At 49.0% G+C, this 72089-nt stretch overlaps 1 protein-coding gene across 1 annotated transcript; it reads left to right on the forward strand.

The window, feature by feature from the left end:
* Positions 1-30602: 30602 nt before the first annotated feature.
* On the forward strand, positions 30603-31130 carry LOC109774966 (uncharacterized). The gene has a single exon (XM_020333727.1). The coding sequence runs from the start codon at positions 30603-30605 to the stop codon at positions 31128-31130; it is 528 nt and encodes a 175-aa protein (XP_020189316.1).
* Positions 31131-72089: the final 40959 nt, after the last annotated feature.

Below are 72089 nucleotides of genomic sequence, written 5' to 3' on the forward strand. Positions count from 1 at the left end.
TCCAACATATATACTAAGGCAGTAGAGTACCTCAACTCACCAATTAGTGTGGTTGAACTGGCCCAAGGGGACATCGGGAACGGAAAGTAGGGAGTTGCAAATGCATCAGACTATTTAGAAACCTAGGATGACTATCACGACCGGATTTTTGGGATATAAATTCCCAGAAAAACGGCCTGTGCGCTCATCAGCCCCAGGATTACTGTTAGCTGATGAGGTACCAACTTGATACAAGAACTCCAAGCAAGTACAAAAATATGTAGTAGAAGACCATTTAGACTTATGAGTACAACATTTGGTTTGCTAGTGGTTGATCGCGGAAGCGGTCTGTGGTTCATCTGCGTCTATGGGACTCCATTTCCCACAAGAACAGCTGATCAGGATAACTCCTATCTTCGCGAGGCTGCAAATGTCAACGCGCAGGTTCCGAGGTTGTCACCGCGATGCTTATCTCCAAGCAAGGAATCTGGCCAAGACAATAGCCAGGGACAAGCCAGTGAGTACGTTTGAATGTACTCGCAAACATTAAGAACACGGGTATAATATATCAAACAGGCTCCGGGTTAATTAGATGATCACACGTCTGTCACGAAATATACGAAAGACCAAGATGCACACATATGATTAAAAATATACCAAAACAAAATACTGGGTGCCAAACGAGTGTCTGAATGACTCCTCGAGCGGAAAATGCAGAATAGTAATACTGGTGCCAAACGAGTGTCTGAATGACTCCTCGAGCGGAAAAATGCAGAAATAATAATGCTGGTGCCAAACGAGTGTCTGAATGACTCCTCGAGCGGAAAATGCGGAATAATAATACAGGTGCCAAACGAGTGTCTGAATGACTCCTCGAGCGGAAAATGCAGAAATAATAATGCCGCAGTCGGGCGTCGGGGCGACACCACATAAAGGGCTTATAAAAGATAAATGAACAACAAGCATGCCGCAGTCGGGCGTCTGAGCGACGCCACAGAAAGGGCTTAAAAGAGAATAATTATAGTGAATATCCGGGAGGTAGAACCATCCCAAGGATACTCAATAAAATACATAATGGTTAGTCCAAAATAATAAGATCACAATCCATGCGTGCCATAATCATAAACAATATTTAGTACAGTCGTTTCTCCATCCGAAATCCGATAATCTAGTCGAGTCGTATCTCCATCCGAATACCGTTACAGAGTTCTAGTTGAATTGTTCTCCATCCGAATACCGTTACTGAGATTCAACTCAGACTGTGGTTTTTTACTCAAGGACATGACTATCCAACAGGATATATCCTCTGCAGAGGGAGTACCATTTTCCACGAGTAACGGGATTACTCAGTCCCTTGGGACTAATTCCGTCTACAGTCTTTTGATTGAAAACACGCCTGACCTGCACACACCAGCTCAACTCACCAGTGTCTGGAATCACCCACGACACCTGCCAAGCAAAACTCTAAGTGGGGAGGCTACAACCTCGACGTAGCATGGGATCACAAAATTTATACCGCGCTTAAACTGGGGAAGCTATCCCCTTCGGCTACAACCGAAACACCCATGCCCCCGGACCGAATGACTGGCTTTAATCCATGGCCATGGGACCCTCATCACGGCCTCTCTGTACGGTGTGTGCTTTGGAAAGGGGTCGACAACCTACTGAACCATACCCTGTCCCCTCCAGGAACAAGTGGTGGTACCAACAAAAAGGGAGCTATTGATCCAGACTCGGTCTACAACCGACTCAGGTGGTCCAAGTATCCACCAACAATATTACCACTAGTGAAATAAATCACCACTCCTCGAGGCTCACCATGCTATGCCGGGCATACTCGTCTCGACGAGGGATTAGGGACAAGCTCGTGTCTACCCAAGACCACGACTTTCCCGGCTTCCTACCGGTGTGCAAGAGAAGCTCACGAGGATGACCCAAATCATTAGTGTATCCATTGCTGACCACAAAACAACTCCCAAGTGCACTCATGCACGAGACCATATCGATACATAAAGCTATCGCATACTCCACATCCAAAGGTGTTGTGATCGTATCAAAACACCACAACAAAAATATTATGCCAGAGTTTAGAAATGCTTGCCTTCAAGAGTATGCAAAGCATGCACTTATTGGAAGCTTTCCTTTTCCTCCAAAAATCTCGGGAGTTTGCGCCTTCACTTAAACAGAGGGAGCGGTCGCGCGGGTCACTGACAGTGGGTCCAGAGGGCCCACTGGTCAGGTTTGACCATTTCTTCCCTCCTTCTCCTCTCTTCTGCCCGACGGGAGCGGGGCTCCGGCGATCACCGTCGACGAACGGCAGCGCCTCACGGGCATCCAAGGGCGGGGATGGAACGGCTAGACCGAGGCGGTCCTTTGGGTGGTTGAAGGGTCGTCGGAGGTGGAAGGAATCGCCGGCGGCGAGCTCCGCGGCGGAGAAAAGCTACGGTGGTGAAGTGCTTTTTGTGCTCCGGTGGTCTCCGATCGAGCTTGGGTAGTTGGGCAGCTCCGCAAGAACTATGGGAAGCTACTGGTGGCGCTGGATTGGCAAAAGGGTGGCCGACTGCAACGAATTGCACCGGAGCTTGGCGGCGGCCGAGCTGGCCGGAGTTGGGGAGGACGGTCCTCTCCGGTCAATCTACTGCTAGGTGAACTCTACGGGGAGGTCCTGATGTCGCCTGAGTGCTCGGAGGGGCTCGGGGTTCCCTTTTATAGCGTGACGAGGCTCGCTCCGCGGCAGCAGAAGATAAGATCGCCGGCGACCACTTTCCTGTAGTTGCAGGGCATCGTGGCGGCGACGAACGCGTTCTGACGAGCGGGAGGATAAGCACGGCCTGTGCTCTGAGGCAGCTGGCGCGCGCTGGTGGTTTGGGCGGCGCCGTCCGCGGCGGAATCCGCTGCCGACGCCGGCGTGCTGCCAAGGCGGCGCTGCAGGGTGCCAGGGCGAGCTTGGAGGGTACTAGAGAGAGGGCGAGTGCGTGGCGGGGTTCGGCAGGCGGGCAGGGGTCAGAGATGGGACGCGACGAGGGCGGCAGTGCGGCGTGTCGGCGTAGTGCGCGCGCGTGCAAAACATGCGCTCTGGGCGCGCCCAGAGCACGCACGGCACCTGCTCGACGAAATGCCAGCACGCTCTAGAGCTCGAGGGTGGAGTTGGCACTGCACAGGATGGAGGTAGGGGTAGCAAAGCACTTAGTGGACAAGGTGGATAGGTCAGGGGTTCCAATCCACAATGCAAACCAGAGAGCTTGCCAAAAATGACTGTGCACACCAGGCGTTCGACAGAAAGCCAAGTGTACTTAGGCAACTCTTGGAGTGGCCGAAATCTCCAGATCAGTGTCTCTTTAGATGCAGGAGATGGTGGTAAGGTTAGTTTGGCAAAAACAGAAAGTTGATAGTGCAAGTTTTGCAAAACTCCAGTTTTGGACAGAAAGAAAAAGGGTTTAGAACATGCATTTCAAAACCTCCAATGAGTCCAATCTCCTGGACTTAAGAGTTTGGTAGGGAGGGCTACAAGTAGGAAAAGGCTCAGGGTCACTAGAGCAAAGAAAAACAAGGTTGCAGTACAAATCACCAAATTGGGTCAGAATGCAAAAGAGGTTGATCCACTCAAATTTTTCAAAGAACATTACTGGTTTTTTGCTTGAAGATGAATGGTATGCATCCACTGACATCTCCAAACACTTGGAAGAATTTTTAGAAGAATATTTAAATGGGTTGTAGTGCAAAAGTGCCTATTGGACCAGATTGGAAAAGTTGGTGTAGAGCTCAAAATCTCCAATGGCCAGAAGGTATTTTTGCATAAAAGTGATGTGGAACCATCACATGACATCCCAAAATTTTGGTGGAAAATTTGAATGCATTTGCCAAATGTTTGTAGTGCAAATAGGCTCCAAATGCAAAAGAAATCATTTTATAAGAACAAAGTTTTGAGAAAGTAAATCTTGCAACATTTGAATCCACTGATAAATAATTGTTTTATAATAGAGAGAAATCAAGCCCAACAATACCTTTGAAGGTTTTTCCCACAAGAGGCATAGATCCAAAATCAGAAAAGTTAAAACTTGACAATTGGAAAAGTTTTATTTCCTCGCAACATTTTAATAAATAAAAACAAGGCCAAAATTTTGGGGTGTCACAACACTACCCCCCTTAAGAAAAATCTCGTCCTCGAGATTTGTTAAAAGTTTTTTTGAACAAGAATTTGTTTTGAAATAAAATTGTTTTTATCAAAGAAATCCTCCAATTGCAAAAAAACAAACGGCTACAGTGAGAGGGCAATAAGTGGTGTAAAACCACAGTGTGGTACACTGGCGTAGCGTGGAAAAATCCACGGTTAGGGAAAGCGAGATATTTCTACGGGATACAGTAATTTAGAATAAATTCTAAATTACTAAAATACGCTGGTCGCACCCGAGAGCACAGTGCTCTCTCTGGCTGACAGGTGGGCCCAGGGCCCACTGTCGGCCTCTTCTCCTACCTCTGGTCTCTCTTCTCTCTCGCGCGCTCTCCCGCGCTTCCTCCACCGGCGATGCCCAGCTTGTAGGGCTTCGAGGCCGTACCGTGGTAGTGCGCGGCGTGCTAGCTGCCGGTGCAGCGTGCACTCACCTCGCGGGCCAGGGTGCTGTCGGTACTGCTCGCGAACTCGCCTCCGAACACCGGCGGTCGAGCGACGAGTGGCGCTGGTGGACCTCGCCCACCGTACACCGATCTCGGGCTATAAAACGCTCGCGGAGCTCCTCTCTTCTCCCTCACACCGGGCCTCGCTTCTACTCCTCCTTCCTTCTCCTCCATAGCTGCTGGCAGGAGCTCGAGCCGGGGCTCTAATGGCGGAGGCAATGCCGGACTGGTATGTGGTCCTGGTGTGGGAGGCTTGGCGGTGCTGCTGGGGTTCTCCGTGCTCCTGTGCGCGATGATCCTGGATGATCGTCGTGATGCTGCCGCTCGAGTGTTAGCTCTTCGCGGTGGCGGCGATCACGTGGATTAGGCGCGACATCGGGGCTGACTGCTGTCGGTGTGCTAGGGCCGTTCGCGCTCGAATGAACACTCACAAGTCTCTCTCACTGAGACTGTGGTGTCCTCGAGTGTGGTTAGATAGGCGCAAAAATGTGCTCGCGGATTTGTAATAGTGCTCGTGGTCGAGTGGTGGCTGCGGAGAGTTTGCTGTAACGGTGTTGCGCGAATAAAAATCTATGTCGTGAAAATATGCATATACGCAGCGATAACTCGGGGAAAGGAATCTCCTCAAAACATGTTGCGAGCGACAAAAAAAATAATCAACACAAAACTAACAGCAGTAAAACTGTTCACAAAACAGGAACTAAGGAAAATCGGATCCGTCGCACAAAAATTTTACGAACATGCTGTGATACACAAATACACGTACTGGGACAATAAATACATCGGAGGCGTTTACATGGAAAAGGTAAAAAGACAGGATCCTGAGAAAATGCCTCTGGCACTGGGGCACACTCCTCTTCTATCGGGGGAAGCGGGTTGACCAGCCGATGAATGCGCCCTTCTTGGTCAGGCCTCAGTGGTCTGCCAATAGCGATCCGAGGATTTAAATCAGCGAGGCTTTGGAGATAACCCATTACTCGCTGAGTTAAACGCTCCTGAGCGATGACGTACTGGGCAAGATTGGCCAGTACTGGATCTCTCTCAATGCGCCCACCGGGAAAAGATGCAACTTCTCCGGGTGCTGCACGGCTCGGAAAATAATAGTACCCTCGCTCACTGGCATAGGGCACTGCGAATCGAAGACGAGCGAGCGCCTCGTACGCAGCAGCTTCTATGGCCATATGCGGAGTCAGCATGGATTTCCCCACGAAGGAGACTTCCGTTGGATCTTGGTTTGGGTATGCGGGAGGGATGTGCACCACTGCCCAATATTTCGAGGTGGATGGAGTGATCCTCGATTTGAGCAACTCGTACTGGGTGGACGGGTGGCGCTCATAGTACTGCAGGTAAAGTCCCACAATAATTTGACAAAACTGCCGGGGGTTGCGTCTGGGGTTCTCAGATAAAGGCTGGGGGTCGACGTGGCAAGGAATGGCTGTGGGTGCTGCGCACAAAGGTGAGGGGTGCTCGGCAAGGTCACGAAGTGGCCTTTATATAGCACCGGGGCTGGGATATCTACCGGGGTGAAGGGTAACTGGCTGCCGATCTTGTACTCGGGTCAAAGCCACAGATATACACATCACATAAAGGTGACGCATTACTGTGGGCGCTGACGGGGTTGGTCTTGGCAGCTGTGCCTGAAATATAAAAATGCAACTGTACGCCAACGTACACATGCATAGCTACTACTCCAAAAATAAGAGCGCTCAAACAGACAGCATGCAACAAAAGCGATACAAGGCCACACATTACAAAGCGTAGGAAAACTAAGGCTCGATACAACTTGAGCGACTTAGTCTACTTCGTTAATGTCTAAGTGGGCTGGCCTTGCGGACGCCGATGCTTCTCCACGGTTCTCACCGTCGGGATTTGCTGGCTGAGGCTGAGGTACTGCAGGGTTGGGGAAATGGTGATGACCATCCTGGGGGTTGTTGGCCACAATCCCGTTGGAATGGGTTCCCAAAAGGCGACGAAGCGCTTCTGGGGTCACCAAAGTGCTCTGGTTGAGGCCTGGCGCAGACCTCAAGGGATCGATCGGGTGTCCGAACAGCACGACTGGGTTGTCGGTGTCGGGCTCCGCTTCTCTTCTCGCCGGGGCTCGGCGAACCAGCTCTCCACGAGCTGCGATCAGATCGAGAGTGACCTGATCGAACAGTTGCTCCAGTGCGCTTACATAGCGCACCAGATGCAATAGCGCAGGATCCGTCTCGTGGTCTCCGTTGGCAACTTGGGGCGGCCTACCATACTCGTCACGACTGGGGTAGTAGTAGAACGAGCGACAGTTAACTCTGGGCGAGAAGTGCCGGAGTTGAACTATAGCTTCTCGGGCTGCCAGTTGGATGGCTTGTGGCTCAAAGGAAGTTGTCCTTCCAGTGAACCTGTAGGGGCGTTCTGGCGACAGACCCCTACCGTAGAGGTGCACAGTGGCCCAGTACTGACGGCTCTCACCGTACATGGGTCCCTGGTACACAACATACTCAGGAGGCTCTTCCAACGCATAGGCACGGCGGGTGAGGTTTGCGAGCACGGTCACAAAACCTCCAAGGTTGGTCGCTGTGGTCTCATTGTGAACGATGGGACCAGGCATCGTGGCTGGGTTTGGGGGAAAGAGGTTGTGCTGTGCTGTGGCTAGCGTGCCCTTTTTATAGGAAAAGGGGACGGAGTCTTCCTCCGCACGCTTGCGATAGAGACGGGTTGGGTGTCGGTCACTGGCGCGTGATCGACGGGCTAGGCGGATAGGTTGGGCACCGTCCGCCGAAAAGGGCGTCGGGTCACTGTGGGGCTACCTTACGCGGGAAGCTTGACCGGGGTTAAGCTAAGGTCTGATGGTTTGGGTTAACCTAGGTTTATTGACCTGGCTAGGATAGGATTAGCCAATGGTCAGCCTGGCTCTGATACCAAGTCTGTCACGACCGGATTTTTGGGATATAAATTCCCAGAAAAACGGCCTGTGCGCTCATCAGCCCCAGGATTACTGTTAGCTGATGAGGTACCAACTTGATACAAGAACTCCAAGCAAGTACAAAAATATGTAGTACAAGACCATTTAGACTTAGGAGTACAACATTTGGTTTGCTAGTGGTTGATGGCGGAAGCGGTCTGTGGTTCATCTGCGTCTATGGGACTCCATTTCCCACAAGAACAGCTGACCAGGATAACTCCTATCTTCGCGAGGCTGCAAATGTCAACGCGCAGGTTCCGAGGTTGTCACCACGATGCTTATCTCCAAGCAAGGAATCTGGCCAAGACAATAGCCAGGGACAAGCCAGTGGGTACGTTTGAATGTACTCGCAAACATTAAGAACACGGGTATAATATATCAAACAGGCTCCGGGTTAATTAGATGATCACACGTCTGTCACGAAATATACGAAAGACCAAGATGCACACATATGGTTAAAAATATACCAAAACAAAATACTGGGTGCCAAACGAGTGTCTGAATGACTCCTCGAGCGGAAAATGCAGAATAGTAATACTGGTGCCAAACGAGTGTCTGAATGACTCCTCGAGCGGAAAAATGCAGAAATAATAATGCTGGTGCCAAACGAGTGTCTGAATGACTCCTCGAGCGGAAAATGCGGAATAATAATACAGGTGCCAAACGAGTGTCTGAATGACTCCTCGAGCGGAAAATGCAGAAATAATAATGCCGCAGTCGGGCGTCGGGGCGACACCACATAAAGGGCTTATAAAAGATAAATGAACAACAAGCATGCCGCAGTCGGGCGTCTGAGCGACGCCACAGAAAGGGCTTAAAAGAGAATAATTACAGTGAATATCCGGGAGGTAGAACCATCCCAAGGATACTCAATAAAATACATAATGGTTAGTCCAAAATAATAAGATCACAATCCATGCGTGCCATAATCATAAACAATATTTAGTACAGTCGTTTCTCCATCCGAAATCCGATAATCTAGTCGAGCCGTATCTCCATCCGAATACCGTTACAGAGTTCTAGTTGAATCGTTCTCCATCCGAATACCGTTACTGAGATTCAACTCAGACTGTGGTTTTTTACTCAAGGACATGACTATCCAACAGGATATATCCTCTGCAGAGGGAGTACCATTTTCCACGAGTAACGGGATTACTTAGTCCCTTGGGACTAATTCCGTCTACGGTCTTTTGATTGAAAACACGCCTGACCTGCACACACCAGCTCAACTCACCAGTGTCTGGAATCACCCACGACACCTGCCAAGCAAAACTCTAAGTAGGGAGGCTACAACCTCGACGTAGCATGGGATCAAAAAATTTATACCGCGCGCAAACTGGGGAAGCTATCCCCTTCGGCTACAACCGAAACACCCATGCCCCCGGACCGGATGACTGGCTTTAATCCATGGCCATGGGACCCTCATCACGGCCTCTCTGTACGCTGTGTGCTTTGGAAAGGGGTCGACAACCTATTGAACCATACCCTGTCCCCTCCAGGAACAAGTGGTGGTACCAACAAAAAGGGAGCTATTGATCCAGACTCGGTCTACAACCGACTCAGGTGGTCCAAGTATCCACCAACAATATTACCACTAGTGAAATAAATCACCACTCCTCGAGCCTCACCATGCTATGCCGGGCATACTCGTCTCGACGAGGGATTAGGGACAAGCTCGTGTCTACCCAAGACCACGACTTTCCCGGCTTCCTACCGGTGTGCAAGAGAAGCTCACGAGGATGACCCAAATCATTAGTGTATCCATTGCTGACCACAAAACAACTCCAAAGTGCACTCATGCACGAGACCATATCGATACATAAAGCTATCGCATACTCCACGTCCAAAGGTGTTGTGATCGTATCAAAACACCACAACAAAAATATTATGCCAGAGTTCAGAAATGCTTGCCTTCAAGAGTATGCAAAGGATGCACTTATTGGAAGCTTTCCTTTTCCTCCAAAAATCTCGGGAGTTTGCGCCTTCACTTAAACAGAGGGAGCGGTCGCGCGGGTCACTGACAGTGGGTCCAGAGGGCCCACTGGTCAGGTTTGACCGTTTCTTCCCTCCTTCTCCTCTCTTCTGCCCGACGGGAGCGGGGCTCCGGCGATCGCCGTCGACGAACGGCAGCGCCTCACGGGCATCCAAGGGCGGGGATGGAACGGCTAGACCGAGGCGGTCCTTTGGGTGGTTGAAGGGTCGTCGGAGGTGGAAGGAATCGCCGGCGGCGAGCTCCGCGGCGGAGAAAAGCTACGGTGGTGAAGTGCTTTTTGTGCTCCGGTGGTCTCCGATCGAGCTTGGGTAGTTGGGCAGCTCCGCAAGAACTATGGGAAGCTACTGGTGGCGCTGGATTGGCAAAAGGGTGGCCGGCTGCAACGAATTGCACCGGAGCTTGGCGGCGGCCGAGCTGGCCGGAGTTGGGGAGGACGGTCCTCTCCGGTCAATCTACTGCTAGGTGAACTCTACGGGGAGGGCCTGATGTCGCCTGAGTGCTCGGAGGGGCTCGGGATTCCCTTTTATAGCGTGACGAGGCTGGCTCCGCGGCGGCAGAAGATAAGATCGCCAGCGACCACTTTCCTGTAGTTGCAGGGCATCATGGCGGCGACGAACGCGTTCCGACGAGCGGGAGGATAAGCATGGCCTGTGCTCTGAGGCAGCTGGCGCGCGCTGGTGGTTTGGGCGGCGCCGTCCGCGGCGGAATCCGCTGCCGACGCCGGCGTGCTGCCAAGGCGGCGCTGCAGGGTGCCAGGGCGAGCTTGGAGGGTACTGGAGAGAGGGCGAGTGCGTGGCGGGGTTCGGCAGGCGGGCAGGGGTCAGAGATGGGATGCGACGAGGGCGGCAGTGCGGCGTGTCGGCGTAGTGCGCGCGCGTGCAAAACGTGCGCTCTGGGCGCGCCCAGAGCCCGCACGGCACCTGCTCGACGAAATGCCAGCGCGCTCTAGAGCTCGAGGGTGGAGTTGGCACTGCACAGGATGGAGGTAGGGGTAGCAAAGCGCTTAGTGGACAAGGTGGATAGGTCAGGGGTAATCCACAATGCAAACCAGAGAGCTTGCCAAAAATGACTGTGCACACCAGGCGTTCGACAGAAAGCCAAGTGCACTTAGGCAACTCTTGGAGTGGCCAAAATCTCCAGATCAGTGTCTCTTTAGATGCAGGAGATGGTGGTAAGGTTAGTTTGGCAAAAACAGAAAGTTGATAGTGCAAGTTTTGCAAAACTCCAGTTTTGGACAGAAAGAAAAAGGGTTTAGAACATGCATTTCAAAACCTCCAATGAGTCCAATCTCCTGGACTTAAGAGTTTGGTAGGGAGGGCTACAAGTAGGAAAAGGCTCAGGGTCACTAGAGCAAAGAAAAACAAGGTTGCAGTACAAATCACCAAATTGGGTCAGAATGCAAAAGAGGTTGATCCACTCAAATTTTTCAAAGAACATTACTGGGTTTTTGCTTGAAGATGAATGGTATGCATCCACTGACATCTGCAATCACTTGGAAGAATTTTTAGAAGAATATTTAAATGGGTTGTAGTGCAAAAGTGCCTACTGGACCAGATTGGAAAAGTTGGTGTAGTGCTCAAAATCTCCAATGGCCAGAAGGTATTTTTGCATAAAAGTGATGTGGAACCATCACATGACATCCCCAAATTTTTGTGGAAAACTTGAATGCATTTGCCAAATGTTTGTAGTGCAAATAGGCTCCAAGTGCAAAAGAAATCATTTTATAAGAACAAAGGTTTGAGAAAGTAAATCTTGCAACATTTGAATCCACTGATAAATAATTGTTTTATAATAGAGAGAAATCAAGCCCAACAATACCTTTGAAGGTTTTTCCCACAAGAGGCATAGATCCAAAATCACAAAAGTTAAAACTTGACAATTGGAAAAGTTTTATTTCCTGGCAACATTTTAATAAATAAAAACAAGGCGAAAATTTTGGGGTGTCACAATGACACGGACAGCATAACGGCTGTAAATGCTCAAAATGATTTGAGACATCCTGCAAAATGGTGGCATAACCACTTAACATCACAAAATCAAAGTTCTGAGATCAACTGTCAACACACAGAAGTAGTAGGAACTGAACTCGGGCTTGAAACCAACAATCATAAAAATCTACAGATTAGTAACACGTGATACTGATAGAAGATGAGAAAGCCTAATTCTTAATCCCCGCAGAAAAGAAGAGGGTGACTCAGATTAGAAGGGCATAAGGTATAAGGAGTAAAAAGAGCCTTACATTCCTTTCCACAATCAATTCCCTTATATAACTAAAGCATTTCTAGACTCAACTTCGACCTGTTTGGCTTGGTAATCCTACAGGCAGTCAGGCTCTGATACCAAAGCTGTCAGGACCCCGATTCCAAGTCACATCGATCTAGCCGGTAACACCTCATATCACTTTGCGGCCTCACGCACGGTACTCCCACGGGTGTCGCCTTACCATGGCCCGGGACCGTTTGCGCCTTTCGGCTCACGTATATGATAGTGTCGCTAGCATCCATATGACAGAGAACCTGGGCCGACATGAGTAGTCGTGAACCCAAAGTGGCACTAACTTACGGGGACAGACATACATGGATCAACATCGAGCATGTCGGTCAGCAGCGTGCGAATCCGGGCTGTAGCACTGGGCTAACAGGACTTCGGTGAACTGGGCTGTGGCGGGCTAGGCAGGACTCCGGATGTCACCGCGTGACATTTCCCCGAACGGACAGGCACAGGAACGAGGTGAATCACATGCCGGCCAGTCAAGTGTTCCGGAGCAGTAGTGCTGGGCTAGCAGGACTCCGGTGAACCGGGCTGTAGCGGACAACTATGGCTCATGGAAGCACAAGACTACATTTCCCCATAAGAGAGGCTACCAAGGATAAACAACTAGGTTGTCGGATCCCACACATACCAAGCATTTCAATCATACACACAATATGCTCGATATGTGCAAATACAACATGGCATCACAACAAGACTCTACGACTCAGAGTATTTATTCATTAGGCACCGAGGAGCAAGATATTACAAACATGGGTCTCATGACCCAACATTCAGAGCATACAAGTCAAAGCACATGAGGAAGCTTAACATGTCTGAGTACAGACATCGACAAATGAAAAAGGCTGAGAAGCCTGACTATCTACCAGACCCTGCCGAGAGCACAAGATCATAGCTGAGGTATCAAGCTAAACGTCGAAGTCCACACGGAACTACTAGCGAGACTGAAGTCTCTCTGCAAAAACATAAATTAAGCAAACGTGAGTACAAATGTACCCAGCAAGACTTACATCAGAACTAACTACATATGCATCGGTATCAACAAAGGGGGTGGTGGAGTTTAACTGCAGCAAGCCAGCTTTGACTCGGTGGCTATCCTGAACTACGACTGCAAGTAACTCTTTTGAGGTGGCGCACACGAGTCCACATATTCACCAAATCAATACACCAATATGGACCCGCTCCCGTCTCCCAACGAGAACGACATCCATAGCACTCACGCTTATCTTGCGCATTTTAGAGTATCCACTTTCACTTGTCTATGAACTGTACAGGCAACCAAGAAGTCCTTTACAGCGGACATGGCTATTCGAATAGATCATTTATAACCCTGCAGGGGTGTACTTCTTCACACATGCTCTAGCCACTTACCACCATGTACATGTCGTGTATCTCGGCAACCTTCAAGCGGAAGCCTGGCGAGGGAGTCAGCCACGACCTGACTAACCACACAAGTCTCTAGTCCAGGTTTATCGCCTATTCGGGTTCCATCCGCGAGGAGATCCTGCCGGGGTGTCGCTCACGGCCCCAAACAATGAGAGCAGGGTTCCCGAGGCACCAAACGAGCGCCCCGGTACACCGTGCCTCGTGTCTCTACCGGAACGTAGCCCACCCCTAGGGTCAGCGCTACGCACGGCCCCCAACACATATCCTACAAACACCAGAAACTAGTTGCAACTCCTAGACAAAGATCAAGGCAATTAATAAGTCGAGAGGGGCATTTAAGCATTCCAATGTGTGGTAGTAGCTGTTCATGGATCACAAACACAGAACTCAGTTCCTAAGGACAGTTGCAATGAGACTACCCACCATGTACTCCTACATGGCCTCTCACCGCTACCTTTACCAAATCGTGTTCACACACTTAGCTCTCAACAGTAGGACATGTTCACCACATTCCAATTCATCCCCGATGAATCAGACCTGACTCAACTCTAAGCAGTAGCAGGCATGACAACAAGCATGAATGAGTAGGCACATCAGGGCTCAAACAACTCCTACTCATGCTAGTGGGTTTCATCTATTTACTGTGGCAATGACAGGTCATGCAGAGGAAAGGAGTTCAACTACCGCAGCATGTAATAGTTGAAACGTTGTTGTCCTAATGTAGTAAAAGAGAGCAGGAGCGAGAGAGTGGGATTGTATCGGAATGAACAAGGGGTTTTTGATTGCCTGATGGAGTGGTAGTAGGATACTGCCCTTTAGTCGGATATTCGTGGGTATCCTCGGAGGCATAACCTACCACGAAAGACACATCGGAACACAATCATCACATGGCAATATGCAACAATATGATGCATGCTATGACATGGCAATATGGGTGTGTTTTGTCTAATGCATTCTAAAACAGGTTGGTTTGAGTCCATTTGAATCAAAGATTCAAATGAAAGCCCATCATATGAAGTCATATTAATGCATTAGCTTGTTTCACTTAAACAGCAAGGTTAAAGTGTTCTGACATGCATGAAACCATTACAGATGGAAATATTGGATTTTTCTGATCAATTTTCATATATAAATCTTTGCATTTGGAGTTACAGTTTAATTTCTATGAATTTTTGAAGTTAATAATATTTTCTGGAATTTCCTGTATAAGAATAAATCCAGTAAATGATTTATTGCGTCAGCATCGCGTCAGGGTGATGTCAGCAGTCAAGGGGGATGGTCCAGGTCAAACCTACCAAGTGGGTCCCGTGTATCAGTGTCATTAGACTAACTAATTTTAGTTAGTCCTAATCCTTGGTTAATTAGCAGGGCGGGCCCCACCTGTCAATGACTTAGTGGGTTAACTAAATGTTAATTAGCACTAAGCTAAAGTTAGCAGGGTCTGGTCCCACCTGTCATTGATCCAGGGGGATGTCAAACCCCTGGTCAAACGAGTTAATCCCGCCGGAGTTGACCCGCGACTCGTCACCAGCGAAGCCAGAGGCGGGGGAGATGTTCGGGTTTGCAACTCCGGCGACCAAAAGGGCGGACGATGGCATCTACGCGGAGCTGGGACTCGCCCGCATCCATATGTGCAAACGGCAGGGGCTGAGGTGGCCCGAGCTCGCCGGAGGCAAGCTCGCGGCGGTGGCCGGAGTTCCGGCATGCACGGGGACGGGGCTACGGAGCACGGCATGAGCAGACGAGAGGCTCCACGGGTTCCTGGGATCACTAGGAGCACGCCAGGGTAACTACTACAAGCGGAGGAGCTCGGAGACTACGCGTGCAATAGTAATGGCAGGCGGCAGCGCGGGAGCTCGCGGGGCAGCAGCTGTGGCACGAACTCGAGCAAGGGGGTGGAGGGGAAACAGAGAGGAGCTCACAAGGGGTTGGATGGGGCAGATGATGAGCTTGGGGACGTCCTGTCGGTGGCGAATCGACGGCGGCGGTGATCGGCTCCCGAGGTGGAAGACGGTGGTGATGACGACGCTACGGCGCGTCCCGGCTCGTTTGACTCGGTGGAGATGATGAGGAAGACGTCTCGGAACTCGTGGGAATGATGCGGGGGTGAGGGGGTGGCTGTGGCCGCGGCAACGACGAGCGGCGGCGATGGCAGCGTTCGACCGCAGGAGAGAGAGGGCGGCAGAGGAGGGGATGAGCACGGGAGAGAGTGAGAGGGGCCCGGGTTGTGCGTGGCTTCATCTGGAGAGACCCAGGGAGAAGCGGCAAGTAGGAGGTGGTCGGGGCGCGTGCCGGCGCTGCGGCGACGCGCTCATCCTCCTGGCAGGGAAAGAAGATGACAGGGGGGAGGCCGGTGGGCTAGGCTACCAGCTGGGCTGCTAGGTGGGCTGTGCCAGGTGAGGCCAGGTTAGTAGCCTCTCTCTCTCTTTTATTTTCTCTTTTCTATTTATTCTGTTTTGTTTCGATTTAGTTTTAACACCCAACCATTTTATAAAATCCGGAAAATAATTATGTGGCTAGAACTAAAATATACAAAACCACATAAAATGTTCCAGAATTATTGGACAAATATTAATTATATAAAAAATATATATCCAATGCAAATAGTTATTGAATTACTTCAAAGGCCCAAAATAAATGTTTCTGAGATACCAAAAATATTGGTTTGAATTTTACCTCTTGCCAATATTTTCAGAGACTAAGAGGAACATTTTCTTGGACTTCTTTGAAGTGATTTTAATGTTGATTATCTCTGAAATGATTTATGAGGGTTTCAACTAACCTCATTTCAAATTTCATAAACATAACTATGATGATGACATGATGAGATGCAAAGACAAACAAGGCTAATCTAGGGCTGTGACACTTGGATATATTAAATATGGCCCTAGTTAACCTACTGATAAATGGGTTACAGATATATTTAGTGAAATGTCTGATTCGATGATTAATCCCTTATCAGCCCCAGGCTATATGGTACCAGCTACCGATATCCTGAATAGTGAGTACATATAAGCAATGCGATGAAACTAACTTCGATGGAAAACAACACTGTTCTCAATATTGTCCTGTATGAGTACATATAAAGGCATTTTAAGCACAACAGACTAAACATCAACCAAATATATCCATGGTAGACAAAATAATCTACAAATGATAGCTTCAGTGTGCAGGCTTAAGCATGCTAGTTAAGGAAAACAAGAATCGGAAAGGTGTGTTAACTGCATCAGGCATAACATTTAAAAACAAGCAGATAATCATTCAAACTAGTATTGTGCAGGTCGAAAGTACACAAATTGTTAAAAAATGAAAAGGCATGTTAACTGCAATATCCTTAAGAACAACCAAATATCGTAATTCATAGTGGTACGGTTGAAACTGTTATTGATGAAATTGAACTGCACGGCAAATAGTTGCACATATAGAGCATCACATTGTGAAGAACTGAAATAAACAAGTCATAAGGCCAACTCTAGCCAATCCTTTAGAAGTTAATTGACTAAAACCCTTAGTGGATATATATATATATACTCTAGCAATTTTTGGGCTTTTCTAGTCGATCCCCTAAAATTAACATTGTAAGCTTCCATTTGATCAAGTTCAAAGCAGGTTCAACTGAAAGTAGCATGCATTCAAACATAAACATAGATAGTTTTGCCGAACTGAACATAAAACATAAATTTAAACTAAGCTAAACTACTTTCGGTCGAAGTAGAGGTCGAGCCAATCCTTCCTCGTCATGTAAGGTGTGTTGCGATTCGTGTCCGGGCTGGTGCCGTCGTCGGGGTCATTGGGGAAGGCACTCCTCCACTCGTCGACGTCGATATCCTCGTCCTCGGGGCCCACCTCGACGCCCTTCGCGCCACCGCCTTCGACCTCGTGATCGGAGGTGAGCGCGATAATCTCGGCACCCCCCGCGCCGCCCTCCTCGCCGCCTTCGACCTCGTCATCGTAGGAGAGCGCGATAATCTCGCCGCCCTCCGCGCCGGCAAAGATCGCCCGCTCCGCCTCCACGAGCTCCGGCTGCTGCCGGCGCAGCTCTTGCATGTAGGCCTCGGCGGCGGCCTCGGCCTTGAGGCGCTCCCACACCTCGCGGTCCTCTCGTGCCATAGCCGAGCTCACCACCCAGGCTCCAGCGGAATGAGGTCGGCCGGACGTGTGCCGAAGGGGAAATTTAGCCTAGCCGCCGTGCCGTGGTAGCGGACCTACTAGCGGTCATACTCCATGGCCGCGAGCTCGGCCATGTGGAAGCTACCAAGCCACCAGCGGGTGTGTGTCTCCCGATCTGTAATCTCAGCGACTCACGTCCCCCACTGCCGCTACCGGACCCCAAGGTAGGACCTCGTCGGCTAACGGATCCGAGAGAGGACGGGGAAGTCCTCGAACCAGCATAGGGGCGCGGCTGCAGGCGGATCGGGGGACCGGCGTCGGCGGATCGACCCCGCGGAGGACGATGGGGACACCTCGGTGGCCACCTCGCTGGCGTCGGGCGAAAAGGCCGCGATAAACCTGTTTTTGGCCATTGGCTCCTCGAGCTCCCCGCCACACAGGCAGAGGTTGAGGATGGAGGCGCCGATGATGGCGGCGACCTACTAATGGTTTCGAGGGTGGTGTGTGTCTGTGTGAGCGGAGGTTTTGGGGAGTGTGTGGTGTGTGTGGAGGGGGAGGGCAAGGTGGTGTTTGAGGAAATACTATGGCAACTGGAAATTTTACTAGGCGGGAGTAACAAGGCGGGGCTACTAAAAATTTGGATCAAGGGCGAGCAAATATTTTTTAGATTGCGAGGGATGCAGAGGCAGGAGTAAAATGCCGGGGCTACTGAAAATTTTAATCAAGGGACTGAAGCAGAGCGGGAGTAAAAGACATCGCACACAGTCCACACATACTAATCGTGTGCTATCAAACATTAAAACCTTCCAGGCGGTAGATATTTTCGAGATTGCGAGGCAGTAATATTTTCGAGATTGCGAGGGATGCAGAGGCGGGAGTATTTGGGGAGCGAGCTAGTGTGCTTGACACGGCGGCTGTGTACTGTAGTCGACGCACCTTCTCGCGTAAGCCATAGGCGTACTATACACCGACGGTGCTATAGGATATTTTGTACTACATCTCACACGGTTGGTGATAATAAACTGTGTGTGGGATCTACTTGATTTTTCATCTGGATTTGAATTACATAATGGGCTCACAGCGGCAATGGGTGGTGTTTGAATTGCTAGACCTTTTATCTGCAGTGAACATGCAACTATATGTGTGTCGTAAAAGAATTGGAATTATTTACGGTTTGTTTGGACATTTTATATATTAAACTGGTTTTCTATCCATTTCAGGTGCACAATTCAAAATTAAACTACATGCACATGCTCCGCTGCATATAAATTGGTTCAAAAACCAAATCTGTGTCCTTGGGTGCATGCTTAGGTCCCATGCAAGAAATGGGAATACATTTCAAACACCAAGGCACTGTTGATTGCCAACAAAACATTGAGATAGCTGGTTTTTAAATTCTAGTAAATCCAAAACTCGTCTGAAATTCATGAAACTTGGCATGGTATCATGGAGCGGCATCAACATGCCGTGGTAAAAGTTTTGTCCCATTTGGGGCAGGTTTGGGTATAAGCTTCTCACAAACCAGAGCTTCTCACAACAAGCCTGATGGTTTCGGTAGCGAACGTGCCATCGTTAGGGACAAAACGATATCCATTGCCTATTATTGCTTTCAAAAAAATTCTAGTGTCAACATAGAACAACATGACTGTTGTGTTAAGTTTTGGAATTTTTGGGGGTTCGTTTGGACATTTTTATACATTAACTGGGTTTTGTAGGCATTTTATGTGCGTAATTCAAATTTGAAATACATGCACATGCTCTAGTGCATATAAAATGGTTGAAAAATCGAATCTGTGTCCTTGGGTGCATGCTTAGGTCCCATGCAAGAAATGGGAATGAGTTTCAAACACCAGGGCACTGTTAATTGCCGGCAAAACGTTGAGATACCTGATTTTTAAATTCTAGTAAATCCAAAACTCATCTGAAATTCATGTAACTTGGCATAGTATCATGGAGCGGCATCAACATGCCGTCATAAAAATTTGGTCCCATTTGGAGTAGGTTTGGGTATAAACTTCTCACAAAATAGAGCTTCTCACAACAAGCCTGATGGTTTCGGTAGGGAACGTGCCACTTTTGGGGACGAAACGATATCCGTTTCCTCTTACTGCTTTCAAAATTTTCTAGTGTCAACATAGAACAACAGGAGTGTTGTGTTAAGTTTTGGATTTTTTGGGGGTTCGTTCGGACATTTTTATACATTAACTGGGTTTTCTAGGCATTTTATGTGCATAATTCAAATTTGCAATACACGCACATGCTCAAGTGCATATAAAATGGTTGAAAAATCAAATATGTGTCCTGGGGTGCATGCTAAGGTCCCATGCAAGAAATGGGAATGACTTTCAAACACCAGGGCACTGTTGATTGCCGGCAAAACATTGAGGTACCTGGTTTTTAAATTCCAGTGAATCCAAAACTCGTCTGAAATTCATGAAACTTGGCATGGTATCATGGAGCAGCATCAACATGTCATGGTAAATTTTTTGTCCCATTTGGGGCAGGTTTGGGTATAAGCCTCTCACAACAAGCCTGATGGTTTCGGTAGGGAACGTGCCACCTTTGGAGATGAAACGATATCCGTTGCCTCTTAATGCTTTCCAAAATTTTCTAGTGTCAACATAGAACAACAGGAGTGTTGTGTTAAGTTTTGGAATTTTTTGGGGTTCGTTTAGACATTTTTATACATTAGCTGGGTTTTCTAGGCATTTTTTGTGCATAATTCAAATTTGAAATACATGCACATACTCCAGTGCATATAAATTGGTTGAAAAATCAAATATGTGTCCTTGGGTGCATGCTTAGGTCCCATGCAAGAAATGGGAATGAATTTCAAACACCCGGGCACTGTTGATTGCCAGCAAAATGTTGAGATACATTGTTTTTAAATTCTAGTAAATCCGAAACTCGTGTGAAATTCATGAAACTTGGCATGCTATCATGGAATGGCAACCGACATGCTGTGGTATTTTCGTGTCCATTTTGAGGGAAGGCGCACTCGAATAACAGCCAGCAAAGGCATTTTGAAAAAATAGTTGCCACTTTAATATCTCAAACATTTGTATAATTCAAACTGTGTGCGTTCTATTAACCATTCACGTGATGCCACGTGTCTTGGTTTTAATGGCTATAGGAGGTGTCGTGCGGAGAGCTGCTTGACTGAACGGGAGGCGTGCGAGTGCAGTCCGGTGCGCAGGCTCACCGAGAGGCTCATTGAGAAGCGTGCGAGCTGTTCAACGCATGATTTGTGCATCTCTTCAACGCAGACGGTACAAATTGAATACGGTATGAGCTGTTTAACCGTGCCATGCTTCACTTAAGCAGTAATGCGGCATAAAATAAACCAAAAAATATATGTGCTACCACACGCCCCGTGTGCCGTGCGAGTAGGCGTGACTTGACAGGAAGCATGCGAGCAGTCCACCGCGCAGGCATACCGGGAGGCGTGCGTGCAGGTGTGCGTGTACTTATGGGGAGGCGTGCGAGTAGCTGTGGGAAACGATGGTAGGAATGGCAGAAGTCTGCCGAGCAGGCTCACTGGGAGGCGAGACAGCTTTTCACCGCAGCCTGCCTCACTCCCACTGGTCCGTATTAATTGTGTGCCCGAGCCGCCGTCCCTAATAGGCGGCCGCACCCTCGGTCCACAGTGGTCACCAACGTGTGGACTCTAGAGTGTATGACGATGCCGCCGAAGCGCACCATTGGAGGGAGTGGCGATGACGGGGCTGGTGAAGCACCCGCGCAACGTGTGAAGCTGGGAACAGAGGTTTCCATCACCATCGACGAGGTCTCGCGCGGGCAGCAGCACGACCTTGACTTCGTCGGCGCTGTTGTGCCCCCCCCAGCCGGAGCCGGAGGTCAACAACAACTCCGGCAACGACTGCGACTCGGACGGAAAACGGGTTAGTCATCTATATACCCATTTGTGCGGCAAGCATATCATGTGTTTTCTAGAATACAAATCCAATGGTTATGTTCTCTCAGTCCATGAAATCCGACTAATTAAGATCCGTTAGATGCACGTAGTGTATTGATTGTTTGAATGTTATCCGTATAAAGTTAGTGATTAATTGTTTGTTCTGTACAAATGATTTTTGCTAATAATCCGACTAGGGTCAGCTTGCGTGCTAATAATTCTTGGCCAGATATTGAGAATTGATTTTGAATGTCCTACATATATGTTTGTGCCTTTCTTCTTCCTGATCTTGAGAATTGATTTCGAATGTCCTACATGTTATGCCATTTTTTCTTTCAGATTGGTATGTACACAGATGAGGCTCCGGCCAGCGCTGCCGCCGGATGTAGATCTTGGGCCCGGCTGTGCAGCCAGAAGCGGGACCCCTGGACCTGAGGAACCAGAAGAATCTCCAGCGGACCGCATCAGCGATCTCCCAGATGGCATCCTTGGGGAGATCATATCCCTTCTCCCCACCAAGGATGGCTGCCGCACACAAGTCCTTGCATCTCGGTGGCGCGCTTTGTGGCGCACCGCGCCTCTTAATCTCGACTGTCGCCAGCTATCTGTCGGTGATGATTCTGAACTCCCCGGAGCCATCATCTCCTCGCACCAGGGCTCCGTTCAGCGCATCTGCATCCCGGCAAGCTACCTACTAGACATACCCTTAACAGTGGCCGCCTGGCTAACATCCCGTCGATTCGATAAACTCCAGTAGCTTTAGTTCTACCATTACTACAGCGATAGGTTACCACCAATAACTGCATCTCTGCCCTCAGCGTTAATGCCCATATCATGGTTTTCCTCTTCTCTCCACACCGCCACCTTGACCCGGTGCCATCTAGCAGACAATCTGGTACAAATGCTTTGACTGCCACTATAGAAAAACTTGCGCTTGTGTTGGTTCATCTGTCGGAGGCCTCATTGCACAGCATCATCCACTCCACCTGCCCTGCACTGGAGCGTTTGGTGCTTGTTTTTGGAGCAGGAATCGATATCCCTTGTCTCAAAATAAAGTCGCCTCACCTTGTAACCATTGGAATTAGTTTTGAACGACAGGAGCTCATCACCAAAGATGCCCCTTCACTTCAAAGGTTGGTCCTTGATTGTTGTTATAAACCTAAGAAAATAATTGTGGTCTCTGTGCCTAAACTATAGACCTTGGGTGCAATTCATGATCCGTATAAATGGTTCAAGATGGTGTTTGCCTCCACACCTATTGAGGTACTGTATATTATTCATGTACACTTTTGTAATTTGCATTTTTCATTTGTGTGCATAAGTTAAGTATCATCTTGGTGTACACTTTCAGTGCTAATATTATCTTCTATGCTCAATGAAGTGCTTGTCCAACCTATCAGTGGTGGTGGATTCTGTCAAGACCTTATATATCAGTATGTGGTGTTTTGATCTAAACATCATTATTGCCTTGCTACGATGCTTTCCATGTCTGGAGAATTTGTATGTAAAGGTGATTATTTCACGCACATTGAAAGCCCATATATATTATACTATAATTAATCGTACAGCTATCACTCTTTCAACATAATCTTTTTTAGACATTAACTATTTTCAATCTTCATCTCTATTTAATCAACAACACACGGAGAAAAAGGTATAACCAATCGATGGTTGATGAAGCACGGGGATTTTCTCAGATCTCATGACATTCGTTTGAAGAAAGTAACGCTTGAAGGATATTCATTCAACAGTGCAAACACTAGCCTTGTCAAATTCTTCATGTTGAATGTGAGGGCAATATTGTCGGTGAGGATTAAGTTTTTCAACAAGAAATTACTCACGGTTGCAAGTGTTGAAGAGCATAAAAAGAAGTTTCAGGTAGACCTAAGGGCTTCTGATCATGTTCGGCTTCTATTTTACAACAGCTTGTCGTCATCATGGAGTAGTAGAATTATTGTACTGGGATCTTGATTTTATGGATCAGACTGATCCATTTGATTGTAACTGCCGAAAACTTTGGTTGAGTTAGATGTCATTGTCCTATTCAATCCGGGTTATGTGTAAACCTGATGAACAATTAATCCTCGTGCTTTTGTACCTTCTGTAAGCTGGAGTTAGACATTGTTGCCCTTTTCAACTAGGGTTTGAACCACATTTTCTTTCATACTGGGCCGATGGCTTGCCATTTCTTTAATTAAGACATAAATATTATAAGCATTCACAACATAGGGAAAGAACCTCACTCTCGCGGGATCCTGGAGATCTTTGTTCATTATAGAACTGCAAGTTTTTGTGCCCACCAGCACCCACACACTTATTTTCAGCTAGCACACCAAATCGGCTATAATTCTTAATAAGAAAAGTTGCATGGTAGTGGCAGATTTGGATTTGTCATTTGGGACCCACGAGGAAAAATCCTATCCAGGGCGGTGCCGACTCGACGGTAAACATTGAGAAACCTGGTTTTAAAATTAGTGTAAATCCAAAACTTGCCTCAAAATCATGGAACTTCCCACGGTGTTATGACATAGCACCAACATGCTGTGGTAAAAAATTAGTCCAATTTGGGACAAGTTTTGGTACAAACTTCTTACAAACCGGAGCTTCTCTCAAAAAGGCTCATGGTTCCGAGAGGGACCTTGTCACCTATGTGTGTGAAACGACATGCGCTGTCTCTTCCGGCCTTGATTTATTCTATAGAGGCAACATGCAACTATAGTAATTTGAAATTATTCACGATTCGTTTTTCCTTTTTATACATTATTTGAGTTTTCTAGGCATTTTGGAACATACTTAGGTGTGTGCAAAGGTCATGTGTGTACTAGCCAGACATGTAATTGGATGTTCAATCTGTTTATGGAATCAAGTCCTTATAAGTTATAAGTACGTATGTTGTTGTTCTGTGTGCAATGACATCGCACACAGACCATACCGGGGAACCCGTCAGGGATGATTTCATCAATCATTGACAATTGTATACCACTAAACGTTTGCCCAGAACACATACGTGTTATTAGTAGCAACCGTCTGTGTTATTATCGGTCATCGCACACATTTCTGATTAGAGACCTGTTTGCTGCATATCACACACATCTTGTTATATTGAACGGTTTCTGTTCTCTTGTCTCAACACAAATAGTTCATCCGAGTGCACCGCATGCCGTATATCGCACACACCTTGATCTGGCTGACCGTTTCTTTTGTGTTTCCTAATCACAAACAGTTCATCCGAGTGAACCGTATGCTGTATATCGCACACACCTTCATCTGGCTGCCCATTTCTTTTGTTCCTCCTCATCGCAAACAGTTAATTGAACTGAACCATATGCCCTGCATCGCACACGCAACTAAAATCTGAACCGTGTTTGATGCATCCGTCATCGCAAACGTTTTGCACCTTTTTTGACGGTTTTTTTACACCACCATTTGCGATTATTGCATCGCACACAGTTTCGTCGAAGGGTCTCTGATCGTAGTGTCGCATTAGCAGCATCCCACAATAGTGTCTGGTGTTGTTTCCTTGTGACAGAATGTCGCCATAATTAGGAGACAGAGAGGATCGAGTGGGACCTGAACCCCACCAGGTAGATCGTCAACAACAAGGTAGCCCTTGCTGTCCTTCGACTGGACGAGCATCTCAACGATACCTTGGGATATATCACTCAGCTACACGATGCCATGGGAAGGATCGACAAGGAGCTGCACCCGGGGGAGGGGGTTCAGGCGGATCTGTCGGCCATCATGACATGACTAAATGAGATCCCTGCCCGAGTGCAGGTGTGGAAGAAGTCGGCGGCCCGCAGTGGTGCTGATGTGGCCTTTTCACTCGTCCGTGTCTATTGCAAGGATGTGGATGAGGTGAAGCTAAAGAACCTTCGAGTGGTCAACAAGAAGAAGCTCAAGTTCATGGACTTCATGGAGACGTTCACCAAGGCCGCCATGCACATCGCCTACGGAATCGATCTGGAGACCTTCGTCGAGCAAACCAGGCCTGAGCCTGATGCGTAAAAAACTTGCTTGACTTAAATTTGCCCTGAAATGCCGGCTGGTTAATGTAACCATACACTCTAATGGGATCCAAGCTCGTTTAATTTTGCTTTCGCTCTTGAACAGTCAAATGGGTCGAAGCTTTTGATTGGGAACTTTGAGTCCTCGTTTATTTTCATGTTTTTTTTGGACTTAGGCGAAAGATAAGCCCCCGAGTGTGGACCTTGTCCTCACTCAGGAGTTTTTCGAACTTAGGCAAAAGCTGGTTTGCGCTAAGCCCCAGAGTGTGGATCGTATCCCCACTCGGAATGTTTTCGAACTGAGGCAAAAGTTGGTTCGCGGCTAAGCCCCCGAGTGTGGAGCGCGCCTTCACTCAGAATGTTTTCGAACTTAGGCGAAAGCAGGTTTGCGGCTAAGCCCCCGAGTGTGGAGCGTGTCCTCACTCGGTTTATTTTTGAAATTGGGTGAAGACAGTTTTGCAGCTAAGCCCCCTGAGTGTGGAGCGTGTCCTCACTCAGATTTTTTTAACTTAGGCGAAAACTCATTTGTAGCTAAGCCCCTGGGTGTGGAGCATGTCCTCACTCGGTATGTTTTTTGTACATAGGTGAAAACTGGTTCGTAGCTAAGCCTTCGAGGGTGGAGCGTGTCCTCACTCGGGTTTTTTTTTAACTTAGGCAAAAACTGGATCATAGCTAAGCCCCCGAATGTAAAGCGTGTCCTCACTCGGATTGTTTTTGAACTTAGGTGAAAATTGGTTCGCAGCTAAGCCCCCGAGTGTGGAGCGTGTCCTCACTCAGTATGTTTTTTGGACTTAGACGAAAAATGGTTCATAGTAAAGCCAATTCAACCGATGGGAGTGTGTTGATTTCCAAATACTGTTAGTCACCTGAGTGAAAATGCGGCTGTAGACCCAACCGGACTTTATACATGAAATGTAGGACTTTTATTCATCTAGCACTACAAAAAAGACACATCTATGACATTATGGCCCGAGTGAAAAAAATCTGGCATGCTTATGACTCTTCTATGATGATAATTCTGCCAAAAACACATATCATCATAGACGTGGTGGGCTCCTACTTCTATGACAAAAAATCATGACAGAAAAGGCAAATTTCTGGGAGTTCCCAGTTACGATGGGTGGTCGGGGCCGAGTGATGCACTATCGTTTGCGTGTTTTCTCTCATATGCGCGTGTGTGCGAGGCGTTGGCTAACTGAACACGAGCAAGGCATTCGCTTAATGAACCCAATGGATTGCACTAGCTACGTTACTAAACCCGGGTGATCAAACCCTTGGTTGTTAACTAAACTCGAGCGATTCATTCGCTGCTGACTGAACCGGAGTGATTCTGTAGGTGTTCTGGGAACAGGGGTACCCAGACTTGCCTGCCTGCGGCCCATCGCGTGGCTCCATCGATGGCCTAGTACAGCCCATCTTCAGCACCAGCAGCACAAGACCCTCATGAGGGGCCATGCCTTGCGAGGCGGACGACGCCAAGACCTCCAAAAGGAGAGGCCTCCTCAGGCTGGCTGATTTCTATGCAAGCCCTCACCTCGTGAGGCTCGGATGACGCAAGCCATGTTGACCAAGGACAGGTGGGCACCAGCGGGCGCAGTGCAGCAGGTTACCTCTTTGGTGCTAAAGAGGCAAGCGGAGGCACGAAGTCCCGAGGAATCAACCAAAGGTTTCCATTTCCATGCTACAAGACCAAGACCGCCAGGACGGAAATCATCGCCGAGCCCACCATGGCGTCACGACCTGAAGCTTTGCAGGCAAAGACTAACTTTTGTCAGGATAAGATGTACTAGTTGTCCCCCAATTTGGCCACTCTGGGATCCCTTCCCGCTTCCATTTTGGGAAGAGGACCAAGGCCACTATAAATATATAGGGCCTAGCCACCACCGTAGGAGGGATCTGTCGATCCGGACCCAGTCCATCCTCACACTCACCAGCTCACTCAAACACAAGAACACACCTCCTGAGGTTGTTCTCTCACTATACTAGTTTATCCTCAGCCCACCTCGAGGCTAATCCAGCACAAAGCAGGAGTAGGGTAATACACCGCAAGGTGGCCTGAACCTGGTTAAATTGTTGTCCATTTCCTTCCAGTTCATTGAGCTAGGCCGTGGGATCAACAAGTTGGTAGACTGGGGAGGTTGAGTCCTTCGCACGCATCCCAGAGTTTGAATCTATCTTGGGTTTGCGGATCCTGGAATACAACATTTGGAACGCCATGTAGGGGTGCGTGTCGAAGGATCGCCTTCCCATCAGTCGCACTTCGTTCTCGCCGTCTAGCTTCCATGGCTAGTGCCACTTCACCCGTCGCCTCGCTGGGTGCGTCTAGAGATGCTCCGGGCCACCGGGCCTTCTCTCCCGTCCTCCGACGAGTGCAGTGGCCACCGAAGTTCAGGCCGGACTTGCCACCATGGTACGATGACATGACGGACCCTGTGGGGTTCCTCCAGGCATACGAGGAGGCGGTTTGGGCAGCCGGCGGCGACCACAAGGTCGCGGCGAACTGGCTACCCATGGCCCTTACGGGCGTGCCACACGCCTGGCTCCTGGGCTTGCCGGAGTCTTCATGGCCTCCTGGGAGGAGCTGCTCGGCCTCTTCATCGTGCGCTTCGCGGCGCAAGCACCCCAAGCCGTCGCGGCACTCCTTGGCGGCTCGCAGGTACCAACCTCGGACCGCCATGTCAAGCAGTTCTTCCGCCAAATGGGCGCCGTCCACCCGCAGCGAGGAGCTCCTCCGGGCTGGGCGGCGCCTAAGGCTGACCTTACCTTAGACTCGAGGGACCACCCCACGAATGCGGCCAGCGCCGGCGCGCTCCTGATGCTTTGCACCCCCACCATCTCCTACGTGGCGGTCACCAAGACCCTCGTCGATGGCGGCGCCGGTCTCAACGTCCTCTCCGTGGAACCATTCAGGCTGCTTCATGTGCCCCACGGCCGGCTCCGCCCCACCAAGCCTTTCTCCGGGGTCGTCGATGGCTCTACCTGCCCCCTGGGGCAGATTGACCTCCCCGTCACCTTCAGCAACCGCGACAACTATCGCACCGAGCTCATCGACTTCGACATCGCCTGCATCGGCCTCCCGTACAACGCCATTCTCGGGTACCCGGCCTTGGCCAAGTTCATGATGGCATCCCACCCTGGCTACAACCTCATGAAGATGCCGGGAAGCAGCGGCGTCCTCACTGTGGTGGGGGACACCAAGGAGGCACTCTCAGCCCTCAAGCTTGCCTTGAGGGCCGCGGCGGCCGCGCGACCAAGCGGGAGGGAGCTCCGGATGGCCCGGGGCTGCACCAGCAAAGAAGAAGCAGTTATTCTGTCAGGACCGGGATGAAACGAAGCAGGTCCCGATCGACGAGGATGGGAAGCCGGGCCCTTCCTTCACCATAGGTGTCGGCCTTCTCGCAGACCAGGAAGAGGCCCTGATCAGCTTCCTCCGCGCGAACAAGGACGTGTTTGCATGGGAGCCGAAGGACTTGGTCGGGATCTAGAGGGGGATAATTGGGCACCACTTGAAGGTCTGCCCTAACGTGCGCCCAGTGAAACAGAAGGCGCGGCGGCAGTCCAAGGAGAAGCAGGCATTCATCATCTAAGAGAGCCGCAAGCTGCAAGAGGCTGGCGTCATCCGAGAGGTGCGGAACCCGGAATGGCTGGGAAACCCGGTTATCGTCCACAAGAAAGGCGGGAAGGAGCGCATGTGCGTCGATTTCACCAACCTCAACAAGGCTTGTCCTCAAGACCCCTTTCTGCTTCCACGCGTCGATCATATCATCGACTCCACCGCCGAGTGTGACTTGCTGTGCTTCCTGGACGCCTTCTCAGGCTATCACCAAATCAAGATGGTGGTACAGGATGTTGAGAAGATGGCTTTCTTGACCACATGTGGGGTGTACTACTACACCTGCATGCCGTTCAGGCTGCGTAATGCCGGAGCAACCTTCCAGCGACTGATGCACATCGCATTGGGCTGGCAACTCGGGAGGAACGCCGTGGCATACGTCGACAACATAGTGGCGAAATCTCGGGAGGCAAGGACTCTTATCGAAGACCTGGAGGAGATATTTGCCAGCCTGCGCAAAGTGGATATGTGACTCAACCCGGAGAAATGTGTGTTTGCTGTCCCGTCCGGCAAGTTGCTGGGATTCCTAGTGTCCCACAGGGGGATCGAGGCCAACCTGGAAAAGGTCAAGGCCCTAGAAAAAATGAGTCCACCGCATACCCTCAAGGAGATGCAAAAGTTGGCGGGCTGTGTAACCTCGCTCGGTCATTTCATCTCCAAGCCAGGAGAGCGCGCCCTCCCCTTCTTCAAGTTGATGAAAAAGAAGGGCCCATTCGAGTGGACTCTGGAGGCTGACGCGGCCTTCCAAGACCTCAAGAAATACCTCACCAGCCCACTGGGGATGGTAGCGCAGCGCCCCCTTGAACCGTTGGTGCTCTACCTGGCCGCCACGCCTCACTCGGCCAGCGCCACGCTCGTGGCGGTCCGGGAAGGGCGTCAAGCCGAGGGCGCACAGGATCACGCCCGACACCTCACCAAGACGCCGCAGCTCCATGACGACGCTCCTGAGGACTCGGCCACCCCTCTAGTCCGTAGGGCTCCTGAGGATGGCGCCCCTGAGGCCACAGCCACCCCGTCAGACGGCAGTGCTCCTCAGGTCCCTCAGCCTCAGGAGGCTCTTGACCCCACTAACGCCTTCACCCTCATCGTGCACCTGGTGTACTTCGTCACCACGGTGATGCATGATGTGCGGGCACACTACCCCATGCCACAGAAGCTTCTGCTCGCGCTCCTTGTTGCCTCCCCAAAACTGTGTCATTACTTCCAAGGCCATCCAATCAAAGTTGTCTCGCCTTATCCCTTGGAGAGGGTGCTCAGGAGCCCCAACGCCGCGGGAAGGGTAGTAGAATGGAACATCGAGCTGCAAGCGTTCCAGCTGGAGTTCAGCACCACCAGAGTCATTAAGAGTGCGACCCTCACAGACATCATGACATAATGGACTAACGTCCCTGGCCGTGAAGTGTGCTAAGACCGTTCTCTCATGCCTGGAGACGAGGCACCAGATGGATGGGTCATGTACTTCGACGGTGCGTTCGCGCGCCAGGGCACGGGGGCTGGAGCCGTGCTCATTTCACCCACCAAGGACAAGCTCTACTACCCCATCCAACTCTACTTTCAAGGTCTCCAACAACATTGCGGAGTATGAGGGCCTGATCACCGGACTCAAGGCTGCCGCAGCTCTAGGGCTCAGGCGCCTCACCATCAGGGGCGACTCGTAGCTCCTCGTCAACTTCTCCAACAAGGAGTACAAGCCAAAGGATGAGCACACAGAGGCATACCGCAAGGAGGTACGCAAAATCAAGAAACGATTCTTGGGCCTGGAATTGTAGCACATGCCACGAGGCACAAACAAGGAGGCGGACGACAATGCCAAGAGGGTGTCCCGCCGTCTGCTTCAGGAGCCTGGCGTATATGAGAAGCGGCTCTTCAAGCCGTCGGCAGCTCCCCCCGCCACGGGATCAGCACCACCTAGAGAGGATCTCCCACAGGCTCCCCCGTCAGGCGCCCCAACTTGTGGCCCGACCTTGGGAGCTCGCCTCCTCCTCACGCACGAGCCTCAGGATGGGTGCTTGACCGAGGAGTTCAAGGCATACCTGCTTCAGGGCACCCTATTGAAGAAGGAGGAAGACGCGGAGCGTGTGGCCCGCCAGTCCACTACATACTGCATCCAGGACGGTGAGCTCTGTCGAAGGCGTCCGAACGATGTTTCTTTACGATGCATCTCCAAGGAGCAGGGATGCGAGCTGCTAGCCGACATTCATGGCGGGGACTGCGGGCATCACTCCTCATCGCGCACCCTTGTGGGCAAGGCGTTCCGCAGCGGATTCTACTGGCCCACGATGCTCAACGATGCCGCATAATTAGTAAGATCATGTCAGGCCTATCAATTCCATGCCAAGAAGATCCACCAGCCCGCTCAGGGCCTCCAGACCATCCCGCTCTCATGGCCATTCGCGGTCTAGGGGCTGGACATCCTCGGCCGTTCCCTCGAGTGCCCGGGGGCTACCGCTACCTCTACGTCTCCATCGACAATTTCACCAATTGGGTGGAAGTGGAGGCCGTCCGCACCATCCCAGCTGGCTCGGTAGTCAAGTTAATCAAGGGCCTCGTGAGCCGGTTCGTGGTTCCTAATCGCATCATCACCGACAATGGCTCACGGTTCACCAGCAACCTTTTCAAAACATATTGTGCTAACCTTGGAACGCAGATATGCTATGCTTCGGTGGCACACCCCCGGTGCAATGACCAGGCTAAGCGCGCCAATGCAAAGGTCCTGAGAGGCCTCAAGGCAAGGACCTTCAAGAAGAACCTCAAGGCCTGCGGCAGGGGCTAGCTCGATGAGCTCCAGTCCGTGTTGTGGTCGATCCGCACCACCGCCACCAAGCCGACGGGCGAGACTCCATTCTTCCTCATCTACGAAGCCGAAGCGGTTCTCCCTCATGAGGTCAGGCATCGCTCCACGTGGGTCCTGGCGTTTGATGAGGCACACCAGGACGCCTCGCAGGGGATGGACCTTGTGCTGGGGGAGGAATGCTGCCACCAAGGCTCGCTCCGAGCAGCGAGGTACCAACAGGTGCTGCGGCGGTACCACTGCTGCAGCGTCTGCTCCAGGATGCTCGAGGTGGGTAATCTCGTCCTGAGGTGGGTGCTCTCTAGGGAAGGGCTGCATAAGCTCTCGCCCATGTGGGAGGGCTTGTTCAGGATCGCCCCTGACTCCAGGCCTGGCCCCGCGCGCCTGGAGATGCAGGACGGGATCCCCATCCAGAACGCCTGGAACATCCAGCACCTCCGGAAGTTTTACCCGTGAAGCAAGGTCATGCGCCTGTGAAGGTCTCCGCTTTTCACACTCTCACGTAATAATGCGTTGGGGTTGTACACATCCCGGAGTCTCCTGAGGTCGCACCTGGGCCTCACGGGGGCTCCCACCCACATCCTAGTGGAAGCCCCATGCTCCGCGCTGGTGGGAAGACAAGAATACTAGTCTAGGTGCCCGACCTGGCTGTTCTTATGCTTGCTTTCTGTAGCTGGTTTTCAACTTCTCGAATGAAATTTGGAGCTTTCGTGTCTCTCGCTCGCAAGAGTTGGGATTTTCTCTCTTTTTTCTCGCCTTTCCAACCTTGTCCCAGGAAGAGCGGCAGTTGCCCGTCGCTCCTCCTCGCACGTCTCGCGCGCGGGGGCTAGTCTAGGCTCGCCCGCAACCACACCTCATCAAAGCCCTATCGCCCCAAAGCTTTGGCATCCTCTATCCTCGCAAGACGCTTTCAAATGAGCTCGTGAGCATGCGCTCCCCCTCAAGTTCGTGCCTCCGGGCATTGCGACGTGGTGCACCAGCCACAACCAACCCACGCTCGGGGGCTTGTGCGAGGTAGGACGACGCGCCTCACGAGGGCTCCTAATTCTGAAAAATTCTGCAGCTACACAACGCCTCCTGAGGCGCGACGGCTCCTGAGTCGTCAAGAAGCAAGCCTTTGGAAGATGTCCCTGAATCAGCGCGCCCTCGCGCCATGGGAGACTACCACAAGCACATCAAGCTAAGTTACCCTAACCGCACCTAGTAGAAACACGGGTATCACGACATGATATAAAAATAACAAGCATAGCATAGTGGCGCAAGCGCCGTGGTTCAATACACACCCTAGCAGGGCCCTCCACTTTTTCAAATGCAGGAGAAAGGAAAGGAAAAACAAAAGCGGGCCACACGACTGCAGCAGCTCCCGAGGCCAGGCGCCAGCAGTGCCCGAGCACAGTCCGAGTCTTCTTCGCGCTTCACCGGAGCACAACGGCGTGGTGGTTCGTCGTATCTGCCACCGCGGGTGCTCTCGCCGAAGGAGGAGCTGCCGCTACTGGAGGTAGCACGACCGACATCAAGGGCAAGCTCACCCTCGTCGTTGTCGCGGCCGTTGTCGGTGTCAAAACCGGCGGATCTCGGGTAGGGGGTCCCGAACTGTGCGTCCAAGGTCGATGGTAACAGGAGGCGGGGGACGCGATGTTTACCCAGGTTCGGGCCCTCTCTATGGAGGTAATACCCTACTTCCTGCTTGATTGATCTTGATGAATATGAGTATTACAAGAGTTGATCTACCTCGAGATCGTAATGGCTAAAACCCTAGAAGTCTAGCCTGTATGACTATGATTATTATTCTTGGCTCTACGGACTAAGCCCTCCGGTTTATATAGACACCGGAGGGGACTAGGGTTGTATAAAGTTAGTTACAGAGAAAGGAATCTTCATATCTGGGCGCTAAGCTTGCCTTCCACGCCAAGGAGAGTCCCATCCGGACACGGGTGAGAGTCTTCGGTCTTGTATCTTCAGAGCCCATAAGTCCGGCCCATGTCCAATAGGCCGGACGCCCGAGGACCCCTTAATCCAGGACTCCCTCAGTAGCCCCCGAATCAGTCTTTCAATGACGATGTGTCCAGAGCGCAGATTGCCTTCGGTATTGCAAGGCGGGTTCCTCCTCCGATGACTTCAAAGGGCTGTATTCGGCCTTCTATTTAATGTCGTTCCCATCGGCTTCTATGCATCCATAGCTTTAGCTTCCACGTGTTGAGTGAATACGAGAGGTCAGGGTATTTTTTGCATATAACACCCCGGCCATGTAAGAAAAGCGTCTATTTAAAGGGATTGGATCTCAGATCCATTCCACATCACGCGAAAAATCCTCAGAGCTTGATAGGAAAAACCACTCCAACATGGCCAGCGCTCTCAGCTCTTCCTCCTGTCCCCACGGCCCAGAAAAAGGCGATTGGGAGAGATGTTCCATATCCCGTGGTCAGCTGGTGAAGCTACAAACGCAGGGATTCCCCCCCCCCCCCCCCCCCCCGCGGATCTAGTCCCCGTTCGAGCAAGATTGACTTCCTTCAATGGCGGGGCTCAGGCTGAGGAATTCCCCAATCCATCCAAGGGGAATGAGTGTGCTTCGTTCCCTACTTGCTAAGAGGCATCGGATTTCCAATCCAACCGTTCCTCCGAGGGCTTCTGGAGTATTATGGACTTCAACTGCACAACTTCACTCCTGCCTCCATCCTGCACATCACGGGTTACGTCGCTCTTTGCGAGCAATTCCTGGGTTGCGAAGCTCATTTTGAATTGTGGAGGAAGTTATTCTGCCTCGTCCCCCGCAACCAAGATGGATCAATATTTGAAGTGGGCGGAGCCGAGGTATGGCGTATCGCCGAGACCGGATACCTGTCCGGCACACCGAAGAAGGCATCCGAAGAGTGGCCTTCCGAATGGTTCTATATCGAGGACGTAGCCCTTCCTGACCCAGTTTGAATGGGTCTTCCTGAATTTAAAAGTGTTCCGTTGAAGAAACGCCACAGCTGGCGCCCTCGGAGCTTCGAGGAGGAAGATAGTGCGGAAGTCCATCAACTGATGAGCAAGGTAAAGACGCTTGCTCAGCCCGGACTATCAATAGTCGAGGTAATGGCGACTTCCATAGTGCGAGGGGTGCAGCCACTTCAATACAGAGGGCTTCCCATGTGGTACTATAATGGGGAAGATGACGCCTCCCGCTGCGGTCGGTAGGGTCCGGACACCCCCGCCGCTTTGGCAAAAATATTAGTCGAGCTGTTCAAAGGGGAGGAAAAGGAATTTATTCGCATTAAGCACACAGATGGATTCTCCATGTACAATCCTCCTAGCTGGGTGAGTTCCAACCCCGCTGCTCCACTCGTTCTACTCCCTGAGTTAATTTTAATGAACATTAATCTGTCCATTTGTAACAGAAATGGCGAAAGTTCACCGAGGGGCTATACAGCCCCGCCCCACAGCCAGAGGACCACAACCGGGACCTTGACCCCAGATTCTAAGAGGATACAGACATATTCGTGGTGCTCGAGGATGGGGTGTTCTACCAGGCGAGCTATGATGGCACGGAAGTGGCCATCACCGCCGACTATCCCGGTCTTCTCCCTGCCTCACACGTAAGTAATCAGGAGACATCTCCGCCAAAAGAGCCTCCTCGTTCTGCCTCACCCACCGCATTGTCTCGTTCTCCAAATGGGAGGTGTTCGGCACACCATGTCGGACCAGAGGCCACTCCAAACAGAGCGGCACCCACGCCGGGCAAGCCTTCGAAGAGGAAGGCAAATGAAGGCTCGGCCGAGCCTTCATCGAAGAGGTATGGCTTCGTAAATATGCCCCTTGGCAGTCACATCCAACTGTGACACTTTCCCCTTGTGCCTTCTTAGGAAAAGCGTTCACCGGACTATGTCCGGGGATACTACCGGTCATACTCCCAACAGCCAGGTTCCAGACCCTGCCAAAAAGACAAGGGCAGATACGGGAGTGACGCCAGATTGTTCTTTGGTCGAGGATTCGGATGATGTATCCGTCACCAACTCGAAAGTGGAAAGCGCCATGTGTCATCGGCGTCGGAGGGCCGTTCTTCGCGACCCTGGTTTTACAAAAGAGGCATTCGATGGCTTCAGCTCGGCGGATGCATACATCCGAGCTGCTCGAGACGGGCTTACCAGAGCCGCAGACCAGCATTTGAAAGATATGCGGGTAAATTTATATTATACCAATCTGATAGTTATATACCAGTAGCCCCCAAGACTTGAAGCAGTTGATACAACTGATTTATGGATTATCTTATAACTAGGTGCTTACGAAGAAGAAGAACATGTTGTCTCAAGAACTAGAAAGGTATCTGACCCAGCTAACTGCTGCTACTGCCAAACTGGAGAAATCCAAGAAGGCGTCCCCTGGTAATGTTCCCCTCCATCGAGAAAACATAATTATATACCAGCAATGCTAACACTTTTTCTCATCTCATGGTAGGATCATCAGATATACTGAAGGAGCAACGGAAAGCCGCTCAAGCGGGAGAACAAGAAGCCAAAAGACTACTGGCTGCGGGCGAACGTGTGCTGACATGAGTCAGGGAGGAGAAAAACAAGCTCCAGGATTCCAACACCCAGCTGGGCGAAGAACTGAAAGATGTGCGGGCCCAGCTGGCTGACTCCATGAAGGAAAATAAGAGGCTTCAAGGCGGCATATTTAGTATGTGGTCAAACTTACCTCCGTGTAATTCGAAGATGAAAGGGACTGACAGAGCTATTTTTTAGGTATGCTGACTGGCCGTCCCGAAGAGGAGGTGTCCGGATTCTCGGGCGATCTGCTAGAAGAGTTGTCGCAAATGCACGAGCAAGCTCGGCAGGCAATGCGAAGTGTTGCCAAGGCCTTATGGCCATCTGCCTCCCCTCCGGGAAAAATGGAGGAGCTTATACAACTATTCAGGGGTGCGCGGTGGCGTTTCTGGTTATCGAAGATATCAACCTACCGGGAAGGTGCATGAGAAGCCTGGGCCATGGGGAAAACACGGTATACCTAGCTTGATCCGAATCATATGGCTCGGGTCGGACCTCTAGGGTCAGATGGAAAAGAAATTCCCGTTAATTTGGTATATGACCAAGTTGAAGTAGCCGCCAAATATTCCCAACAGGATTGTAAGTTAGACAACCTGTTAGACGGTATAGAGGAGGAAATTTTTGAGTCCAAGTGACTATGTACTTTCCTTGACATATTTGTCCCTAGCCGGATTGTAAAACTATTGTCATGGCAGACCTTTTTGCTTCGACCTCTGGACCCGAAGGTGCGGAGTGTTTCCGAATACCCGAGCGGCAAAACTAGACCGGGGTATGTGTGGAAACTAGGCGTAGGGGTCATAGTTGCTTGAACAGACAAGTTGTATCCGGCTAGCTATGTTATATTACATTGTGATTGTAAGAAACATCTTCCAGACAGAATAGTTTCGTTAAGGGTTCCTTTCCCTGGGTGTACATGCATTAATGTGCATGTCCGAACTGTGATTGCAGAAATCACAGTGTTCGTAACATCTGGGGGTTCGCAATGGGGTGAATGCAAAAACATCCTTAGTCCGCCGACCGAATATTCCCTTAAGAACGCTAGCTTTTGGCTTCACCTAGTCTGAGGTACACATCCGGATGACCCGGCAGTAACAATCGCAGAGGTGCTCCCTTTATGCCCTAGCCGAACTAACAGGAACGTAGGGCATAAGCATAGGAGCCAGGCAACCCAGCTTGGCCAAAACTTAAGTCCTATCGATGCATATAATGGCGAAGAAAAGGTACATATGGTTAAAACATGCATATGTGATGAGCGGGATGCTCGGAAAATAACAATAATAAGCTTCTGTCCAAGAATCCCCCAGGTATAATGGATGTACATATTTGAAGATGTGTACGTCATGGTTGCACGGTTTAGCCACACAAAAACTTTAAGGCTAAAAAAGAAAAAACCGAAAAGAGAGGAAAAAATAATGGAAATAATAGAGAGAAGGAGACGAACAAAGAGTTCGGCGCTAGGCATAGAATCTGCGGAGTCTGGCCGCGTTCCAGGGGTTCGGCTCTAGGCGATTGTCTGACGCATCACGCAGGTGGTACGCTCCTCTGGTGAGAACTTCGTAAATGATGAAGGGACCCTCCAACTTGGGCTTGAGTTTGTCCCTTTTCTTCTCCGGCAAGCGTAGAATGAGTTCTCCAACATTATAAGTCTTGGCCCGTACTTCTCTGCTTTGATATCTGTGGGCCTGTTGTTGATAAAATGCGGAATGGGCTTTTGCAATATCGCGCTCCCCCTCCAGGGCATCTAGGCTGTCCTGCCGATCAAGCTCGGCCTCTCTCTCTCTTCGTACATGCGCACTCGAGGTGAGTCATGAATAATGTCGCAGGGTAACACAGCCTCTGCGCCGTACACCATGAAGAAAGGTGTATATCCAGTGGTGCGGTTGGGTGTGGTCTGCAGCCCCCAGAGTACGGAGTCGAGCTCCTCGACCCAGTGCTTGTCTGATTCTTTCAAAGACCGCACTAGTCTGGGTTTAATGCCGCTCATGATGAGACCATTGGCCCGTTCGACTTGACCGATTGTTTGCGGGTGATAGACAGAGGCGTAATCGAGTTTAATGGCCATATTAGCACACCAGGTTTTCACCTCATCGGTTGTGAAATTGGAGCCGTTATCGGTGATGATGCTGTGTGGAACACCATAACAGTGGACAACACTGGATATGAATTCAATCACTGGCCCGGCTTCGGCTGTTTTAACTGTTTTGGCCTATATCCACTTAGTGAATTTATCCACCATGACCAGCAGATACTTTTCCTTATGGCTTCCTCCTTTAAGGGGTCCGACCATACCAAGCCCCCAGACCGCGAAAGGCCAAGTGATGGGGATTGTTTGTAGAGCAGTGGGTGGCATATGGCTTTGGTTGGTGAAAAGCTGGCATCCGACGCAACGTTGGACAAGGTCCTGTGCATCTGCCCGGGCTGTTGGCCAATAGAAACCTGTACGGAAGGCCTTGCTTCCAAGGGCCCGAGCCGCGGCGTGGTGACCTACGAGACCGGCATGAATTTCAGCCAAGAGCTGCCGCCCCTCTTCCTCGGAGATACAGCTTTGGAGTACTCCGGTAGCGCTTTTCTTATAGAGTTCTTCGTCGTGAACCTTGTAGGCTTTCGAGCGCCGGACAATGCAGCGAGCCTCATTCTGATCCTCAGGGAGTTCTCGCCTATTAAGGTAGGCCATGAAGGGTTCGGTCCATGGGACAATGACTGCCATGATGAGATGGGCCGACGGTGTTATTTCGGTGGCTGAGCCCCCGATGATATTGGTGTGTTCGACATCTGGGGTTATAGTCGGATCCGGACTGGTGTTGCCACTCTCCCCTTGCCACACCACGGACGGCTTAAAAAGCCTTTCTAGAAAGATATTAGGTGGGGCGGGGTCGCGCTTGGCGCCGATGCGAGGAAGGACGTCCGCCGCTTGATTACTTTCTCGAGCCACATGATGAAACTCGAGCCCCTCGAACCGAGCCGAGATTTTGAGAATGGCGTTACGGTAAGCCACCATTTTTGGGTCTTTGACATCGAAATCTCCATTTATTTGAGATATTGCGAGGTTTGAGTCCCCGCGCACTTCCAGGCGTTGTATGCCCATGGAGACAGCCATCCGAAGACCATGCAACAAGGCCTCCTATTCGGCTGCGTTGTTGGAGTCTGTGTACAATATTTGGAGTACGTACTAAACTACGTATCCAGTGCGGGACGTTAAGACAACGCCCGCCCCTAACCCCGCCAAGATTTTGGAACCATCGAAGTACATAACCCAGTTGGAATACATGCCGTACTATTTAGGGAGTTCGGCCTCTGTCCATTCGGCGACGAAGTCGGCCAGTACTTGGGATTTAATGGCGCGGCGCGGTTTGTATGTTATGTCGAATGGAAGGAGCTCAATGGCCCACTTAGCAATCCGGCCCGTGGCATCGCGGTTGTTTCTTATGTCGTTGAGTGGTACCTCGGAAGCCACCGTAATCAAGCACTCTTGAAAGTAGTGTCGCAGCTTGCGGTATGCCATGAAGACCGCGTATGCTATCTTTTGGTAATGAGGGTATCGGGATTTGCATGGTGTGAGGATGGTGGATACATAGTATACCGGTTTCTGGAGCGGGAATTTGTGTCCGTCCTGCTCTCGCTCAATGACGAGCACGGCGCTCACCACCTGGTGTGTTGCTGATATGTATAATAACATGGGTTCGCCGACGTTCGGCGCGGCCAGGATTGGGTTGCTCGCTAAAAGGGCCTTTATTTCCTCCAGTCCGGCCATTGCCGCGTCCGTCCACTCGAAGTGGTCGGTGCGTCGGAGGAGGCGATAGAGTGGCAATGCTTTTTCTCCCAATCTGGAGATAAAGCGGCTTAAAGCTGCCACGCATCCCGCGAGTTTTTGGACCCGTTTAAGGTCAGTTGGTGTAGCCAATTGTGACAAAGCTCGGATTTTGGCTGGATTTGCCTCAATTCCTCTATTGGAAACAATGAAGCCCAGCAGTTTTCCAGCGGGGACGCCGAAAACACTCTTTTCCGGATGGAGCTTGATGTCATATGTCCGGAGGTTGTCGAATGTGAGACATAGATCGTCTATCAATGAATCGACGTGCCTGGTTTTGATGATGACGTCATCCACGTATGCTTCAACTGTCTTGCCGATCTATTTCTCCGGGCATGTTTGGATCATGCGTTGGTAGGTGGCGCCAGCGTTTTTGAGCCTGAAAGGCATAGTGTTGAAGCAGAAAGGCCCATATGGGGTAATGAATGTCGTTGCGGCTTTATCGGACTCCTTCATCTTGATTTGATGGTATCCGGAGTATGCGTCGAGGAAACACAGTGAGTCGTGTCCTGCGGTTGCATCAATAATCTGATCGATGCGAGGGAGGGGGAAGGCACCCTTAGGGCAGGCCTTGTTGAGGTCTTTGAAATCGACGCATAGGCGTCAGGATTTATCCTTCTTTGGTACCATCACCAGGTTTGCTAGCTAGTCCAGGTGTTTTATTTCTCTGATGAATCCGGCCTCGAGTAACTTGGCCAGCTCCTCTCCCATAGCTTGTCATTTGGGTTCAAAAAAACGCCGAAGTGTTTGCTTGACCGGTTTATATCCCTTTAATATATTGAGGCTGTGTTCGGCCAACCTGCGTGGGATTCCTGGCATATCAGAAGGGTGCCAGGCGAATATGTCCCAGTTCTCACGCAGGAACTCTCGTAGCGCAGCGTCGACCGTTGGGTCGAGTTGTGCCCCGATTGATGTTGTCTTCTTGGGGTCCGTCGGGTGGACTTTAAATTTGACTATTTCATCTGCTGGTTTAAAGGAGGTGGATTTGGGTCGTTTGTCCAGGATTATGTCATCCCTATCCACAGTAGAGCGCAGCGCGGTTAGCTCTTCGGCCGCGAGTATTTCAGACAATGCCTCGAGGGCCAGGAATGCGATTTTATTTTCGGCGTGGAGTGCTATGTCCGGATCACTGGCAAGAGTGATGATACCGTTGGGCCCAGGCATCTTCAGCTTCATGTATCCGTAATGAGGTATAGCTTGGAAGCGAGTAAATGCATCTCTCCCCAATAGGGCGTGATATCCGCTGTTGAAAGGAGCCACATGGAAGATTATCTCTTCAGACCGATAATTTTCCGGTGTGCCGAATACCACGTCGAGCGTGATTTTTCCCGCGCATCGCGCCTCCCGGCTAAGAATGATTCTCCAGAAGGTTGTGCTACTTTGCTCGATGCGGCTCCTATCTATTTCCATTATATTGAGCATATCCTCGTAGATGAGGTTTAATCCGCTGCCGCCGTCCATGAGTACTTTGGTGAGCCGAAACCCGTCCACAATTGGTTTGAGGACCAAGGCAGTTGGTGCCCGGACTGTCCGGAACTTTGGTTCATCACTGGCATTGAAAGTTATGGCCATGTCATTCCAAGGGTTTATTGTTGCGACTTGGCAGACTTCAGCGAGGTTGCAGGAAGCCCTTTTACGCCGATTGTTTGAAGCAAAAGTCTCGAAGACTATCAATACGCTGGGGTTGTCATCTTCCGGGGGGTGTTGCACTGGTGTATTTTTGGTGAGGATATCCTCGCCGCTCTTGGCCACTTACCAGAGTATCCAACATGCTGTAAGGTTGTGGGTTGGTATGGTGTCCGGTGTTGCATGTATTTTGCATGGCCTATCGAGCCATCCCTCCAGATCGGTTCTGTGCCCCGTGATGTGCTTAGATTTCTTAACTATTGGATCTTGTGCGCCATGAAGGTGCACCCTTTTTGCCCGGACAAAGGGTTGAGTGGAAACCGGTGGTTCCCAGAGAGCTACCTGAGTTTTCCAGGCGCTTTCCATTGCGCAGTACTTCTGTACGATGGTTGCCAAGTCAGCGAAGTGTAATACGCGACGGCGATTGATGGCGTTGAGTAGTCCTTCGTCCGTGCAATTATTGCAGAATGCTGAGATCGCGTCTTCGTCATGGCAATCTTTAATCTTGTCTTTGCCAAGGAGGAATCTGGCCCAAAAGTGATGGACTGTTTCCTGAGACTCCTGCCGTATGTACGTGAGATCGCACCTATCTGGTGGGTGAGTGGCATTAAATCCGAACCCTGACCTAATCTGGAATCCGGAGTTTGAAGAACTTCCGAACTTAATAGCTCGGGCTCCGGGATATTAACTGATTTTTCAGGCCCCTCGTACGATTCTAGGTTTGGAGGGCGGGCTGTGTCTTTCCGAAGGCAGGTGTCCAGTTCTTCGAGCTCGGAAATCCGAACACAAGTTGTTGGGGATATACCCCGTGGTGTAAACCGGCCGGAAGTATAACCCAGCGGGACTTGGCGGTTTACTTGAGACTCGGCTGAGACTTGACGATTCACTGGCGACCCATTTGGACCTGGCGGTTTACAATTCATTGGTAATCCGGCAGGCGGGTCAGAGGAGCGACAAGACCCGGTGGCCCAACGGGCGGTTCATGAAGGCCGGTTCATATTATGGTGGGCCGGTTTAAGAGGAAAGGCATGACGAATATTTACCTTACAAGGAGTTAAGACGAGGACTTGTATCCGGTTTGGATTAGAGATAGACTAGTCCTAATCCTAATAGGACTCCACATGTAACCCGCCCCTTCAACATATATAAGGAGGGGCAGGGCACCCCAAAGAGGGAGACAAGAAACAAGCAAAAAGAAACAATCTCTAGGGCTAGACACAAAGAGCCGGTTTACCGGCGACTCTCTCGTGATCGTAATGAGACCTAGCCTCAAACAGCACGTAGGGTTGTTACCGGATGATGTTTCCCGGGCCCCGAAGCTGTCTAAATCCTTGTCTTGTGTGTTGATCCGCCCTGCATCTCTCGTCCACTCAACCCCTCTCAAGCTACCACATAGATGTGTTGGCCTCGCGACTAAGTCCTGATACTAAGGACATCTGCCGTGACAATTCCACGACAGTTGGCGCCCACTATGGGGCCTGCGCATGGTGGTGTCGAGTTCTTGGCGGGATTTCTTCAGGGATCAAGAAGCTCGCGATGTATTGGATGAAAAAGAGCCGACGCAGAAAACATCATCGCCGGTGAACAGCCGAAACGATGTATAAGATTTGAGATGAATTTTAGGGTTGCGTTTGTTACTGCCGCCAAAAAGATCATGGCGATTCGTCGGGACCAAGACAAGGTATTTTCTGAATCTGTCGTAGCCTCGGGTGGATTATGACGGCTAGTCCATGATGCAAATACCAGAAAAAATCAAGAGTTTATTGCTGCAAGTAGCCGAGACCGAGCAGATGAATCGCCGGAATCCTTATTTTTTCCTCTGATTCACCAGTCAAGATGCACGCGCACATAGCGATCGTACTATTCCAACAAGTACAAGATCGGTTTGGCCGACGCAAATTCACATTAAAAAAGGGGGAAGACACCCACGACGCGGAGGAGGTGGATATGGCTCCAATCCAAACCAACCACGACTGGTGGCTGGCCTCGCTCCGCCTCCGGCTCGGATCCGCCGGCGCCTCTCCGACTCGCCTCCTTCTACTGGTTTTTGTCGTGGCCAAATCACCTGCAGCCGCTCCTTTGTTAGGCGTCAAGTGAGCCATGACCCGGACTCTTCGGCCGATTGAGTTTCTGCTGCCGAGCTGCCCCGGCCTTGAGTCGTCTCCGCCACTAACGTGAGCCGCCGGTCGTTGATTGTTTCCTGCGAACCGCCGGCCGTCATCGCAGTTCTGAGTCGCCGGCTGTCGCCTGAATCGCAGGTCGTTCGACCCTGCCGCTCCGAGTCGCTCTGCTCATCCGCCGTCACTCACCTCTGTGGCCTGTGGTAACCCGCCACGGCTTTGACCCGGCTGCGCCGTCGCCTCCAACTCGCCAGGGTCTCCCATCGCCTCCGGGCCGGCCGTCACCGTCGCACTCCCCGAGCCGCCTGTTCAGAATGGCTGTCAACATACGGCCGCGTTAAAACACCGTCGCTCCTCGCCGGGTCACCGGAGCCCCTCTGCCATATGTGAGCTGCCACCATGGACACGACTCCGCTCCAAGTCGCCTCTAAGCCAACGCTGCATGGTTGCTACTGAGACCCGGCAGGCAAGCCACTCCATCCTTACCACCCCCGCAGGTACGCCGAGGCGATCGCCTCACTGAGCTGCGGCTTCATCGCCGAACTACTCCGTTGCCACCATCATTCGTCCGTGGACCCGCCTCCGAGCCGATGTGAGTCGCCGCGAACGGTTGCCTGGTTGCCTTCGCTGCGACTCATTGTGCTGAGCCGTCCGACGGCCGTCGTGCCCTCATTGTTCGACCCGCCGGGTCAGGGGCCTTATCAGCAGCTCGCCTATGCCCAATTCCATGCCGCCGCCCACTCGCCGTGATGCCGCCCAGGCTGTCTAGCGCGGGCCTGACGGCCCCGTCCGTTTCTACTCTGAGCCGCCTCCATGGCCGGCTCCCACTTGCCTCTGAGCCGCCCACGGCAGAGCCGCCTGCCCACTGGCCAGGGCCGCTCCTGCGCTCGCATGTTCTGCTGCCGGGTGGAGAAAAAAGAAGCAGAGTTGCGGAAGCATGTATAAGAGATGACCACGAGCTCCCTCATCATCAACCAAAGCGAGGACAAAATTAATTAGGCTTCAGGGAAGGTAAAATCCAGTCACTCTGGGTACTGGTGTTTGGAAATAATGCAGCAGTATAAAAAAAAGCTCCGAGTCTTGATGAAGCCCCACCTATGCCATGGTTGCCTTTTTTCAAAGCCAGATCGTGACGTCCGCAGCTGGGCTCAACTTTTGAGGCAGTAGCAGACAAGAAACTGGACAGCAGTCGTGTCCCTGTTGCCTGCAAAGCAAGCGTTACCAAAGAGCACGCACCTGCATTGTCCAGCATCAGCTTTATATTCCCCAACAAAGTATCAGGTGCTATTTGCCCTATCTATTTTTTGTACATATTAATTCATCCGAGCAAAACTACTTTGCCCTGCCGTATTTATATGCAGGAGAATTACTCATTACAAGGTGGCATTATACCGCGGAGATGGAGGCACAGATGGTCGTCCTTACTCAACAGACTCCCGCACCGGCTGACAACGCCACGGACAACTCGCCCGTCCGTTCTCGCGGCCGGTTCACGCGTCCGCGCCGGCTTACAACGAGGAGGACAATTTGCTTGTCCGCACCGGCTTACGACGCCGTGGCCGATTCATCTGTCTGCTCCCGCGGCCGATTCAGCCGTGAGTAATTTCAGTTTCACCTAGTGATCATCAACTTCAGGGCGGATTATTTTTGGCCTAAACACATCAGGTGATATCCATCTAAAATATATTTTATTAGCACATATTATTTTTGTCAAAGAACAGTTTACCTTTGCCTTGGTCTGCAATATTGTTTATGCAGGAGAATTGTTCACTGCAAAAGCTATGGTTGTGTCATGGATGTATAAACTTGCGCCACCATTATAAATGCGCTAGTATCTTACCATGCCATAAAGCTCGATGAATATATGTCCAAACCGCCATTCTGCACACCGGTTTACATCAATATGACGTGGCTAATTCGCCCGTCCACGCCGGTTTACGACGCCGCGGCCGACTCATCTGTCTGTGCCGCCTTCTGAAGCTGCGGTCGTCTTTTTCGCCCGTCTCTCGCGGCCTGGTCTACATCAACATACCGGGCCGCACCTGTCTGCATGAGTTGTTTATTGAGTATGAACAAGTCACAGCTTGGGTAGCCCGGTTCGCTTTCAACAAAATGGAGGCAAATTATCATATACTATCAACCGCCGTCTGCACTGGTTGGGACAATAGGCAGGCGCACAAATCGCCGCCACTATAGTTTGGTTAACTTCAAATCACCAGTTGGAAGGAACCATTGGCCGAGTTGCTGACACGTTTCATACGGGATCATTTATAACCCGCCGCGGTCACCTCAACCTTCTGTGGAGTCACATCGTGCTATCAACGCCAATGATATACAAGTTATGCCGGTTTATATCACGGTCAAAATATGGAGAATCTCAACAACTCCTCAAGTCACCTTTGAGACTCGTGGGGGCTACAATGATATGACTCAACAAATATTGCTGGTTTTCAGTAAAGTCAAGAATCCCGGGATGTTGAAGGGGAAGATAACCCGGTCCCAGAGGCTGCCGTTATATTGATTTAAAGGCCGTCAGAAAATTTCCGGCTTAGAAAGTATATGACAGATGAAAAATCCCGGCTCAATGAAGAAGTTTCGGGTCAGCAAAAAGGACTCTGGTTTACAATCCAGTTCAAGAGAAGTCAGTCTCATTGAAGATCTCAAACATCCGGTTTACAATCCGGTTCAAGGGAAAGATGTCTCCCACAAAGCTTTGAAGCTCTCAATATCCGGTTCAAAATCCCGATTCAAGAAGAATTTATCTCTTGCAAAAAGTTAAAGGTTGCCGAAGGGGACTTGTTGCCATGATGCGCGGTTCAAACATGGGTATCCTCCCTTATTGGCTTATCACATTATTGATCACTTGGGGGCTTGGTCGTACCCGAACCATAGCTACACCTCTTAGTCGGCGCAATGCCATAGCATCACTTGGGGGCTTGGTCGTACCCGAACCATAGCTACACCTCTTGGTCGGCGCAATGCCACAGCATCACTTGGGGGCTTGGTCGTACCCGAACCATAACTACACCTCTTGATCGGCGCAATGCCACAGCATCACTTGGGGGCTTGGTCGTATCCGAACCATAGCTACACCTCTTGATTGGCATAATGCCACAGAATCACTTGGGGACTTGGTCGAACCCAAACCATAGTCACGCCTCTTGATCGGCTCAAATCCACGACAAACCGGGGCCAAAGAGAGTGTTGTAAGACAACAGCTCAAACATAGGCACCCACTGAGCACAGCTCACAATATTGCTTGGGATTTCTTTGCTGTCGAATTTAGGGCCTGGCAGCCCGTAAAAAGCCTCGACTACAATGGTTTTTACTTGTCTTTTGCTGAGTTTTCGTTGTTTTCATAAGATTTGTGATGTTTTTTAAACCGGTGTTTATCAACCCGGTTAGGCTGTCAACTACAAGTTGTCAGTACATGATCAAATTATAATCCGGAGACTATCAGCCCGGTCTGGTTTTGACTACAAGTCGCCAGTATTATATATGGTTAATCCGGTGTTTATCACAACCCGGCAAGGTTTTATCATAAACCGGCACAATATTGAAGGAGTTATCGGTACTCAAGATTTGGGTTATCACCCTTACTACAAAAAGTTGGTAAACCAACGATGTGATTCAATGTCACACGTATGATATATTTCATATTTGATTATTCTTAATTGCAGCCTTGGTTATAAATCCGGGTTATATGTTGGGCATTATGACCCGTCCGGCGGTAAACCGCTAGGACACTTTAAACTTGTTGTATGCAGAAACAGGTTGAATAAAGCATGATTATAAATCACCGGCGTTTATTAACCCGGCCTGGCTTTCGACTATAAGTCGCCAGTATGATGATGAATTATCCGTTGTTTATTGAACCGGCCTGGCTTTAAGACGATAAGTCGCCAGTAGATGATGAGAAATTATCCGGTGTTTGTTAACCCGGCCTGGCTTTGGACTATAAGTCGCCAGTATATATTTGGATTGCGCCGTTGGAATCATGCGCTTATAAATCATTGGGTTATATTATTCAAATAGCCAAACTTGGCTGAATTTTCATTATGATATTGAATGAATAAGGTTTTCATACCGGATTATATTATCTTGAATAGCCAACATGGCTGGATTTCTATGGTTATTAATAACCGGCATTATTGAGGTTTTCAAAGTCGCTTTAGCGCAATGGCTATTATTTTATCAAAGGATATGATTTATTCTACAATGGAAGGAGTAGTCCTGAGTCGCCGTAGGCTTACAACCCGGCACTTGGGGGCTACATTATTCCAATTGATATTACATGCAAGTCTCATGTCGCTGCAAGCATGTACCATGACACTTGGGGGCTAATGCAAAATCATTTTTACTAGTCTTATTGAAGACCCGACTCATCATATCATAATGAGCCGGCCCTTGGGGGCTACCAATTGCTCCTGTCAACAATTCAAGGTACACAAGTTTTCGTCCATTATATTGAAGGATCCACTTCTCAGTTGGTAAAGCACAAAGCTCTTAACCTTGTGGACGTGGGTTCAAGCCCTACGATGGAAGCTACATTATAAGATGTTATTTTCATTGAAGTATATATCAAGTCCTGGTTCAGTATTATCTTAGTAAGCCGGCCCTTGGGGGCTACACATCACTGCTCAAGTTTACATGATTATATTTACAGAGTCCCTGCTCATTATTGCATAATGACCCGGCCCTTGGGGGCTACACTGGTTGAAGTTTTTATGAGCATAAGGCAATTTCAAGTCCCAGGTTGCTGCAAGCAAGACAACCCGACACTTGGGGGCTACATATATGGAGTATTCAGTTTTTACTAGTGATTGAGATGAACATGGATTTCTTCAAAGTGGCAGTAATTATATGGAAACAAGTCTCAAATCATCACTTTGTTCTGCTCAAGACTTGGGGGCTACAGGTAATATGGATATAAGGGAGAAAAATCTTCAAATTCTTAGTTCTGAGCAAACTAGATTGACCCGGTGTCTGCAACAATTATGACCCGGCGTCGGTAACAATTATGACTCGGTGCCATCCATATTTACAAACCGGTAATTTTGGTAATGTTAAACCGGCAAGTTTTACATCTTCAAAACGGCTAAATATCAGATGAATATTTCAAGACCAAATATTTCTTAAGCCAACGCTTTGGAAGCCGACTCAAGCGGATTATTCTTCATAATATTTCTCTGTGAGAAACCAATGTCAGCAAATTGAGTATGAAGCTGGCTTATTGACCCGGATTTTCTAGAAGGAGCAAATGACAAGGACTTAAGGAGGATCACGTGCTGGTTTACAAGAATTCTTAACCCGGAGCACAACCTGTCAAATTTGTTGTTGTGTTTATTTTACAGGATCAGTTTAACATGGATAAATCCAAATTAAACTGGGGGCTAATGTCAGGGATATACCCCGCGGCGTAAACCGACCGGAAGTATAACCCGGCCGGACTTGGCGCTTTACTTGAGACCCGGCTGAGACTTGACGATTCACTAGCGACCCGTTTGGACCTGACGGTTTACAATTCATTGGTAATCCGGCAGGCGGGTCAGAGGAGCGACAAGACCCGGTGGCCCAACGGGCGGTTCATGAAGGCCGATTCATATTATGGTGGGCCGGTTTAAGAGGAAAGGCATGACGAATATTTACCTTGCAAGGAGTTAAGACCAGGACTTGTATCCGGTTTGTATTAGAGATAGATTAGTCCTAATCCTAATAGGACTCCACATGTAACCCGCCCCTTCAACATATATAAGGAGGGGCAGGGCACCCCAAAGAGGGAGACAAGAAACAAGCAAGAAGAAACAATCTCTAGGGCTAGACACAAAGAGCCGGTTTACCGGTGACTCTCTCGTGATCGTAATGAGACCTAGCCTCAAACAGCACGTAGGGTTGTTACCGGATGATATTTCCTGGGGCCCAAAGCTGTCTAAATCCTTGTCTTGTGTGTTGATCCGTCCTGCGTCTCTCGTCCCACTCAACCCCTCTCAAGCTACCACATAGATGCGTTGGCCTCGCGACTAAGTCCTGATACTAAGGACATCTGCCATGACAATTCCACGACACAATTCGTCCTCAATATAGAGGGAGAGTTGCCGTCTTGCTCCTCAACTACCGCTATCTGGTGGGTGATCGGCGGAGATTTAATTTCTCTCTGGTCAGGTTTAAGCCCAATCCGGTCGTAGTCTGTAGCGACCCCCAAGGAGGCAATGCAATCTAGGAGCCCGTTCAAAGACGATAACTCGGCCGGATCCATCTGCTTAGAGTATTCCGTTCTAACATGGAGGTGGTTTTCGATGACTCGAGAAGTCATCGTTGGCTTAACGGGCGTAGGGGCAGTCATGGTAAAGCCACCTAGCCGGAGTGTTTGGCCTGAGGTCAGGACACCTCCGGTACTGATACTATCCTTGATAACAAGGCGAGCCATCAATCCTGTATTCGACGTCGCAGCGGAACTCTCAATGAAAGCACCAATGTTAGTGTCAAAACCGGCGGATCTCGGGTAGGGGGTCCCGAACTGTGCGTCCAAGGTCGATGGTAATAGGAGACGGGGACACGATGTTTACGCAGGTTCGGTCCCTCTCTATGGAGGTAATACCCTACTTCCTGCTTGATTGATCTTGATGAATATGAGTATTACAAGAGTTGATCTACCTCCAGATCGTAATGGCTAAAACCCTAGAAGTCTAGCCTGTATGACTATGATTATTATTCTTGGCTCTACGGACTAAGCCCTCCGGTTTATATAGACACCGGAGGGGACTAGGGTTGTACAAAGTCAGTTACAGAGAAGGGAATCTTCATATCCGGGCGCCAAGCTTGCCTTCCACGCCAAGGAGAGTCCCATCCGGACACGGGTGAGAGTCTTCGGTCTTGTATCTTCACAGCCCATCAGTCCGGCCCATGTCCAACAGGCCGGACGCCCGAGGACCCCTTAATCCAGGACTCCCTCAGCCGTTGCCAAGGGCAAGCTCATCGTCGCCGCTGCCATCCTCCGAGCAGCACCCCGCACGACGGCTGTCTTCCCCAAACACCATCACATAGAGGGTCGCGAGGCCATCGTACCTGAAATGGAGGGTGTACCTCCCGCTCAGGCCTCGCGCGCGGGCAAACGGCTACCAACCACGGGCCAAGGATAAGTTGCTCGCGGCGGTGACTTCGACCCCCACCCACGAAGCCCTACTGCAACAGCCGTCAACCTGCAGCTAGAGGCCATCAAGCCCCGCGGTCGGCAGCGCACCCGCGAAGAGGCACAGGAGCGGGAGCCAGGTGCTAGCGGGCCTCTCCGACCACACGACAAACTCCAGGAACGCATCCACCGACTGGAAGCACGGCCGAGGAGGCCGGGCCACCACAGCGTGCCTCCCCCATCGCAGGAGCTACCCTGGCCTCGGGGCTCCCACTGCGAGACCAAGTGCCACCGCGACTGCCTAAGGCAACGCCTGCCCTCGAAGAGGTGTGCCCGCGCCCTCGAGGGGCCGCCGCCAGGGTCACAACATACTTGCGGGGGCAACCACGGCCCCTCTTGGGCGGCGGTGAACCCGGGCGTTCCTTGGGGGCCATCCCCTTTTCGGCGGCGGAAAACCTTCTCGTCAGCGCCATGGATGCTATGGCAAGACGGCGGGACAAGGAAGAAAGAGAAGAAGGAGCAAGATGCGAGGAGACAGAGATGAGCAGGGGGCTCTCCCCTCCCCTCATTTTGTAGCCAGAGGGAGGCCAACTATCGGCCTCCATGATCCCTCGCAATGATGATCTTTCTGCATGCAGCAGGCTCTTGTCAAGTCGAACGGTTGCCGAGGCAGAAGTGAAGACGCCCACGTCCCATCAAGCGCCACACGTCGACCGAGGCCACAGGCAGTTGGGGCCCGCAGTGCTCCACCCTTGCCCTTTGTATTTGCCTCTGAGCCAAGTCCGAGCACGCCTTGGGCACGGGGGCTACTGTCGGCATTCTGGGAACTAGGGTACCCAGACTTGCCTGCCTGCGGCCCATCGAGTGGCTCCATCGACGGCCATGTACGGCCCATCTTCAGCACCAGCAGCACAAGACCCTCGCGAGGCAGACGACGCCAAGACCTCCAGAAGGAGCGGCCTCCTCGGGCTGGCTCCTGAGGAGTGAAGATTTCTATGCAAGCCCTCACCAAGGCCAGGCGGGCGCCAGCGGGCGTAGTGCAGTAGGTTTCCTCTTTGTTGCTAAAGAGGCAAGCGCGGGCACAGAGTCCCGAGGAATCAACCAAAGGTTTCCATTTCCACGCAACAAGACCAAGACCGCCAGGACTGCAGGACGGAGGTCATCACCGAGCCCACCATGGCGTCACGACCTAAAGCTTTGGAGGTAAAGACTACCTTTTGTCAGGATAATATGTACTAGTTGTCTCCCTTCGAATTTTGCCGTTGTGGGATCCCTTCCCGCTTTCGTTTTGGGAAGAGGACCAAGGCCACTATAAATAGGGCCTAGCCACCACCGTAGGAGGGATCTCTCGATCCGGACCCAGTCCACCCTCACACTCACTAGCTCACCCAAACACAAGAACACACCTCCTGAGGTTGTCCTCCCACTATACTAGTTCATCCTCAGCCCACCTCGAGGCTAATCCACCACAAAGTAGGAGTAGGGTATTACACCGCAAGGTGGCCCGAACCTGGGTAAACTGTTGTGTCCCATTTCCTTCCAGTTCACTGAGCTAGGCCGTGGGATCGACGAGTTGGCAGACTGGGGAGGTTGAGTCCTTCACATGCACCCCAGAGTTTGAATCTATCTTGGGTCTGCGGAACCCGGAATCCGACAAATTCGTCGCTTCTTCTACTAACTAAACCCAAGCGATCGATCGCTGCTGCTGCTTACTGAAGCTGGTCGAGCCCCCGTGCGAGACATAGCCACCCAGTGTTGGGTTGCCTCTCGATGAACGGTGACAGTTGCTACGGTGCGCGTGATATGTAGATCGAGTCAAGACATGGTGAGTCGAGGCGGTTGGTTGGCCGTGGATGAACAGTTCTCGATGGGGGTTCGATGAACAGGACCCTGAGGTAGTAGGCCGTTGCTGCTGGACCGAGGAGGTCGCCACACCCTAGCCGGTTGGGGGTTAATGAACAGGACCCCATGGAGGCTAGATGAAGTGTAGTCGGTGGAGGCTAGATGAACAGTACCTGGTGGAGACAGGAGGAAGTCGCGGTGGATGAACAGTATCAGTGGAGGCTGGAGGAAGTCGACAGTGGATGAACATTACTTTGTGGAGGCTTGAGCAAGGTAGTCGACGATGGATGAACAGTAGCCCATGGAGTCTCATTTTTTGGTACGCCACACCCCTCCTGATCAACAGGACCCATTTTGACTGTAAGCGCTCAAATAGAAGTTTCTTTCCTCCGTTTTGCAGTATGCCAGACCCTCCCGATCAACAGGACCCCATTTCGACTGTAGGCACTCGAACAGAAGTTTGTTTCCTCTGTGTTGCGGTATGCCAGACCCTTCCCAATGAATAGGACCCTGTTTAACCGTACGCGATCGAACAGAAGGCCATTTCCTCCATTCTGCGGTACCCCAGACCCCGTTTTGGCTGTTCCGTTGAAGCCGGTTGGCTCCCATTGAACAGGATGCATTCCGGCCCAGTCGGTTGCCTCTCGATCAACACAATGCCGTTTCCTCCATTCTGACCTATCCGGTTGGCTGCCGATGAACATGATGCTGTTGTTGCCGTCTGTTGCCTCTGCATGTACACAAGCCCTAGTCGTACGTATGCACGAGTACGCGTTCGAGTCCCTGCCCGTATATACATACGTGGCCGTATTTTTTGACCTGTGGTTGTATGTACGTGCACATGATTTAGAAGGGACTACATGAACTGCTATGTCGGGGGCTCTACTACGACACATGCCATGGTTCATCCTTGCAGAGACACAGATCGACCAGTATGTACGTATACGTTTGCGAACAGACAGACAATGCTACATACGCTTCGACCGGGTGTGTGCCTGCTAGCAGGGAGGATAAGGAGGCACTTCCTTCTCTTCGAAGATATAACTGGTGAGTCCCACCTACCAGGAGGAGGAATCAAATTTTTTGCGTGTAATATGGAGGCACTTCCTTGCATTCAAAGATGTAGCTAGTGGGTCATCTTCCGACGGCTGTCGTTTATTGACCATGTTGACCACACCGCGCCGAGAGCACCAAGGAGGTGGATGACGGCGAGGCATAGGAAGGGAAGGACCCAGAGTCGGGGAAGACTTGGTAGTGGTTGCCCACGCGGACGGCAGTACAAGGGTTGACTGGTTCAGCTGTGGTGTGAGGCTGTCGTTGCCGGAAAATAGTAGGGGGCGTGGGTCAGTAAAGAGAAGGCCTGGCCAGCAGTGGGATTAGGGTGGGGCGGTGATGCCAACGCGACAGCATAGCCGGCCACAGGAGGCAGGAGTAGGTGGTATGGCCGACGCTGGTTTGGGTGGCTAGAGCAAGAATATTAGTGGTTGATGAAGCAGCATGGCCGTTGGATTAACATCCAATGGTCACTGCTGCTAGAATTGTTTGTTGACTAAGTTGCCAAAGCCCTGCGTACGAGTAACCTTAGTAGGCCCACAAGTCAGCCACCAAATCTAGTGGGTCCGAGCTAGTAGGGGAGGAATCATTTTCTAGCGCATAATAAAGAGGCACTTCTTTGCGTGCGAATATGTAGCTGGTGGGTCTCAGCTGTCAGGTGGAGGAAACTTTTTTCCTACATAATAAGGAGACACTTCCTTGCGTGCAAAGATGTAGTTGGTCCATCCCAACTGTGAGGAGGAGTAATCATTTTTGTTCGCGTAATAAGGAGGCACTTGCTTGCCCACGGCCATGGACCATGTGAGTCCCTACCGTCAGCCTCTCCACTTACACCCCTCTTCTGATGGCTGTCATTTGTTGACCACAATGACCATGCCGTGCTGAGAGAATCAACGTGGTGGACGACGGCGAGGCCCGGGAAGGGAACGACCCGGAGCCGGCGAGGCCATAGCAGTGGATGCCCACGCTGAGGGGAGTACAAGGGTTGTGACTGGTTTGGCTGCCGGGTGAGGCTGGCATCACCAAAAAATAACAGGAGGTGCGGGTGGGTAGAGGGATGTCCTGTCCAGCGGTGGGAATAGGGTGGGCCGATGAGGCCTGCACGGTAGCACACCTGGCCATGGGAGCAGGCAGCTGGCGGTCCCGCCGGCGCTGGTTTGGGCGGCTGGAGCAGGAAGATCCCTTCCTCTTTGGGGAAATGCCGATGTAGTTCAAGCCGCATCATCCAAGCGCAACGAAACTTTTTGGAGAATTCTTCTGGACCAGAAGACACTTGTTGGGCCAAAGATGTACCAGAGGGGAGCTCCGAGGGGAGCAGAACCCACCAGGGCGCGCCTGGGGGCCCAGGCGCGCCCAGGTGGGTTGTGCCCACCTTGGTGGCCTCCCGCATCGTCTCTTCGTCCTATAAATCCCCAAATATGCTAGAAACCCTAGGGGAGTCAACGAAACACAATTCCAGCTGCCGCAAGTTCCAGAACAACGAGATCCAATCTAGACAAAATCACGAAGGGGTTCGTCATCCTCATTGGTGCCTCTTCGATGATGCGTGAGTAGTTCATCATAGACCTACGCGTCCGTAGGTAGTAGCTAGATGGCTTCCTCTCTCTCTCTTTTGATTATCAATAGAATGGTCTCTTGGAGATCTATTTGATGTAACTCTTTTGCGGTGTGTTTGTTGGGATCCGATGAACTTTGCCTTTATGATCACATCTTTTGTCCATGAATATTATTTGAGTCTTCTTTGATCTCTTATATGCATGATTATTTGTAGTCTCGTATTTCTTCTTCAAATCTTTGGTTTACTTAGGCCAACTAGATCAATCTTTCTTGCCTTGGGAAGAGATGCTTTGTGATGGGTACGATTGTGCAGTGTTCTTTCCCAGTGACAAAAGGGGCATCAAAACACATATGTATCGTTGCTATTAAGGATAACAATATGGGGGCTATTACTACATGAATAGATCTCGTCTACATCATGTCATCGTTCTTATTGCATTACTCCGTTTCTCCATGAACTTAATACACTAGATGCATGTTGGATTGCGGTCGATGTGTGGAGTAATAGTAGTAGGTGTAGGCAGGAGTCGGTCTAATAATCTTGGACTTGATGCCAATATATTTATCATTACCTTGATATCGTCATATATTTGAATTTCTATCAATTTCCCAACATTAATTTCTTTACCCACCTTGTGCTATTTATTGAGAGATGCCACTAGTGAAATCTATGGGCCCCGGGTCTATTCTTCATCATATTTGCTTTTCGATCTATTATTTGCCACTTTTATTTTCAGATCTATTATTCCAAAAACCCAAAATAACGTTGCCGCACTTTTTATTTGCATATTTTATTTCGCATTTTATCGAGATCTATTTATCCAATCTATCACAATTTTATCCCGTCAACTTGACAATTTCTGGCGCTGTTACCCGAAGAAGGGATTGAAAACCCCTTATACGCATCGGGTTGCAAGTATTTGTTCTTTGTGTATAGGTGTTTCTTGGTTCTCCGATTGGATTGATACCTTGGTTTCATAACTGAGGGAAATACCTACCATAGCTGTGCTGCATCATCCCTTCCTCTTTGGGGAAATACCAACGTAGTTCAAGTGACATCAAAAGGAATTTCTGGCGCCATTGCCGACGAGACATCATCAACATCTATCAGGTTCCTAATCACAAATCTCCTCTCCTTGCAATTTACATTATTTGCCATTTGCCTCTCGTTTTCATCTCCCCCACTTCACAAAAATTTGTCGTTTTCTTCGCCCTCTTTTTCGTTGATCGTTTTCTCGCCAGATCTGTTTTTGTTTGCAATCTTGTTTGTTTTGTCATTATGGCTAGTTCTTCCTATGTTGCGTGTACCCCCGAGAATGAGGTTCTTAATTTTAAACAAAGGGGAGGGGAGAATTTAAAAGATGCTTTGTATAGGATTTAAAATGCTCATAATAGAACTGTTAGTAAGCAATCTACCGTTTCTCTTCCTTTGCACTTTTTATGTGGGCATAACCACTTGGTATAGATTCGTCCTTGATACGATTACCGGTGGGAATTTCTTGATGTGTCCATATTTGGATGCTTTTAATGCCATGGGAGATCTGGTGGGTGCACCACCTATCATTATTAATGAAACAATCTTAACTCTTGAGCATGTGATGCAAAGATTAGATGCTATTGAAAAGAAGATGGTCACCTTAGAACACATTGAAAATTTGGATTAAAAGATGCAGAATCTTGATAATAAATTTGGGTCAAAAGCGGGCGATCTCTTTAAAATGTTAAGGGAGAAGGAAACCGTAGTTAACAAAAAATAGAAGAAAGTCATTCTCGGATCGATAAGTTGGAGGAAATTTTTAGTAACTATTGAAAAAACTCCCGTAAAAATTAGCAAGATTTCTCACGTTACTAAGAACAAGGGTGCAACCTCTAGTAATAACAAAGAAGATCTTAAGATGATTAGTGTTCATCCCGACTTTGTTGAAGTTGTGAATCCTACTTGCAAGAATGAATTCTTCAATCCAATTCCTAGGAGCATTATTATCAAAAATATGCATACAAAAACTTTGGAAAATTATGGTTGTGTGATTGAGGAATTGGAAACCAAAGATCACAATACTTGAATCTATGAATTATGACTAGCTAGGGGTGATACGTCCATTTTGCATCATGTTTTTGTATTGATATTTATTGCATTATGGGCTATTATTACACATTATATCACAATACTTATGCCTTTTCTCTCTTATTTTATAAGGTTTACATGAACAGGGAGAATGCTGGCAGCTGGAATTCTCGACTAGAAAAGGAGCAAATATTAGACACCTATTATGCACAACTCCAAAAGTACTGAAACTTCACGGAGAATTGTTTTGGAATATATAAAAAATATTGGGTGAAGAAAGCACCAGAGGGGGCCACCTGCCATCCACAAGGGTGGAGGGCGCGCCCTACCCCCCTGGGCGCACCCCCTGTCTTGTGGGCCACCTGGCAGGCCCCAGACGCCCATCTCCTGCTATATGGTGTGTTTTGACCAAGAAAAAATAAGAAGGAAGCTCTCGGGATGAAGCGCCGCCGTCTTGAGGCGGAACCTGGGCAGAACCAATCTAGGGCTCCGGTGGAGCTATTCTGCCGGGGAAACTTCCCTCCGGGAGGGGCAAATCGAAGACATCCTCATCACCAACGATCCTCCCATTGAGAGGGGTTCAATCTCCATCAACATATTCACCAGCACCATCTCCTCTCAAACCCTAGTTCATCTCTTGTATCCGATCTTTGTCTCAAAACCTTAGATTGGTACCTGTGGGTTGCTAGTAGTGTTGATTACTCCTTGTAGTTGATGCTAGTTGGTTTATTCGGTGGAAGATCATATGCACATGAATATGCTTTGTGAGTATTCTTTTCTTATGAACATGAATATGCTTTGTGAGTATTCTTTTCTTATGAACATGAATATGCTTTGTGAGTAGTTACGTTTGTTCCTCGGGACATGGGAGAAGTCTTGTTATAAGTAATCATGTGAATTTGGTATTCGTTCGATATTTTGATGAGATGTATGTTGTCTCTCCTTTAGTGGTGTTATCTGAACATCCACTACATGACACTTCACCATTATTTGGGCCTAGGGGAAGGAATTGGGAAGCAATAAGTAGATGATGGGTTGCTAGAGTGACAGAAGCTTGAAGCCTAGTTTATGAGTTGCTTCGTAAGGGGCTGATTTGGACCCATATGTTTCATGCTATGGTTAGGTTTACCTTAATTCTTCTTTCATAGTTGTGTATGCCTGCGAGAGGGGTTAATCATAAGTGGGAGGCTTGTCCAAGGAAGGGCAGCACCCAAGCACCGGTCCACCCACATATCAATTTATCAAAATAATGAACGCGAATCATATGAGCATGATGAAAACTAGCTTGACAGTAATTCCCATGTGTCCTCCGGAGCGCTTTGCTTTATATAAGAGTTCGTTCAGGCTTGTCCTTTGCTACAAAAAGGATTGGGCCACCTTGATGCACCTTGTTTACTTTTGTTATTTGTTACCCGTTACGAATCATCTTGTCACACAACTATCTGTTACCGATAATTTCAGTGCTTGCAGAGAATACCTTGCTAAAAAACCCTTGTCATTTCCTTCTGCTCCACTTTGGGTTCGACACTCCTACTTATAGAAAGGACTATGATAGATCCCCTATACTTGTGGGTCATCAAGACTCTTTTCTGGCGCCTTTGCCGAGGAGTGAAGCGCCTTTGGTAAGGAAACATTTATATAGTGTGCTAAAATTTACTGTCTCTTGTTATTACGGAAAATAATCATTTGAGAGGCTTGTTCAGGGTATCTTCACCTCGACTGGAAGAGCAAAGAGTTGCTCCTCAACCTACTGCACCTAGTGAAAATATTTATTATGAAATTCCTTCGAGTATGATAGAGAAACTGCTAGCTAATCCTTATGCAGGAGATGTAACATTACATCCTGATATGCACCTAATCTATGTGGATGAAGTTTGTGGATTATTTAAGCTTGCAGATTTGCCCGAGGATGTTGTTAAGAAGAAGGTCTTCCCTTTATATTTTAAGGGAAAGGCATTGACATGGTATAGGCTATGTGATGATATTGGATCATGGAACTACAACCAATTGAAATTGGAATTTCATCTGAAGTTTTATCCTATGCATCTAGTTCATCGTGATCAGAATTATATATATAATTTTGGGCCTGGTGAAGGAGAAAGTATCGCTCAAGCTTGGGGAGGCTTAAGGGAATGTTATATTCATTCCCCAATCATGAGCTCTCAAGAGAAATTATTATTCAGAATTTTTATGCTCGGCTTTCTCATAATGATTGATCCATGCTCGATACTTCTTGTAATGGTTCTTTTATGAAGAAGGATATTGAATTCAAATGGGATTTATTGGAAAGAATTAAACGCAACTCTGAAGATTGGGAACTCGATGAAGGTAATGAGTCACGTATAAACATTAAGTTTGATTGTGTTAAATCTTTTATGGACACCGATGCTTTTCATGATTTTAGCACTAAATATGGACTTGACTCTAAGATAGTAGCCTCTTTTTGTGAATCATTTGCTACTCATGTTGATCTCCCTAAGGAGAAGTGGTTTAAATATCATCCTCCCATTGAAGTGAAAGTAGTAGAACCTATTAAAGTTGAAGAGGAAACTATTACTTATAATGTTGATCCTATTGTTCCTACCGCTTATATTGAGAATACACCTTTTCCTGTTAGAATAAAGGATCATGCTAAAGCTTCAACTATGGTTCGTAAGAGTTATACTAGAACACCTACACCCACTGAACAAATTAAAGTTGAACCTAGTATTACTATGTTAAAGATCTCTTGGTCGATAATATTGATGGGCATGTTATTTATTTCTGTGATGAAGCTGCTAGAATTGCTAAACCTGATATTAAAGATAAACATAGACCCGTCGTTGGCATGCCTGTTGTGTCCGCTAAAATTGGAGATCATTGTTATCATGGCTTATGTGATGTGGGTGCTAGTGTGAGTGCAATTCATTTTACTCTACCTAAAGAAATTATGAATGATATTGCACCTGCTGAGATAGAAGATATTGATGTTACTATTAAGCTTGCAAATAGAGGTACTATATCGCCAATTGGGATTGTTAGAGATGTTGAAGTCTTGTGTGGGAAAATAAAATACCCTACTGATTTTCTTGTTCTCGCTTCCCCCCAAGATGATTTTTGTCGCATTATATTTGGTTGACCTTTCTTGAATACTATTAATGCTAAGGTAGACCGCGAGAAAGATATTGTTACTGTAGATATGTCCCATGATTTTAATTTGTCTAAATTTCGTAGACAACCCCATGATAAAGAATTGCCTAGTAAGGATGAAATTATTGTTCTTGCTTCTATTGTTGTTCCTACTACTGATCCTTTAGAACAATACTTGCTAGATCATGAAAATGATATGTTTATGAATGAAAGAAGGGAAATAGATGAAATATTCTTTAATCAAGGGCCTGTTTTGAAACACAATTTGCCTGTTGAAATCCTTGGAGATCCTCCTCCACCCAAGGGTGATGCCGTGTCTGAGCTTAAACAATTACCTGATACTTTGAAATATGCTTATCTTGATGAAAAGAAGATATATCCTGTTATTATTAGTGCTAACCTTTTAGAGCATGAAGAAAAGAAATTATTGAAAACTCTGAAGAAGCACCGTGCCACAATTGGATATAGTCTTGATGATCTTAAGGGCATTAGTCCCACTCTATGTCAGCGCAAAACTAATTTGGAGCATGATGCTAAACCAGTTGTTGATCACCAATGATTGTTAAATCTTAAGATGAAAGAAGTGGTAAGAAATGAAATACTAAAGCTTCTGGAGGCGGGTATAATTTATCCTATTGCTGATAGTAGATGGGTAAGTCCCATTCATTGTGTACCTAAGAAAGGAGGTATTACTATTGTAACTAATGATAAGAATGAATTGATTCCACAAAGAACTGTTACAGGTTATAGAATGGTAATTGATTTCTGCAAATTGAATAAAGCTACTAGGAAAGATCATTACCCTCTACCTTTTATTGATCAAATGCTAGAAAGACTATTCAAACATACACATTTTTGCTTTCAAGATTGTTATTCTGGTTTCTCTCAAACACCTTTGCTTATAGACGTATGCCCTTTTGTTTATGCAATGCACCTGCTACCTTTCAAAGATGTATGATTGCTATATTCTCTGATTTTTGTGAAAAGATTGTTGAGGTTTTCATGGATGATTTCTACGTTTACGGAACTTCTTTTGATGACTGCTTAAGCAACCTTGATCGAGTTTTGCAGAGATGTGAAGAAACTTGTCTTGTTTTGAATTGGGAGAAGTGCCACTTTATGGTTAATGAAGGTATTGTCTTGGGGCATAAAATTTCTGAAAGAGGTATTGAAGTTGATAAAGATAAAGTAGATGTTATTGAAAAGATGTCGTATCCTAAAGATATCAAAGGTATAAGAGGTTTCCTTGGTCATGCAGGTTTCTATAGGAGGTTTATTAAAGACTTCTCTAAAATTTCTAGGCCTCTCACTAATCTCTTGCAAAAAGATGTTCTTTTGTTTTTGATAATTATTGTGTAGAAGCATTTGAAATACGTAAGAAAGCCTTGATTTCCGCACCTATTGTTCAACCACCTGAATGGAATTTACCCTTTGAAATTATGTGTGATGCCAGTGATTATGCTGTTGGTGCTGATCTAGGACAAAGAGTTGATAAGGAATTGAATGTTATTCATTATGCTAGTAAAACTCTAGACAGTGCCCAGAGAAATTATGCTACTACTGAAAAAGAATTTTTAGCAGTTGTATTTGCTTGTGATAAGTTCAGATCTTATATTGTTGATTCCAAAGTAACTTTTCACACTGATCATGTTGCTATTAAATATCTTATGGAAAAGAAAGATGCTAAACCTAGACTTATTAGATGGGTTCTCTTGTTACAAGGATTTGATTTGCATATTATTGATAGAAAGGGAGCTGAGAACCCCGTTGCAGACAACTTGTCTAGGTTAGAAAATGTTCTTGATGACCCACTGCCTATTGATGATAGCTTTCCTGATGAGCAATTAGCTATCATAAATGCTTCTCGTAATACTCCATGGTATGCTGATTATGTTAATTACATTGTTGCTAAATTTATACAACCTAGTTTCACATACCTACAAAAGAAAAAGGTTTTCTATTATTTAAGACATAACTTTTGGGATGACCCACACCTTTATAAAGAAGGAGTAGATGGTGTTATTAGAAGTTGTGTACCTGAGCATGAATAGGAACAGATCATCCGCAAGTGCCACTTCAAATCATACGGAGGACACCACGCTGGAGCTAGAACTGCACACAAGGTAATGCAATCTGGTTTTTATTGGCCTACTATCTTCAAGGATGCTCGTAAGTTTACCTTGTCTTGTGATGAATGCCAGAGGATTGGCAATATTAGTAGACGTCAGGAAATGCCTATGAATTATTCACTTGCCATTGAACCATTTGATGTTTGGGCTTTGATTATATGGGACCTTTTCCTTCCTCTAATGGGTATACACATATTTTACTTGCTGTTGATTACGTTACTAAGTGGGTAGAAGCTATTCCAACTAGTAGTGCTGATCATAACACTTCTATTAAGATGCTTAAAGAAGTTTTTTTGCCGAGGTTTGGAGTCCCTAGATATTTAATGACTGATGGTGGTTCGCATATTATTCATGGTGCTTTCCGTAAAATGCTTTCTAAGTATAATGTTAACCATAGAATTGGATCTCCATATAACACTACTAGGAAAACGGCTATAGATAATATGGACACTAATGGCGCACCAGACATGCGGTGCGCCACTACTATATAGCAGTGGCGCACCGTGTGCTGGTGCGCCATTAGTGTGATAGACACTAATGGCGCACCACAACCATGGTGCGCCACTACTAACAATTTTTTTCCAAAAATACTAATGGCGCACCGTGTGCTGGTGCGCCATTAGTGTGATAGACACTAATGGCGCACCACAACCATGGTGCGCCACTACTAACAATTTTTTTCTTTTTTCCAAAAATACTAATGGCGCACCGGGGCACAGTGCGCCATTACTAGTTTTAACTAGTAATGGCGCAGCAGTCACCCCGTGCGCCACTACTATCATTTTTTGTTTTTTTGCAAAACTACTAATGGCGCACCGCCAGATGGTGCGCCATTAGTAACCAGGGTTACTAATGGCGCATTTGTTGGTGGTGCGCCATTAGTAACCTGGGACCAGCTAGATATTTTGGACAGCCACCTACACACTCACTTTCCCCACTTCATTCTCTCCACCTCCTCCAAGCTTGTCTCGGCTGCCTCCTCCTCCTCACCTCATTTGCACCATAGATTCATCCAAATTAAGTGGTTAAATTACCTTTTTTGATAGGTAAGTAAGGGGAAAGCTTTCTTTATGTTGTAGATCTACTTTTTTCTCCCTCCAACAACATGCACATGCACTTTTTATGGCCTAGCTAGATCTATGTATGTTTGTGGTGTTGCATATGTTTGTGGTGTTGCATATATGTTTGTGTTTGCAGGTACCAGTATTTGAAATGCGATAGTTGCCAATATTTTGCCGGAATGTTGATTCATTTCCGTTTCGACGAGAATTTTGGCACTATGCATTCTTTTTGGTCATATTTTAGACAAACTCATGGCAAATTTTTTCTTGGTTCTAAAATTTCGTTTTGCTCTACCCCGCAGGTGACCATGGTCCGCACGATGACTCAAGGCATCGTGAATAGGTTTTTGAGCTCCGCGAAGGCCGAGATGCTCCAAAAGAACGAGACGGAGATAAGATGTCCGTGTCGAAGATGCAAGTTGAAGAGCCTTATTGCGGACCCGGATTCCGGGCAGGTGCGGGACCACCTGCTCTTGCGTGGTTTCATGGATGGCTATCGGTGGCAAGGTGATGAAGATGACTATGAAGTCGTCCATGGGGGCCGGGCAAGAAATGAGGAAGGGCAGCAAGACAACCACCGCGGCTCGGGCGGGCGAGAAGACGAAGAATCTCCAGGACATGATCAGGACGGTGATGCTGTACACAATCATCATGTAGAAGATGCCGGACATGATGATGAGGAAGATGCCGGAGCTGATGAAGGGCATGATCATGAAGATGAAGATGCCGGCGGAGCAGACGACGATGGACCATCGATGGGCTGGGTGCAGGACCCTCATATTCAAGAGCTGCTTCTCAAGCAGACGGATAACGCAAGAGCTGCCGCCCGAGAGAAAGCCAAGCTAGATCAACTGGAGATAGACGCGGTTACTCCATTGTATGAAGGATGCAGGCTCGAGGATACCCGCTGAAAGTAACGCTCATGGCTCTGGAGATGAAGGTAAAACACAAAATGACCGACGCATGCTTCGACGAGAACATGTCATTCTGGCACGAACGTCTTCCCAAGGGGAACAAGTGCCCGACCAGTTTCGAGGAGGCGAAGAAAATCGTGTGTCCTCTGGATTTACCGCACGTGAAATACCATGTGTGCATGAACAATTTCATCATTTATCGGGACGAGCACGCGGAGTCTACCATATGTCTGGTGTGCGGCGTCACTCGATACAAGAAGAGGAAGAAAGCTCCTCGAAAAGTGGTGTGGTACTTTCCGATCAGTCCTCGTCTGCAGCGGTATTTCGCGGACCCTAAGGTAGCAAAGCTCTTGCATTGGCACGCGGATAGGGAGGAGAAGAAGCGAGAAGATGACGCAAATGATCCAGAGATAAATAAAAAAGACAAGATGCTGAGTCACCCTAAGGATGCGAGCCAGTGGCAAGCGTTGAACTTCGAACACCCAGAATTTGGGAACTATCCAAGGAATATCGTGCTGGGCGCGAGCACCGATGGAGTCAATCCGTTTGGCAGCCAGAGAAGCACACATAGCACCTGGCCTGTGTTTGTGTGGATGTACAACCTTCCCCCCTGGTTGTGCATGAAGAGGAAGTACATTCACATGAGTAAGCTAATTGAAGCACCGAAACAACCAGGGAACGACATCAATCTGTATCTGGGGCTGCTGAAAGAGGAGCTAGACACGCTGTGGAAAACGCCAGCCAATACGTGGGACGCCGGAGAGAAAGAATATTTCCCTATGAGAGCCGCACTGCTCACGACGGTGCACGACTATCTCGGTTACGGATATGTCGCGGGGTAGGTGGTCCACGGATTTTCTAGATGCGTCAGGTGCATGGATGACACAACGTATCGCCAGCTAGATAGAGATCCCAGGTCTTTGAAAACCGTGTTCATGGGACATCGAAGGTGGCTTCGCGACGATTACTCATGGATGAAACGCAAGGATCTGTTCGATGGTGAAACCGAAACCCGAAGACGCCCGCGTACGAGGAGCGGCGAGGAAATAGACGAGCTGTTGAAAAATTGGAAAGATTGCCCACTACCGGGAAAGAAGCAAAATGCGCCAGAGCCGGGAAAGAAGCGAAAGACGCAAGAGCCGCTGCTGAAGGTATGGAAAACGAGGTCTGTTTTCTAGGACTTGCCGTACTGGAAGATCCACCGTGTGCCTCACAGCCTTGATGTCATGCATATCATGAAGAACATGTGCGAGAGTCTGCCTGGTACCCTGCTCAACATGCCAGAGAGGACCAACGATGGGCCAAAAGCAAGGGCAGACTTGAAATCAATGGGCATCAGGGAGGTGCTTCACGCTAATGATGATGATGATGATGAGGCGAAGCAGGACACGGAAAGTCGTCGCAAAGGCAAAAAGGCCAAGAAGACCGGAAATGACTTCCCTCCCGCGTGCTTCACTCTAAGTTAGGAGGAGATCGATCAATTTCTCACCTGCCTCGTAGGAGTAAAACTTCCTTACGGTTACGCGGGGAAGATAAGCAGATACCTAGACTCAGCGAAGCAGAAGTTCAGCGGGATGAAGTCTCACGACTGTCACGTGCTGATGACGCAGATACTTCCAGTTGCAATCCGTGGGATCATGGACGCGCACGTCCGTGAAATGCTATTTGGCCTATGCAACTTTTTCGACGTCATCTCTCGGAAGTCGGTTGGCGTGAGGCAACTCAGAAGGCTACAGGAAGAGATCGTGGTGATACTATGTGAGCTTGAGATGTACTTCCCGCCCGCATTGTTCGACATTATGGTGCATCTGCTGGTCCATATCGTGGAGGATATCATCCAACTCGGGCCGACGTTCCTGCACAGCATGATGCCGTTCGAAAGGATGAATGGTGTCATCAAAGTATACGTTCGCAACATGTCACGTCCAGAGGGAAGCATAGCCAGGGGCTTTCTGACCGAAGAGTGCATCTCCTACTACACGAATTATCTAGGCATCGAGAACCCCGTTGGTCTGCCCGTCAATAGGCACCTCGGCAGGCTCACTGGATGGGGTCACCGTGAGGGTCGCCGCGAAATGCATGTCGACTTCGAGGGTCGACTCGTCGACTTTGAAAGAGCAAACCTAGTCACGCTACAACACATAGATGTGGACGATCCTTGGGTGGTAGAGCACAAAACCTTTATTGAGAAGACGTACAATGACCGAGGCCAACAGAGGACGGACGGAGATATAATCAAAGAGCACAACTCATATTTCACGCGTTGGTTCAAGCAGAAGCTTTTGTCGTACCCTTTACATGAGGATTCTTCCGCGGAAGAACAACTCATATTCGCCTTGTCACAGGGTGCCGAGCACAACCTGATGACGTATGAGGCGTACGATATCAACGGCTACACATTCTACACCGAGGGAAAGGACATGAAGAGCGATGGTTATCAGAACTCCAGGGTAACGATGGAATCCTACACCGGTAATGACAAGGACAGATACTACGGAAGGATCGAGGAGATCTGGGAGTTGAGCTACGCTGGAGAGAAGGTCCCGATGTTCTGTGTCAGATGGGCCAAGAGCGTCCTAAAAGAAGACCGGTATTTCACCACCATGGTTATACCCGAAGCCAAATCCAAGACCGCGGGCTCAAACGTCACCGCGAAAAATGAGCCATGGGTATTGGCTTCCCAAGTGGACTAATGCTTCTTCATTACCGACCCGTCAAAGCCCAGTCGTGTTGTCGTGAGGAGAGGCAAAAGGAAGATCATTGGAATGGATGGAGTCGCCAATGAGCAAGACTTCGACAAGTACGGCGACCCGAAGATGGAACATGACGACGACGATGAAGTACCAGCATACACCACAAGAAGAAGCAGGACCACCCTACCTAAAGGACGTCCGTTCAAGAGAAGAACTCCATTTACGAAAAATAAGGGCAAGAAGATTGTGAAAAGATAGCTAGCTAAGATCGATTGTATTTAAATTGTAGCCTTCATTTCTTGATTGTGTATCGACATATTGAAATGATATTTCTTCTGTTCTAGTGTCCTCATGAACATTTATTTATGTTTATTATGGTATTGAATTTCTAACTCACAAAAAGTATTGAATTTGTTAATATTTTTTGAACTCATGAATATTTTTAAATTTCATGGGCACTTTTTTAATTCATGAATATTTTTGCAAATTTGATGATATTTTTTCATATTCAATATGAAAAATATTGAATATTCATGAGGACACTCGATCTCAATCCCCTCCATCTCGATCGCTATCACCCCTCGCCAGATCCCCCTCACCGCCGAACACCCCCCACCCTCCCCCGCTCCACCGCCGCCGAGCACCCACCGCACCCTCCCCCGCTCCACCGCCGCCGCCGACCCCCCGCACCCTCCCCCGCTCCACCGCCGCCGCCGACCCCCCGCACCCTCCCCGCTCCACCGCCGCCGACTCCCCGCACCCTCCCCGCTCCACCGCCGCCGACGACCCCCCGCACCCTCCCCTGTCTCCTCGCTCGGTTCCCCCTCTCCCCCCCCCCCCCGAGCGCCATTGCTATACCAAAAAAAGATTACTAATGGCACACCTCTCTGGGATGCGCCATTGCTATTCAAAAAAAGATTACTAATGGCGCACCTCTCTGGGATGCGCCATTGCTATACAAAAAAAGATTTCTAATGGCGCACCGCGTGTGGATGCGCCATTGCTATCAAAAAAATTCTAATGGCGCACCGCTCGGGGGTGCGCCATTGCTAACCCTCCCCCCCACTAAAATCACCAGTCCTTTCTATCTTCCCCATCTCTCTCACCTGCCCACAGCTGCCCCGACCCGCCCACTGCCCCAACCCGTACTGCGCCGCCGCCGCTGCCTCCCCCGCTCCGACCCTCGCGCTCCGTAGTCTTCAGTCTTCATCGGCGGCGACGAGCCCTTCCGCCCCCACCATCTCCATCCCGTTCGAGGTGAGGCCCTCGCTTACTCCTTCGAGCCCCAGTCTTCTTCCAGCGACCCTCGCCGGTGCGGCCCCCAGCTATCTGATCTCAACTTTCTGAACCTGACAGAGCTGATTCGTGTCGGTGCCAGCTCACCCCGCCCGGCCGCCCGGTCCTCCCCTCCACCCCCTCCGCCTCTTCTTCCTCGGGGAAGCAGAGCCGAACTCGCCGCTGTAGACATGCTCTCCCTCCCCTAGTAGACGTGCTCGCCGCTGTAGACGTGCTAGTCGGGGCCTCTCCTCCGACGTCACCGGTGAGCCACCACGCCCAGCCCTCTCCCTCTCTGCTCCTTCCTCCTTGCCCTCTCCCTCTCTGCTCGATCCCCTCTCTTCTCTATCTCCACCTTCCGTTCTTGCCTGTGAGGTCTTTGATTAAATGTCAATTCAAACGATTGATGCAGCCGCGTCCACCGGAGCACCACAATTGCGTCTGTGACCTCATCTCTGCTCCGCCGCCGTCTACGACCTCGCCTGCGACCGCGTCCATCGAGGTGAGTTCTTCCGTGGATCATTTTTGTTTCTTCAGTGAACTGGTTGCAGGACCTTGACTACACGCAAATTTGGGCCTGCTGTCTGTTTGTGCTATGTTTCTTCAGCGTTTTGCAGTGTATAGCTACAGATTTTTCTCACTGTAATCTAGTGATGTAACCTAGTGTCCACTGAACGATTGGCGTGTCTAGGCGATTAATTTACTTCTATACACATAAAGATATCTTCATCTGTTAAAAAAATGTTGTGTTGTACTAACCACAGAGTGAATAGAGTTAAAAGTTGTCTGTTTCTGCATCAGTAAAGTTACCTCAGAGGCATGGTACAGTACTTCACACAAGGAGAAGAGAAGGAGATGAATGTGTTCATTTTATATGCTATCAAAGTAGGGGAACAACAAAGTTAGCTAATTAGTTAGTGACACTAGTAGGTTCTCATACCTAGTCATATCCTATGTTTGATATGATAGCCTTAGCTGTGGTGTCTTGTGAAGCGTCAGCTATAAGTTGGTTACCCAGCATTTGTGTGGGCTTATCACACTGAACTTTCAGTAATCAAGGCAAGATATGGTCATGAAATTGTCAAAGCTCTTGTACTCTTGTTCCTTGAGTTATCTTGTTTAAGCTGAGACTACTTCCTGCAACTTCCTTTGCTTGGCAGAATGTTTCCTGTTGTGTTATTATCAAATAGCTACTGGGAACAAGTAGTGTGTGTGTACTGATCCAAGCTCAATTTTGTTGGAACATAAGCTATTTCACATGCACGTTTTATTTTTACTTCTGAAACCAAAATGCAGTTACAGTTAAACTACTACTGTAACCAGGTATCCCCCCTGAAAGTTTGGCTATCTTGTAGTATTGAACCTTCAGCTTTGAATAAATATGGGCAAATGCCTTTTATCTAAAAAAAGGATTCAAAAAAAATACTACTATTAATATCATAGCGAAGAATTCTTAGTAGCCAAGACATGAAGCGGAGAGTATTCATATAAAAAATTAGAGTAGATGGAGCTTCTTTCTTTTAATTCAAACAAACTACTACTATTGATTGTTGTGGTTGCTCAACAAGTTATCTCTCATTTAGAGTAGATGGAGCTTCTTTCTTTTTCATCTCGTTTAATAAGTGGCTAATCATTTGCTATCACTTGGCAAAAATGAAAAGAAAGGAAAGAACCGTTGTTTGTAGGCAATGTGATGTGATTTCAATGTGATGTTGACAGTAGTTAATTAAACCTGCTGCTGTTGTTATGCCTGTATTCACTGCTGCTGCTGCTGTACTTGTGATGATGCTACTTGTCATCTTCTGAAATGACCCATTGGTGACTTCATTACGCGGGGATAATGATTTTGCAGGTACCCCGAGAGGCCCTTGAGTTTGCCGGAATGTCGATTAACTTCCATTCCGGCAAATTCGGGTACTCCATATGTCCTATTTTCAGCAAAGGTCATGCTGAAATTTTCCGTGAATTTTAGCATGACTTTGCTAAAACTAGGATATATGGGGTACTTGCGACTAATGCATGGGCCGGGGTATCTTAGTACTTAATTAAGTAGGATCCTCTTTGTTTATTTGCCTGCGTAATCTCATGATTGGAGCTGGGGGCGGCCACGTGTGAGCCATCCACGAGCCGTTGACCTCGCTCCTGTCCTGCCTGCCCACCTCCCCTACCTGGCCCTGACCGCCATTAAAGTAACCAATCAAGCTCCTCATCCACTGTGATCAGAAAGAAACTATGAAAATGACACACCAGAAGACAATACCCCCCGATCTAGTCTAAACACACTGGCTGGCTAGTAGTTAGTGTAGGTGTATATATACACATGAATCCACCTACATCCTGGAAATCCATTTAATCAGAGGAAGACGACGAAGAAGAAGAGGAGGAGGAGGAGGAGGAGGAGGTGAGGTTGGTTAGCCAAGACTCAAACCCTAAATGATAAAACCTTGGCTTTTAGGGTGCCTCGGTGTCGATAAAAACCTAAATGATCAATTTTCAGCCCTTGGATTAGTTTAGTATTTTTTTCACACACTTAGACACCCTTGCTTGCCATGTGTGTGAGAGAGATAGTGAGAGGAGACAAGAAGAAGGGGGTTCGTAAGGGACTTGGACCTTAGCAACAACACACTAACATCAAATTCCTCGAGAATTAGGTTATTTGGTCAACTTAGAGATCTTATTGCTTGACAATAACCAACTTTTTGACCAAACTTTTTTCCTATTTAGAGCGAAACATGGCCCACAACGACGAGGCCGGCAGTTCGGGCGGCAAGGCATTCTGGGAGCTGTCCCAGGAGATGGAGGAAGAACCTCACCGCTATGAGGACGCCGTGGAAGACACCGATCCTGACTACACAACCCCTAGTGGCGTCGGGGATGACACCACTGATGGTGCCGCCGAGGATGCCACCATTGAAGATGGCAGCGCACACACAGATGGCAGCCAACCGAAGAGGCAACGGAAGGACCGGCGCCCGAACGTGCTCGACACCGTCAAGGAGGAATTTACTGAAGTGAACTGCGACGGGGATCCAACGGCGCCCAAAGAATTAGTCAAGGGGTACTCGGTTCTGCTCGGGTGCATTCTCCGGAGCACCGTCTCGATCAACACGGAGAACCTAAGGCATAAGGACCGAGGGAATTTGCGCAACCTCCTCTTCACGAAGCTGCACAAACGATACAAGTTCACCGCTGACTTTGCAAACACACGCCTCTCAGGGAATAAAGTGAACAATGCCACCCTCACAAAGATGAGCATGGCCCTATCTACTTGGGGAAGCACGGTGAAGAGAATGATTAACAAAGGTGATAGTTATGAGAAGATCAAGGCGAAAAATCCTTCGATCAGCGAAGATGACTACAAGGAGTTCAAGATCAAGTGCGAGAGCGGCGCATCCGAGGAATCAAGTCAGTGGGGGAAAGAGATGTGGGACTTGAACTTAGGGGTCCACAAACTCGGTCCCGGCAGTTACAGAGTGGCGGAACCTATATGGGACAAGGAGGACGCGGAGCGTGCCGAGCAAGGCCTACCGCCCCGCTTCGAGAA

Source organism: Aegilops tauschii, chromosome 4, assembly GCF_002575655.3.
Source record: "Aegilops tauschii subsp. strangulata cultivar AL8/78 chromosome 4, Aet v6.0, whole genome shotgun sequence".
Taxonomy (NCBI): Eukaryota; Viridiplantae; Streptophyta; class Magnoliopsida; order Poales; family Poaceae; genus Aegilops; species Aegilops tauschii.

Coding starts and splice junctions, on each gene's coding strand:
- LOC109774966 (XM_020333727.1), top strand. CDS start 30,603: ATGCCACGAGGCACAAACAAGGAGGCGGACGACAATGCCAAGAGGGTG.